Source organism: Papaver somniferum, chromosome 10, assembly GCF_003573695.1.
Source record: "Papaver somniferum cultivar HN1 chromosome 10, ASM357369v1, whole genome shotgun sequence".
Classification (NCBI taxonomy): domain Eukaryota; kingdom Viridiplantae; phylum Streptophyta; class Magnoliopsida; order Ranunculales; family Papaveraceae; genus Papaver; species Papaver somniferum.
In genome coordinates this window covers 142,027,249-142,088,196 of record NC_039367.1, presented here as the reverse complement: position 1 = coordinate 142,088,196, position 60,948 = coordinate 142,027,249, and the positions used below count along the sequence as shown (strand labels likewise).

Below are 60,948 nucleotides of genomic sequence, written 5' to 3'. Positions count from 1 at the left end.
TGCTTTCTCTAGCTCTTTATTGCTCCTCCAAAGGTGGTAGAATCTTTGGAAAGGGATGTTTGCAATTTCATTTCAGCAGGGCCGGCCCTGAGTTTTTGCTGCCCCGAGGTGTAACAGAAGTTGTTTCCCCATTAATAGTGATGGCGTGTTTCATTCTTGTTTACTGGTTTATTTGATGGGGCATATTGCACAACCATAATCTAAACATATTTAACCCTTCAACATTCTAGTTTTTTCAAAGTACTGACATGCCATACAGTGCACTGAGCCCTATCTAGCTGATACTACATACATAAGCAACAGAGTCAAATCCCTTTTCACTACCGGCAAATGCAAGTAGCTAGTCTTCCATCTGAGAAAAGAGTGATATATTTTGCATCAAGTAAAATATGTTTGCATACTTGAAATTCAGCTAGTCGCCAATACAATAAAGGAGGGTTAAAATGTTCATCAAGTAAAACATGTTTGGAGACTTGAAGTTAGTAAGAAGTTACTAATTGCCATGCACAACTTCTGTAGAGATTCAAACTTAATTTAAAAGGAGTCATACAAAGTAAGTGTGTTTAGCTGCAAACTGGTAGACTCAAAATGATGACATCGTTAGGATTGCAGACATGGTTTTCTGAAGTTACATGAGACCTCAGCAGCAATAAATCTATCACCACCATCAAAAGTAAGATACATTCATAACAAATGATCTTATGCAAGCGCAAAAAGTGAAACAACAAATGCATTAAAAATTGTTTAGATGCTATACACTAATTACTACATTTTTATATCCACCATCAACTTGCATGAACCTCTGTGTCTTTGTTCTCAAGTTTGGATGTTCTATCTAGTGTTCACAGAGAACAAAAATTTCGAGAGACAAAATTAAGAAGTGAGAAACGTTTCAGATCTTTTAGGTTAACTAATTAATATTTACTATTACACCACAGCAATAACTCTAATTTATATTATGCTCTTCTTTTATGTCCTTGTATTTTCATTTACAATTTAGACCTTCCTATTTTTTCTTTCACATAAGACATCTCTTAGGAATTTTTTTTTTTTGTTGCCCCCTTGCCCATGCTGCCCCAAAGTCAAACTTTGATGACTTTGCCTAATGGTCGGCCCTGCATTTCAGAAATGATTAGCTTACGGCAACTTTCTCCCGATAGAATATCCCGCCTGAGATAAAGAACGGGCCCCACTTTAACCCTTTCTAATCCCAGTGTAGAGAAGCGTTGCCGTGACCGCACGATCCCCTTGCGGGATTTATTCTCGGTAGCTTTGTCGGTGAGTCTGTCACTCCTGATTTCATTTGGGACTCCTCGAAAACCAAGAAGGGTCGTTGGTTGTACCCTTCTAAGAAAAGGTGGGCTTGGTCTTAAATCCTTGTAGAGCATTGTAGGAAGTTAAACCAAGATATGGTGATTTGGTTCGTGGATCAACATATGATGTTGATCTAGTCCAAGTGGATCAACTTCTGCAGTTGACGCAGTCAAGTTGGATCAACATACGTTGTTGATACACTGTGCGATATTGGGAAGTTGGATCTAACTTGAGAACCAAGTTGTGTCGGTTGTTGTGTTTAGAGTCTTACTATGTTTAGAGTTTCTTTGTGTTTCTAAAAATGTGTTTTATTTAGAGTTTGTTTTTATTAGGAAAGTACTTTGAGTGATCGTCAAGTTTGTGAAACTATAAGTAGGCTATTGAGCCATAAGAATTGTACATCGAATTTGATTATCAATGTAGGCTTTTATTTGCTTCCGCGTGTGCTCTCCTCTCTCTTGCTCGATCCTACATATGATATCAGAGCAAGGTGAGAGGAAGAGAGAGGAGAAGGAGTAAGAGTTAGGGAAGTTTTTCATCATTTTGGTTTTAGGGTTTGAGAAAAATAATTGCGTGAAGTTTGAGATGAGGAGATGGTGTAGTTCGTAGTTTTGCTGCCGCTGAAGAGTTTGTTAGCTATTGAATCACGTCTGCGGGTTCAATGTGTCTAAGAAAACTAGGTCAAGACTGAGTTTGGTTAAGAAAACAATGGTCGAATGCGAGTTGAGCTTTGGGTTGGTGATGGATATCTCTGTTAGTTTTCTGGTGTTTGACGTGCTACGGAAAAGGAAAGAAAGAATTGAGCATTAAGAAGAAATCCAAAGTTTGTTAAGAACCAAGAGATTAGAACTCGAGTTGGGATTCGAATTGTCTTGAGTTGTTGGCGATTCTCGTTGTTGTTGCTGAAGAAGAACAGATGATAGGTGCTTAGAGATGCTATGGAGTTCTCGAGTATGCCATGAGCTTGTGCTCGTGGTGATCGTGATGCTGATTACATAGAAAGAGTTTGGGGAGGTGATGTTGTGCCTCGGTGATTGGTAGAGATCACGACTGTTTGTGATGGAGTTCATTGATCTTCGGTGATGGAGATATTAACTGAACAGAGTTTTAGGGCGACGTTCACAATCCCAAGACCAGGTGAGAAATGGTACAAGGTTACTGTTGTTTGCCGTAAATTGTTGTTACTTCGATGGAAATGTTGTTGACCACGGTGATGGAGTTTACTTCCATATCAGGATCGATCGGGAGAGACGAGTCCGAGGAGTTGGCGGTGGTGATTTTTGTTGATCAATAGAAGGTGCAGTGAAGAAGGAAACATAGAAGATGAAGTTGCTGCCGGCAATAGAAAAACGATGGGGATCGAATATGTTTTAGGAGAACGCAGACAACGCTTGCTTGGGTTTCACGACCCTAAGGTCAGGTAAGAACCGACATTGCTGCTGAGCGTAAAAAAAAATTGATTGGTTCTGCTGAAGATACAGTTGAACAGAAGTGTTATTGGAAGTTGATAATAGTATAGGTGTTACAAAGAACAATCACAGTTACAAAATTGTTACAGTTTCTAAGAAGTGTGACAGAAGAAAAGTCACAATTTGTGACAGTAGGCGTGACAAAAAGTTTTATAACAGAAGAAAAGTGTGACAGTTTTGTGGCAGAGGTGTTGCGGAAAGTTGTTAAAGTGTTTGAAGAAGTTTTGGGTGAGTGGTTGATTCAAAGGGTTAAGTCATGGATTCGAAATAGACGCAAAAGAAGATCAAAGTTGGTATTGCAGTCAAGAAGGATTGGTACAGTTCGATGAAGTTGATCGAATTCAGAAACTTAGAATGACAATGAATGTTGGGTATTGATGTTTGAGCTTAAGGGAGGAAGGTAGCATGTTGGAGTTTAAGCTCAAACATGTTGTTGTAGTTGAAGAGTTTGTGGCAGAAATTTGGAAATCTTACAAAGTGTGGCAGATTTTGTAAAGAAGCATAACAAGAGAATGATTGTGAGAGAAACTTGTAAAAAAAAAGAAGTGTGAAAGTTTCGACTCTAACAAGCGTGACTAGAACAAAGAAGTATAGAAGAAAAGAGAAGAAGAAACAACAGTAAGGTTGTGAAGAAAGAGAAGAGTAATCACCAGGTGGTGATGAGAGATTGAAGAGAAGAGACGTCACAAGGTGTAATCGTAAGAAGTGAAGCTATCCCAGTGTGGGATTTGGCTAGATTTGTGTGAAGCAATCCCAGTGGGGATTTGGCTAGAGAAGTGAAGAAATTTCAGTGTGGAATTTGAAGAGTTGAGTGGAAATCCTGCGAGTGAAGTGGGTAAACAAGAGATGAGTTTGAGCTACAATGCTCGGTGAAGAAAGTTGAAGGTGAGCTATAATGCTCGGTGATGAGTTAAATAATTTGGTTTTGTGTTTGGTTCCCAAGTTGAATAGAGCACAAAAAGGTGTTTCTAGCTTGTTAAGAATGGTGTTCCGCTGCGATGAAGAATGTGAAAAGAAGTATGATGATTGTTGTTAAGCAAAAAGAAGAAGTTTGTTTTTGTGAGTTAATGATGACGGATTCTGGAATGAGAAAAGACAAGAACGTGTTAACGTTTATCAATGGAAGAAGAGGAATGAAAAATGATAAAAGACAAGGACGTGCAAACGTCGATCAATCGAAGAAGAGGGTTACGGAATTCTCGTTGAATGATATCTTGGTTTAAGGGATGATGTTGGAAGTTAAACCAAGATATGGTGATTTGGTTCGTGGATCAACATCATATGTTGATCCAGTCCAAGTGGATCAACTGTTGCAGTTGACGCAGTCAAGTTGGATCAGCATACGTTGTTGACACACTGTGCGATATTTGGAAGTTGGAAATAACTTGAGAAGCAAGTTGTGTCGGTTGTTGTGTTTAGAGTTTTAATATGTTTAGAGTTTCTTTGTGTTTCTAGAAGTGTGTTTTATTCAGAGTTTGTTTTTATTAGGAAAGTACTTTGAGTGATCGTCAAGTTTGTGAGACTATAAGTAGGATATTGAGCCATAAGAATTGTACACCGAATTTGATTATCAATGCAGACTTTTATTTGCTTCCGCATGTGCTCTCCTCTCTTTTGCTCGATCCTACAAGCATGAATAGAGCTTTAGTCTTCAAATGTTGGATGGCAAAAAGTTTCCTGGGGGATTGGGGAGAAAAGTAGTAGTTTCAAAAATAGTAAAATACACACTCGACAGCATGATAGAGAAACTAAAAAGCCAAATTCTTCAAACAAGTGTGAAGTCTGAAAAGAAAATTTTCTCTGTTCTCAACTCCTTTGATCTTCACAAGAAGCTGAAAATTGGAAATTGGGAAATCTATTAGATTTTGGTGGGCCGAAGACATCTAGGAGGGTGATCAAGCATTTATTTTGAGGCTCCCTTTGATTCATGCCGAGGGTTAGTACTTTGTAACGGTGGAAGTTGAGTTGTCATGAGAGAGGATTGAAGTTGGACATGAGTGAAAAGGTGGTGATGGTGGAAAGGGATAATTCAAAAGCCACGGGAAGAGAGAATCTATAAATGTTTTTACCCCCAAATTCTTGGGATTAGAGTCACGAATCACGACCATTCTTTGATGATCAGCAGCCTTCTTTTGTGATTGCACACCCACCTTAGTGTGGCTACACCCCTGGCCCAGCGCCTAATCATTAAGCTTGCTACTTCTCTTGCTGTTACATCTAATAAGTTTTAAACAAAATATCTCTTCATCCAATTGGTAACTCATCATGTTTAACGGTGATTCTCCATAATATATATTCATTACTAGGGTGGGTCTTATGGATGAAAAAGCGTATCCTTGGAATTTATAACTTGAAAAATAATGGGAAAATGGGTCATTTTCCCAAATATTTTTAAAACATGGTTTTAATGGACGAGTAAAAATTAGTATGGGTGAAATGGACACCAAAAAAATAGCAAGAATGAAACTGGATTCATCCTGGTTTAAACTTAAAAAATAGCGAGGATGAAACTCGATGCATCCTGATGTAAATTTGTTTGTATCGTGTATAAAATACACGGGAGGCCCGCATATCAATATAAGGAGCCATGCAAGGAAGCTTAATGCCAGGAGTTATGCATGGAAGATTAATTTCAGGAATTAATTCCAGGAGGTTGCATGCAGTATTAATTCCAGGAGGTTTCATGCAAAATTAATTCCAGGAGGTTTCATGCAAGGGAAATAAATACAATTTATGTTTACCTCATAATGAGGGAAAGACCCTAGTTCAGAATTGTATAAATAGAGGGAATATAATCCTGAGAAGAAGGTGGCTGGTAGGGGAAAAAATGCCATGTAATTCTATTATCAATAAGAAAATCACTTCCCAAGGGGATTCGTCCGTGGATGTAGGCAAACCATGTCAAACCACGTAAAATTCGTGTCTCTCATCTTTATGCATGTTTCATGTTTTAACCCTGTTTTCATCAACAACACCAAAATCATCGTGTTTAGTACTCGAAAATATTTCTGGGTGCAAACATTGGCGCCGACTAAGGGGACTCGAGTAAAACGATCGAGTTTTACCAGTGAGAGAAGTCCTGGAACAATCATGCACGAATATCCATGCAAAATCAGCAAGAAAAAAATAACAAGATAGGGTTAAGAAGAAAATAATCGCGTAACTGTTGCGAAGAGATCAAAACCGTTACGAAACAGTTGAAGAAAGTGTGGCGAAACAGAAGCAGAGAAGTTACAAAACCGTAAAAGTTAAAAATGTTGTAGAAAGGCGTTACAAAAGCTTCTATCCTGTACGGCTACAAAGATCTATCGCTCAGGTACGCCTCATCATCCAAAAGATCCAATCCGTGCAGATCTAACGAATCTGGACCATTAAATCTGTCCAGCCTCCGTACACCAACGATCCAGTACTTCTCAAACGCTGACAAGTCAGCGCACAGTCAATGCCTTGTGGGTCCAGTTAACTTGTGCCACGTCACTGACACGTCAGCAAAGACTGTCACGTCATCGATGAGTGACCAGTCAGCAAATACGCCATGTCAGCGACCTTTACGCCACGTCAGCAAGTGATAGACACATTTTTGTGTCTAATTTGATCTCAATACTATATATTGTTGGCACTCGATTTTGTACTAATTTTGTTATTTTATGTATTTGTAGGTATTTTTTGGAAATAAATATTTTAAGAAAATTCGGCTCGAAAAGTTGATTTTGGCACCCGGAGGGCACGTGTTATTCGGACTCCCAAGTTTGGATAAGGGGTAACCTAATTACTAAGGGGCACCCCCAGGTCACCCCCAAGGCATCTGCTATTCGCACCCCAGTCCAGGATAAGGGGCACCTTCTTCAACAATTCAAATTCTCAAAATTGGCGGGAAAAATGTTCACACACAGGAGAATTTTCGATCAAAGAAATGAAGTAGTGGTAGGTCGATTCAATGGCTGAATTTTGGTAGAAAGATGTGATTTAGCCTAAGGAAGATATTTTGGGTGTCTAATTTGATCGGAATTGGCTGGAAATATCGATTTGATTCTCGAGCTCAAAACAGAGCTACACGGAGTGAACACGACCTGTACACGGTGTTGTGTGTGTTTTGGTTGTGCATGGAAGTGTTTTGGAGGAGTTGGATGACTTATGAGGCATGTATAAGCCTTACTAGAGCGTGCAGGATCCAAGTTTACGTGTGAAATTCTAAATCTGGTAAGAAAATATTCAAAAATAATGTTATTCACTGCCGAGTAAAGACGAATTATTTGGAGTTATGGCGAGGGATTTCAGCGTGTCTTTGAGTATAAATATGATCTTTGGGTCTACTAGAATGGTTGTCGAGAGTTTGGGGAGGTTTGGAGGCGAGCAGAGAGGCGCAGGAGGAGTTGCAGAGAAGTTACCTGCTGCTGCTGCTGCCATTAACACGCCTGAAGAACACGAAGAACGGACTCGCAGCAGCAGTCGTTCTTCAACAGTGAAATCGACTGTCGTATGTGGGTCGTAGTTCTTCAACGACAACAGCACCTCAGCTCTGTCGTTGATTCTGGACGCCTTCTGTGGGTCGCAGAATCCTGTTTTAGAACATTTACTTATCTTTCTCTTCATTGTAAAACACTTTTGAGCATCAATGAAATATTTTGAGAGGTTTTTCACCATGATGAGCTAACCCCAACACTGGGGCGACGGAGGAGGCCGAGCTTCATAAATGGGTAATTTTATTAATTCTTTTTAAGACTTTTGCATTAAAAATTAAGTGAAATATGATTTGATTAAATTGGGTGTTATTTGATTAGATGGGTCATGCTTAGCTTAGGTGATTTGATGTTCCATGCTTAACATTTACAACCAATGTTTTGAGAATCGACTTTGGCAAAATAAGAGTCCATATATGTTTTGAGCTATTATTGTTGAGAATAAATCATTAAGCCCTATGTTATGAAGATTGGCCGAATCATTAGTCCCAGTACCTCTCTACCAATTTGTCAATATTTTTTTTGTATATAATTTTTATTAAATCTAAAAAAATCTGCTTTCACAAGTCTGAAAAGAACCCTATTTTATAACCACTATTACTACACACACGAAAAATTTTAAATCAGCAAGGTGATCCAATCAACGTGCCACGTCAACAATACTCGCTAACCTGAAAGCTCCACGTCACGAACATGACACGTCAGCAACCAGAATCAGCCACATCAGCTGCCACGTCAGCAATGTCTACTTCCACGTTAGCAAATTGATCGAGTCAGCACGCCACGTCAGTAAGTTGATCCAGTCAGCACTGCCGCATATGCAACAACACGCACGCTTCGTTCAAACCTTGTTTCGTCAATAACTTATTCGTTTTAAGTCTGAATTTAGTGATTTTTTGCTCGTTGGAATCGTCTTTCAATTCCCTACAGCGTGGAAGCAAAAAAATTTGTGTTCGAGAAACTTTTATATGCACTTGGGACAGCAACATGATCGAGTTCGAGATTCGTGGATAACGACATGATCGAGTTCGAGGTTCGTGGATAGTGACATGATCGGGTTCGAGATGAGGATTGCATAGACCCTTCAATATTTAGCCTTGCATCACTTCGCAAGCACCTAAAGCCTCACCTTGCACGTGAGCACATAAATCTTGCTTTTATCGCAAGCATAAAATCTCGTCTTGCACGTGAATATGAAAGACTTGCATCTTGGCAAGCATAAAGTCTCATCTGAACCACGAGCCCAATGCCCGATATTGGTCCAAAGACTCGTACTTAACACAAGCAACGTCCAGCCTGTCCGAGCAGCAAGCGCTAGCCTTGTTACGTTACGAGCAAAAAGCCTTTCCCCATCCGCAAGCACACACTACATTCTACTCAAGACTTGACTAGCTATCGAGCATCACAAGTCCACCACGTAACAAAAAGTCTCGCCTAGCACGTGAGCAAATTTAATTTATTGCAGGTTATTACAGTTGGGGGCGTCTTTGTAATGTCTCTACTCACGTTTGGGGGCGACTGGCGAGTTACGTCATCGACGATTGACGCGAAGGAAAAACAAAATTCTTAACCCCAACAAGTTGGAGGTTAAGAGGGGGCGATGTTTGTACCGTGTATAAAATATACGGGAGGCCCGCAAATCAATATAAGGAGCCATGCAAGGAAGCTTAATGTCTGGAATAATGCATGGAAAATTAATTCCAGGAGGTTTCATGCAAGGGAAATAAATAAAATTTATGTTTACCTCATAATGAGGGGAAGAGCCTAGTTCAGAATTGTATAAATAGAGGGAATATAATCCCGAGAAGAAGGTGGCTGGTAGGGGGAAAACATCCCATGTAATTCTATTATCAATAAAAAAATCACTTCCCAAGGGGATTCGTCAGTGGATGTAGGCAAACCATGCCGAACCACGTAAAATTCGTGTCTCTCATCTTTATGCTTGTTTCATGTTTTAATCCTGTTTTCATCAACAACACCAAAATCATCGTGTTTAGTACTTGGAAATATTTTTGGGTGCAAACAAAATAAAAAATGAGAAAAAGTATTTGAAAATGGGCAGGATGAAACTGTTCACAACTTTACATCCTGGAGATTTTTACATTTTCTTCCATTTAAACAGTATCCAATTTTACATGTCTTTTTCACACAGGAATTATCGTTATTGGGTTAATTGACCAATTTTGTGAAAAATAATTTTCACTCGTACATAGTTTTAACCCAAAATTCCATCAATAATATTCAATAAGGTTAAGGTTATGAACCCTGCCTCACGTGTACTAGATAGTCTGGATTCACTCCCCAATGGGGTCTCAAAAGCCTCCCCTAGACAACACTTGCCCCTACACAATGCACGCGATACACCCGTAAATATCACTACAACAACTCTAAAGTGTCCGAATATTCTTCCGCAGAACCATCCCATGGCATACAACCAAGATCTGAACAGCTGTTCAAACGGATAGCGATCAAGCGGGCACTCGATGAAAATCCCGACTAAACATCCCATGGGCAGGAAGCTAGCGCTCCTAGCACCTAGATCTGTGCGGGCAAATGGGTCCCACTGCTTGTCTCCGTGGGGATTTACTATCGGGACTCCAAATCGGCAAGTCTATCGGGTTCACGAATCCTTATCGGGAGGGTTTGCCTGGTATATATATAGCAGTACTGCATCACTATCCATGCCAACGAAGAAAAGCCAAAGAGATAATAGAGTAGTTCAGATTCTTATCGTCATTCTTTTGAAAAAGATCGACAGAGATTGTGATCCTTAACTCTTTCATAAAAAGGGCTCTAATATTATCTAATAGATTTATAAGATAATCTATCAGATACTACTAAAATGTGTATGGACCAAATATTGGGTCAAGTTCCAACTTCAGTTGGTTTGCGATACTTATCTCATTTCCAGTCAGCAATCCAACAGTTAGAGAGGTACTTGCACACATGAGAGCTGATGGTTGCATATGTGGGCTGGCCTACTTGGTTTAATATTCGTCCCGACTCACTCCCCCTGTTCGCTCTTCCATTACCCGTCTTGATGTCAAAACTGATTTGCTTGAGGATGATGATACATTGCATCTTAGTTAACCAAATAGCGTGTGCATATGGAAATAATATCACATATGTGTCTGATACGAAAATGCGTGCGTCCCAATATCACGAGTCCCAGGCGGACACATGACATGATCATTTCAGGAGTGTCCCTGCTGCATAACATGCAGAGGATTTGCTCGCTTATCTCCATTATCTTATCGCGTGTCTAAACCAAATTCAAATTTGCTAACAGATGTCAAATCCTATGCATGCACATGCAGCACATTCTACTTGTTCATTTATTTTTTTTTGTTATTTGTTTTGACTTCTTTTGACTCGACAGTTCTATAAAAGGAAGACATTTTTGTTTTGAATATTTTCATCATCATAAATCGAGTCAAATGGAAATAATAGTGGATGATCATGATCATAGTAATAGGATGGGTGGATCATCTCTACCGCCCATTGGAATATTATTAGAAAAAGAGGTACCAACAACAACAAAAACAACAATGGTCGGGATATTAGTATCGTCGGGAGGAAATGAAATCTGCGGTGGTGACAATGTGAGCGGAGATTTCTTACAGTCTGTGTCACATGGTTCTGTTTCTGTGTGTGGTGGAAGACCGGAGATGGAAGATGCTGTGACTGTAGTGCAAAACTTATTACCTTCATCATATAATGTCCGTCCACGCAATCATGATCACGGTGGAGAAGTGAAATATGATTTTTTTGCTGTGTATGATGGACATGGTGGCTCCGTTGTAGCAAACCTATGTTGTGAGCGGTTACATAAGATACTAGTGAATGAGACTGTATCATCAAATCTTGATGAGATCGACTGGGAAAATGTTATGGTGAGTTGCTTTGAGAAAATGGATAGAGAAGTAAGTGAAAAAGAAGTTGAAAATCAACGTATTAAGTCAGCAGGATCAACGGCTGTGGTTTCTTTGATCAGTAAAGATAAAATTATAGTTGCTAATTGTGGTGATTCTAGGGCTGTCTTGTCTCGTGTTGGCTCACCACCGATCCCACTTTCTGAAGATCATAAGGTAAATTTTCTTGCTATTTTTTATTTTTAAAGTGTATTCCGTGACATACGACGTATCGGCGGATTTAATTTGCAGTTCAAGCCTGACAGGAAAGATGAGATGGAGAGAATCGAAGGGGCTGGAGGAATGGTAATCAACTGGAATGGATTCCGTGTTCTCGGTGTCCTTGCCACCTCTAGATGCATAGGTGCTATAACAGTGCTATATTTCCTATATCACTTGCAAACTGTAGTTCACATTTTGTAGCTTGTACCATAACCTGTAAGCTGCTGCTGGTTTGGCGACAAATCCAGGTAAAATCAAACTGAGCATCCTCTTGTAAGCTGGTTTTTGTTACAAAAGAGAGAAACAAAAGAATAACTTTAGAACTAAAACAATAAAGATTACCGAAAATCCCTGTCTGAAACTAAACCACACTGAAGGCAGGCAGATGTAGACGTTTCGGCTCAATTAGCTACCAAATGACGAAAGTAAAAACCAACAGCACAGACATTTTTAGTTTTAGGCTGCTGCTAATGCTGTTTTTTGTTTCCATTTTTGTGCAGGTGATCGCTACCTCAAGCCATTTGTAACATCTGTCCCGGAGGTCACGATAACTTCACGAAACGAAAGCGATGAGTTTCTAATATTGGCTAGTGATGGTTTATGGGATGTTATGTCAAACAAGATGGCTTGTCAAATAGCAAGGAAATGTCTAGAAGGTAAAGTAGCAAGGATATCCTCGTCACTTTTGGATCATACTTGTAATGCAGCATTCGCTGCAGCAGTTCTGGCTGAAGTTTCAATGGCTAGAGGAAGTAAAGATAATATCAGTGTTGTGGTTGATGAGTTGAAAAAACTAATCTAAGTAGATGGCTAGTTCTGGTAAGCGTAGTACTAATTATAGTTTTCCAAGTTTTCCTTTCAGTCTTTAAATTGCAAGTGTTCAATACTTAAATTGGTCAGACACTGCTTATATACCAAGATGTCTGGAAATTGGGGTATTTTTTTTCTTATCCAGCTACCTGGATTTTTGTAGGTAGCAAGCCTCTTCCTATCAATGAGGTTTATTAAATAAAATAGAAGCTCTCTAATAATCTTCTTTTCCCTGTTCTTCCTAAGGCTAGCCCAAATTGCATCAAGAACAAACGAGGGTTCAATTCTTGTTCTCCTATTTAGATCATCTTCACAGCTGAACCCCCAATTTGCGCCATTATCTTTCAGCTGTTCATAAAGACTGGCAGTTGGAGGGGCAGAAAACACTGAAGGGCGAGCGGACACAGGTGTGATATGCAAGACGGACAGAGTATGAACAGTTGGAGGGGAAGAAAAATTGGTTTAGTATTTACAGATTCTCTCTTCCTATGGCTTTAGATATCTAAACCTATTTCATGTCTCGTTTCAGAGTCCCTACTAGTGATGTTACAAGGTTAAATCATATATGCTCAACAATCGTAATAAACAAGCAGACATATATATAGCTAAAGGGTTTCTACTTTCCGATGGTATATTCATAATAAGAAACTGTTTCTGTGTGTAAAAGATTAAAACAGAAAAAGAGCTGAAACAAAGAGTAATGAAAATCCCAGCCTAAAAATTACCCAACTGAAGAAAATAAACCCTGAAATTTCACTATAAAAGTAAAAAGGCAATGAACAATCCTCCAAAATCCTATATGGGAACAGGGATTAACGAATTCATTGTTGCTTTCTAAACGTTAAACCCTAAGCCTTAGCTGTCTCAAGTACAACAGGGGTTTTATCGGCGTAGATAATATGACCTTCTTTAGGATTATTGGTATAGACAGGGTGAAGCACATGACCATCTTTGGGCTCGACGTGAACCCACTTACGGCCACTCAGCTTATGACGCTCAAATTTAACATTACCTTCTTTCAACGCAAACAAGGTGTGATCCTTCCCGATTCCAACATAGTTTCCAGGATGAAATCTTGTGCCCCGCTGGCGTACTATTATGTTTCCAGGAATTACTCGCTGCACAAAATCAATTTGAAAGTATCATCAGTACATCTAAGTAAATGGACACTCTACTACATTCTACAGTTTGGCCACGCCAACGCGTGGACAGTCATGTCCAACAATAAGACACTACAGCGAGTACTTGCACATGATAATGTCTGATTTAGAACGATATAGTAAAGTCCAGACCATTTTGTCCAGTTACACACGATGCATAAACAACATCTGTGCATGTGTGTATGTGAAAATACACATATACAGATACAAGTGAAAATACAACGTTAAAGTGAAAATACAGCAATTGCGTTGTCAAGTTTGTATTAAGAATTGTCGTGTTAGTTTTGGCTTTTCCCGCTCACAGTGTCAAACACATCATTCTAGGGTTGGACACCGATAACAGTAAGGTTTTGAATTGGCAGGGTTTGAATGACATCAATCAGAAAGGAGATTACTTTGCACGTGACGATTCTTCATTATCACACCAAAGATAAGGGGACAAGGTTCGATAAATCGATGTCATAAAAGAATTAAATGAACATGACGACTTGTAACACTTACCTCCCCGCCAAATTTCTTCACCCCCAAATTCTTGGGATTAGAATCACGACCATTCTTTGATGATCCGGCAGCCTTTTTTGTGGCCCACCGTCTGACCATCAATCTTGCCAGTCCTCCTTCTGCTGCTACATCTAAAAAGTTAAGTAGACAACAATATTATATACCGGCGACACCTTAAATTTGAATTTGATACTAAAAATGAACACAAAAACTTAAAATGATAGACAGGATCTACCAGAAAGACCACTATAGACGGAAACATTGGTAATCAGCTCTCGTAGATTCCCTCTTCTACATAGAGTTGAAGAAAGGTTATTCATTATATTCATCTTTGACTGGGGTAAACCTGAAAAAACAATCTAGAGTCAGAACATCAGAGACGAAAAATACGAACTGCAACAAAAGTAAAATATACGAATGCCTGAACTTCCAAACCTTCGAAAATAGTTCCTTATACGAATACACTACAACTTACTTATACATGACATTCCCTTATTATTGTTCTTTGCCAAAAAAAAGCAACATTAGTAAGAAAATATGAATATCATTAAGAGGACAAATCACCCGTCGTAAGATTCAGACCCCATCAGTAAAACACAAATCAATATTACAGTTACATGTTATTCACCAACTATACGAAAAACGCATGGAATCCAACATATGCATTTTCTGTTATTCTTTTTCTACTACAACAAACGTGATAATAACCACTCTAGGGATCCAACACTAATGGTGTCCTGAGGGATCGAAACCTCCAAAGAAGTTTTCAAATCTACCCGTCGAGGATGGAAGCCAAAGAACAGTAGATTATCGCAGGTCAATATCTGAAATCCAACTACAAGAGATGATTTGGGGGAAGGTCAAAAGGAAAAAGAGTAAGAAGAAGACAAAGAAAAGAACCACAGGTGAGTGTAAGCTTGAAAGTGAGTACAAAAGGGTTTGAGATCAGTATTATGTTGGACAAAAGGGTCAATATCTGAAATCCAACTTCAGTTATGTTGGACATGAAGGCATCGCTCTCCAAGAAATTTGAGTTATATCATGGGATGCGGTGGTAAATGGAACATTATCATGTAGCTTCCCTACTTCAGGTAAGTAAACAACTCATATGTGACTGGAATCCTGATTCTATTAAGATTGACCGGATGGAGGACATCTGAAACTGTATTTCAACATGTCGATTTCATACAGAATCTCACTCTATCCAATTTGATACCTAGTTTTAACAAGTATAATAACATCAAATCCGGCTTAAAACGATTGATATTGTGATTCTATAACTACTGATCCCAATCTCCTTACACTAATGACCAATGAGACATTCAATTCAATTCAATCAATTAGACATGCTTTTCTTAAATTACAGAAATCTAAGACCTTTTTTCTGTCTAGAAACAGCCTCTATAACAATCTCAAAATCTTATGAACTATGAACCATAACAATTACATATAAAAACAACAAAACCATTCATTACATAAGATGGGTATTCGTTAAAAAAGAGATTTAACAATCCGGGCAAGTCAAATCAGTGAGCCAAAAAAATGCCCTAAGTAACAAATTGGATTGGAAAACTAGCCTGGTTTTGGGGTTTAAGGGTTCTTCTAGTTACGATTGTGTCAAGGAGGATGAAGATAATCAAAATCTAGAGATGGAGAAAGAAAAAAAAAGAAGAAGAAGCTTAGTACCTGTGTCTGTAGAATCAAGCTGTGAGAAAGAGGAACTGAGAAATGGAAGAAAGCAAACAAGAGACAAAACTTGGTGATCATCACATGTTTACTAAGGGCACCCCAACCCGAAACCAAAAAAAAAACGTATTATAGCTTAGCATTTGTAGGGCGACCCAAAAAGAATAAGGGGCGACTTTTTAATACCCATCCAGGAAAGATGATTATGGGGTGTCTTAAACATAGAAAACTCTATACACTGTTCTTTATCTTTATACTAAATCTAAACCTATATCATTTATTTTCATAATCATGATATTCCTCCTCTTCTTCTTCTTTATTCTGCGGACTGAAATCTTTTTCATCATTTTAGTTTTTATCGAAACCAAATATCGTCGATCAAATAAATTTTAGGATTAATTGTTTAAAATTAAAATCCAAAATTCATTAACCTTAAAGTTGATACTTAGAACATCAAAAAAACAAAATCGATTTAAACAAACAAAACGGATAAATAATAATAATTGTGATCCAAAATTAGGATTTGATTACTTGAGATCAAAAAATTGATCAGAAAATTTTCTAGGATTTACAGTTGCGGTAGGTATAAAGTTGATTTTATCCACCGATTATGGTTGATGTTCTTAAGAAAATGAAGAACATCAACTATAATCGCGAGGTAAAATAGATTATTATCTACCGATTATTTTTACGTCAAAAAATTCAATTTTCTGTACCAAAAATTAAGCATAATCGGTAGATATCATCAACCTGTGTCTACTAATTGTGAAACTAAAGAAATTCAAAGTTTTATTAGTTTTTGAAAAACTAGAATTTGGGGCTACTATCACAATCAGTAGATAATGAACATCCCTAAACTACCGATTGTACAATCGGTAGATAGCAAACATCACGAAACTACCAATTGTGAAAGTAAAGAAATTCAAAAAAATTATTTGCTTTTGAGAAATTAATGGGGCTGCTATCATAATCGGTTGATAATGAACATCACAAAACTACCGATTATGAAAGTAGAAAAATTCAAAATTTTATTAGTTTTTCAAAAATTAGAATTTGGGGCTACTATCACAATCGATAGATAATGAACATTATTGTACAATCGGTAGATAATAAACATCATGAAACTACCAATTGTGAAAATAGGGAATTCAATAAAACAAAAATTGAAAAATTAGAATTTTGGGTTATTATCACAATCGGTAGATAATGAACATCATGCAACTACCGATTGTTAAAGTAGACAAATTGAAAAAATTTATTAGCTTTTGAAAAATTAGATTTGTGGTTACTATCACAATCAGTAGATAATGAGCATCACGAAACTACCGACTGTGAAAGTAGAAAAGTTTTGAAATTTTATCAGCTTTTGAAAAATTAGAATTTGGAGCTACTATCACAATCGGTAGATAATAAACATCACGAAACTACCGATTGTGAAATCGATAGATTAACGAACATCACAAGACTACTGATTGTGCTTCTCTATTGGAACAGAAAAGTATAATCGGGAGATAAAGTACTCTATTATCTATAGATTCCAGGACGTTAATGGCGGTGAATGCATTCAATCATCTCTCTAATCATTATTGAACCTTCAACATGATATTCTTCATGATGTTTTTTTCCTTCTTCATTACTCATCCATTTTTCTTATTGATTTAAGGTAAACCAAGTTTTCTCCCGATTCTTCTTTTTCTTCTTCCTCTTCTGCTCGAAAGCCTTAAAAATCAATAACTCAAATGATTACCTAACACTAACTATATAATCATAATTACCGATTAACATTAATTAACTACCGATTAGCACTAATTAATCAAGGGAAGATTAGCCACTACGAAATTTATTAGATAAGGGGTGGGTTTATTTTACTTCTTACTGACCCTATTTTATTTTATTCATCGCTCATAACTATTTTTGGGTCGCCCCTAAAAATGCAAAGTATTATAGGGACTCCAAGTTTTTGGTTTAAAAACAAGAAAAAAATTTGATTTTGAGGGCTCACAAGAGGACAAAGTGAGGCCATGAAATAGTAGAGTACAAAACTCCTTATCCTACTATTTATGTTAATGGATAAAAAACCCTTGATTAATTATTATTAATGATTAGATTTTTTAGAGCATTGCTCTGTTGAACTCGCAAGCGTTGCTATCTCAAGATTGTTTGTCAATTTTAGTTGATCAAAACTATAGTCTTGATTTCTAGCCTACTTATAGATATGTCTCGGATTAGGATAGAATGTGTAGTTGAGCTTTAGACTTCACGACGTTCATCGATTGAAGACGAAGATCTACTGAGGAGAGCTTGGAGGAACTTCATCAACAAAAGGTATGTGGAGACTAAAACTTATCTATCACTCAGAAGTCTATTTTATTCTATCCTCTAATGAGACTAAGTCGTATATCTATATAGACTTTTATATTATACACATTTAATATTTCGAGCTGAGTTTATCTCGCTTATCTATTTCTTGAAATATGTGTTGGAAGCTTTTTGCTTTAACTATGTTCATCATTATTCTTGACGAGTTTAGTTGGAGACAATTTATTTGTTGGAAACTAAATATTAAGTCAAAAGATGATCATGTGAAATTTTCCTTGAAACATCTTATATGATTTGTGTGAGACAATCATTTGATGTCGACTTGGAAAGTTTTGTATTGATCATTCGATCACTTGAAAATTACTTGAAGCTAATGGTTTGTGTGAGACATCCATTTTCCTCTTTTAAGGATGTTTCAATGATTGAAATGGAAGTTTAGAACAATTAACCATGTCTGGATACAACACGGTTGCATACCCTAACATGCGAACTGTATTGTTATGATTCAGGTCCGGGAACCTTGTTTGCTTACCTAGTATGCGAACGGTTCTACCTGAGTTGGGTCAGGGACGGCTGTTCGTATACCTGGTTTGTGAACGGCTGGACAGGCCAAGGTCCGGAGCTGTTGTTTGCATACCTGGTTTCCGAACACAGTGGTTAAGTTCTAAAATCGGTTAATTATGATTCTCATGCTCATGAACTAAAACATTTATGAATTAAGGAATGCAATCTTTGCAAACCGTGGCTTAACGTTCATGAATTGATTCTTGTATAAGTACTTTGTACGATTACGAATCAATTAGATTTTGTTTCAATTTGTTCATATATATTTCTATGAGATAGTGAAAAATTGAACACTCTATGTGAAACACAATTAGATTCATTTGATTATATTTCATGATTGATTGATCATCATATTTGATCTAGAAGTGTTAGATGAATGTGGTTAAGACAAAAGTGTTCATGTGGCTAAATTCGGTTAATTGTTATTAAACCAACTCAATATACATGTTTAGGTACAGTTACCCATATCTAAATGAAGGTGTGTTTCATTTGTGTGTAACAAGTTAAGACCATCTAACAGTGGAGATTGATTGCTTTATTTTTAAGCAGACTTAGCTTGAATCTTAAATCAGGATTTCATCAAACGGTGAATATTGAATGCTTTGTTACTAATCTATCTTAGCTTTGATTGTAAGCAACCCTGATTTGAAAGACTATATAAGGGAGAATTCTAGCAACTAGAAAACCTAATCTCGGCACTTTCCTGTGTCCTAGTTGCTAACTAGAGTCGATTCTCCTTTAACCTAGGTTTTTCCAAAACCATATTAGGTTAACGACTTGAAGACTTCATTTGGGATTCCTGAAGCCAGATCCAACTATTTTCTCCGTAAATGTGTATTCTGATCTTACTTGTTCAATCGTATTGAGTACTATCTTCTCTAAGATTTGCTCGAGATTTATCTCTGATGGATAAGATATAAAAAGTAGTCACAAAGTTCTTCGTCTCATACTTTTTGATTCCGCAGTTGCTTCTTCTACCACCATATACTTAAGTTATTGTGAGGTGATTGATATTTCTAGGCTGCTCTTCGGGAGTGTAAGACCGGATTATCAATTGGTTCCTGTTCACCTTGATTTATCTTAAGACAGAACAAAAATTTATAGGTACTTCTGTGGGAGAAAGATTTATCTATCATGATAGACTTATCTGTGGGAGACAGATTTGTTTATAAGTCTTCGACTTTGAGTCGTAGCAACTCTTAGTTGTGGGTGAGATCAGCAGAATCCGGCATGGTTCTAGAGGCGTAAGGAACGCGACTGTACCTTAATCGGTGTGAGACTTGGTTAGGGTTCAACTACATTCCAGTCTGAAGTTAACTTTTAGTAGGCTAGTGTACGTAGCGGCTTAATACAGTGTGGTGTTCAAAGCTGGACTAGGTCCCGGGGTTTTTCTGCATTTGCGGTTTCCTCGTTAACAAAATTTATGGTGTCTGTGTTATTTCTTTTCCGCATTATATTTATTTATATAATTGAAATATCACAGGTTGTGCATAGATAAATCAGTTGATAAATCCGACCTTGTTTGTTGGATATAAATTGATTTACACTTGGGCATTGGTCTTTGGTACCGTCCAAGTAATTTCTCATATCAATCAGGCTCACAGATTTCTATCTGTTCGATTTGCTGATTGTGTTGAGAAATAGAGATAAAGATCTTTGATATATCTCTTGATTGAGCTCGCTTTTAAGTTAGTGCTCTCGAAATTATATTGGAGTTTGGTCCATACAGATTTCCGAACAAATTATTGGGTGTGGTTGTTATACCCCGGCTTTTTCAATTGGTATCAGAGTAAGCAAACACGCTAAGACCTCATAAGTTTGTGTTTGTAGCAATCTGATCTCTGTGGATAGAAGTTTATCTCAAACAAACATTGTTATGTCTTCCAAAGATTTTGATTATGCCAAATGTCTTGGGCTTACCTCAAAGGATAACTCCTTAGCAGATTCTTCCAAATCCCGAGGTAGAAAACTTATGCTATCAGATTCTGATAACATTCCCTCTAAAGCGACAGTTGGATTTATGTCAGAATCTGAGATGGAACTCACTAGAACCTTAAAAAAATCTGCTGAGATTATTGATATTCAAGCTTCTAAAATTAGATCTCTTGAAGAAAAATATGCTCAGCTCACTGATGAACTTGAGAATTCTGTTGATAGAGAACGAGAGCCCTATTGTATTATTGAGTCTATTTCTAACAATGTCGAAAAGCTTGTTAAAGAAACTACTCTTCAGCGCGAAAAGATTAGAATGCTTGAAGATATTGTTAAAGAAAACTCAATTAGAGAAGAACGTTTAATCAAGACTCATTCATCAGAATTCAACAACTATCGTGCTGAAAAAGGGAAACTAGTTCCATCTATTTTACTATCCCAGGAACAGCGTAACTCCTTGAATGGAGAAAACTCTATTTTAGTGAGTAAGTCTTCCTCGGCGTCTGGGTTCAATACTCATATGGTATTTCCGAGATAGGAGAAAACTGCTCTTAAGGAATTATTTGGTAAGAAACTTTTATGTGCCTTGCTGATATCTGATAAGGATGTGAATCAAAAAGAGATTTCTCCTCCCTTTTCTTTTCCACGAGCTTGTTCTTTTCTTCGGGAAAAAGAATCATAGTATTCTCCATTGTTTTGCTAGAAAGAAACAGATTTCTGATCTTCAAAAATTGCTTCTTTTTACAGTCAAAAAAGTAAATGTTTGACGACTACTACAATGGATTTCATTCCTGTAGAAAACCATAATTCTCATAAAAAGGGTTTCCAAGATCACTCCTCTAGAAATCTCTACAGGAACCGTGTTCTTCATAATGGTATGAATTTCTACACCACCAATGTACACGTTCCCAATGTTTATGAGAATAAGTCTGGCAGATCTAAGTCTAGTGTAGTTGCATCTTTTCTGATGACTACATCCAAGTGAAATGAAATACTAAAAACTACTAAAACATTCAAGATTCAACTATGAACAAGATGTAAAGAGCATGAAATGTAAAGATTGACACGAGCATATATCGTGGTTCGGCCATGAAGACCTACGTCCACCGGAAAGGAGATGTTATCTTATTGATTATAAGGTCTTACCCTTGAAAGAGTTACAAATCTCTTCTAGATTTCTCACTTTCTCTCTATCTGGATCTCTCTCAGGAATTCTCTGTAGAAAGACCATCTAATATTACATAAGTTGTCCATCTCCTTCTACATGGACCGGTATTTATAGGCAAAATAAACTCGTGATGGTTTGATCGTCCGAGTTCGATGAGTTGTCTTCCATCGTCCTGGCTGCCTCGGACTGGCTCTATACTATCCATCGTGATGGCTAGTCTAGTTCTTCCTCGGAGTAGTCTCGCTCTCCTTCCCCTCGTGCTGCTCTTGTATGGAGAACCTCGTGCTCTATCACCTCTGGGTAGTAGTATAGATCGTCCGAGTCTTCCGCCACGATGCAGATCTCCCCACGTCCTGTTCTTATCCTTCATTAAATGCAGTCCTTCTTTTTAGACTTGACCGTATGAGCAGATTAGACCTTTACTTACATGCGTCATTCATGTGATGCTCGTGTAGTTGCCTCGACTGAGACAATTTCTGCTTTTTAGAGGATGATTCGGTGCTCCTACCTTATCATCCTATCACGTATTCATCCCTTGAGATGCTGACACGTGGTTGTCGGGTATTTTACCCACACATTTTGCTCATTTTCTTTGCAACTTTCCGAGGGCATGATGGGAAGAAAACCATGTATTTGTCCCACTTTTCTTGCCACGTGTATATTTATTGGATAACTCTAAGATTCATGTCGGTTTTCTTAGGTTCTCCGGGGGAAGGATATCTTTCCTTTTGTACTCTTCCTCCAGGATTCTTATCGTCTAGTTTTTCGTGCCTTTGACCTTCTTCGGTTCAAAGAAACCGTTAGCTTTTCAAGGATCTCCTTCTCTATTTAAGAAGAGTTCTTTTGTGATATGGGTATGAGCTTTCATTTTTCTCCCTTTTTTTTTCCTTCAGGTCGTTTTTATAGAAGACTCCTATGTTCGTGGGCCCTTTTCCTCTTCGTCCCCCGTGGTGGCGAGGTGTTTGTTTATGTTTTCTTCATCATGATGGTATGTCCTCTCATTTATGTGTTGCTTCTGGGTTTTTTTCTCATGATTCTAGATCATCACCAACGTCTTCTTGGAAAGATCTATTTTTTCGCATAACGTCTTTAGCCTCTTCTGTTCGTCTAGTGACTGAACTTCCTGTTGTAGGATTTCGTATTTATCACTGTTTTTCCTTTTAACGACAAGCTTGGAAACACTTTTTGTATTGTGTCCCTTCTGACGATTGGCCTTGGGAACACTTTATGTTGTGCACGTTTTAGTTTAGAAGCATTTGCTACTGGAAGTGCTGGGGTATAAAATATTGTTGTTATATTCAAATGTATATATATATATATATATATATATATATATACCTTGCCCCTATTTTATGACGTATCACTGTAGGCTGGTGATATAAGCGAGGGGTAAGCGAGGGATGGTGATTTAGTTGAACGGAACAATCCGGTGGTTTGCTCCGGTCCAAGATGTATGTTTAGAGGGGTTCGTTTGTGCCCTAGTTGACGGTTTTTTCTTCGAGCGAGGAACTGATGGTTGGCGCTTCCGCCGCTCCCAGCGAGGTGTGGGTGTGATTCTCCTGTCCGAAGGATGGTGTTATATTGCTATGTAGCTGTGATTGCTTTGTTGTAATAAAAAATTGTGTGTTTGTTTTTATGACATTGTTGTGTCTGAGTTATGGTGACTCGTGGGCTACACTTCCTGAGTATATTTTATGAATGTTAGGGGCGATACCTCGGTCGAGTGATACTTTTCTCCAGACAGAGGCGAGTATCCCGATTCTGGGCATCTCCTACTGTATAGGACATCACCCGTTTTCATGATCGTGATGGCATTACCTTAGGTCTTTGTCCATGTCAGGTAGCTTAGGTAGATGACCCGCATCATTCTTAGAGAGAATGGAAGGTGTGGCTAGCACCGTGCCATAGTTGTTTACGGAATTTTATGATATGTTTAATCTATATGCACGTACAAAGAAAAATAAAAACATACAAAAAAAATTAAAGTGAAGCCAAAATAACAGAAAAAAAAACCAAAGAAATACGATATAACAACAAAAGAAACGGAAAAAAGAAAAAATAACACAAAAATAGGAATTTTATTATCTTCAAAAGAGAGTTTGATAAACTCTTGGTACAGTCTAGCAAGGTTCTATGACCTGCGTGAAAGTAGGGGCCACGCCCTATTCTAGGACTTTTTGAGTAGTCCTGTTAAGCATTGTAAGATTTTAGGTATTTGATGTTCCATGGGCGTTCCGTATGCCATCGTCTTTGAGCAATCTGTATGCTCCATCTCCTGCCTTAGCTAGGACGGTTTGTGGGCCTTCCCACACGGGTGCAAATTTTCCTGACTCGCGTTCGTAGGGAGGGATATCGCGCCAGACTTTATCGCCTGGGATGAATTGTCTTTGGTGAACACGCTTGTTGTATTCCCCGGCCAACGTTCTGTGGTAGTTTTCTATTGTTTGGAGAGGGATTTCTCGGTTTTCTTCCAAATCGTCCAACTTAGCAAGTATCATGTCCGATGTCAGATTTTTCTCCCATGCCTCAGTCTTAGTGGTGGGGATCATGGCTTCTGTTGGTATGATCGCCTCCGTGCCGTATGTGAGGGCGAAGGGAGACATCCCTGTCGCTTCCCTCCTGGTGGTCCGATAGGACCATATGACATTGTGTAATTGTTCACACCAGCTTGCTCCATATCCATCCAGTTTCTTTTTGAGTATGTCGGCAATGGTCTTATTTTTGGCCTCCGCCTGGCCATTGCTTTCAGGATAGATGGGTGTAGATTTATTTTTTCTAATTTTGAAACAATTGAAGAGAAGATCAATGTTTTCCCGCGGAGTTGGGACCCATTGTATGATACAATGGCGGATGAGATACCGAAGCGGCATATTATATGCTCAAATAGGAATTTAAAGACATCGTGATCTCTGATGTGTCTTAAAGCCGATGCTTCTACCCACTTGGTGAAGTAATCCGTGGCCACAATTAAATATTTTCTTTTTCCGGTACCGGCTCTCAAGGATCCAACAATGTCGACCCCCCACTTGGCGAATGGCCAAGGGCTTAAGACAGACTTTAATTCCATTGAAGGTGCATGCCTTCTCTTGCCAAATTTTTGGCATTCGATGCAGGTTTTTGCCATTTGTTTTGAATCTTCGTACATACGAGGCCAGAAGTATCCTTGGAGTCTTGCTTTGTGAGCGAGAGATCTTCCTCCACTATGGTTGCCTGCGTATCCATAGTGTATTTCTTTCAGTATGTTGTGGCCTTCTGTGAATGAGAGACACCGAAGAAGGGGTCCTAAGTAGGATTGTTTGTATAAAACAGCATCTCGGAGCTGGTAATTTCCCGACCTTGCTATTATCTTATGTGCAACGAGTTGGTCGCTGGGGAGATGCCCATTAGTTAGGTATTTGATGATTGGTGTCCTCCAGTCATCCTCGGGTAGACTCTCTTCTTGTGCTAGTGAGTCGACAGCGAGGATGTCCATGTTTCCTTCTATGGGGATAGAAGGAAGGAGAACCCTTTCAATTCTGAAATTTGTGGCCTCGGGCTCTCTTGACGTGGAGGCTATGAATGCTAGGGAATCAGCATATCTGTTATTGGTTCTGTTTAGATGGCGGAACGTGATGTTCGGTATTTGCTGGATGTAATGTCTGGCGAGTTGGAGGTATCGCTGTAAACATGGGTCTGAGGCTTGGTACGCTCCATCTATCTGGCGGATGATGAGTTGCGAGTCACTTGTGAGTCGAACGTCATTGATCCCTATTTGATGATGACTCGGAAAGTTTGTATCACTGCCTCGTACTCGGTTATATTATTTGTAGTGGGGAATTCGAGACTCAAGTTGTAGACGATTCTTCGGCCAGTTGGGGTTGTAAAAACCATTCCAATGCCAGATCCTTCCGAACTACATGACTGATGAGTGCCTAATATTGTATATATTTATCCCTTTTTGTTGGCTTTTAACTCATCTTTTGTGCAGTAATTCTACATTTTATCCCATATTCTGTATTTTCATTGTTTTCAAGAATAAATATTTTTCTTACTTAATTTTGCATTTTTAGGTAATAAATAAAGTTCGGATGAGTCGCGGGGCAAAAAGAGCAGAAAAGTAGTGAAAAGCCGGGAGAAATCACGCAAGGAAACCGCGAAGAATGGTGCGCACAACATCATTTTCTACACACAAAAGCGCCTCCGTTCTCAGCCATCAGATCAGTTCTCATAAGCATCCGATGGTCGCTCCTTCATCGCGCATCAAAATCTGAAGCTCCTGCAAAACACCATAGTTCCTAAATTCCAAGCCTTCAGATTAGATCATATTTAGATCCTACGGTCGCTTCTCTGCCTGTTCATCAAATATCGATACTTCCGGTTAACACTACAACACCTAACCAAGTTTTTGGCGCCGTTGTCGGGGAATGTTTTGCATTTAAACATAACATCTTTGAGGCCTACCAAGTTTTTGGCGCCGTTGCCGGGGATTGGTGCTGTGTTTTATCTGTGTTTTTATTAGCTATTTTTGCATTTCACTGCATAGCATTTGCATCTGCATCTGCTTCACTTCATTTGCTGTTGGACCTGCTGTTCTGAACCTGTTTTTCCTCTGCTGGGACGCCACCAAGGAAAAGAACCAAAGCCCAACTGGGTTTTTGCAACAATATCAGAGCAGCTGGGCTGTGCTTAAAAGGTAACCCATTTAAGAGAACCCGAATTGTGGGCTTCCAATTTTTTTAATTGTGGGCTGTAATATTAAAGCCAATTTTTGGGCTTCTCTTATTTTCTGTTGGGTTTGTAATAATTTATTTGTGGGCTTGTTTGTTTAATTTGTGGGCTTGTATTTTTATTTTGTGTGGGCTTGTTTGTTTAATTTGTGGGCTTGTATTTTTATTTTGTGTGGGCTTGTTTAAATTCTTCCATTGGACTTGTATTTTGTACTCTGGGTTTAAACCCAGCTGAGCTTATAACTGATTGTGGACTTGCTTCCACTCAAGAGTGGACCTCGAAACCAAAGTTTTAAAACAAACGTCGGGCCTTAACCAACTGGGCCAAATTAAACTTTCAAAATTAAAACTTAGTGTTTCTTGAGCCGCAGCCTTCCATTCCATTATAGGACCAACAGTGGGCTTGCTCCCATTTCAAAAACCAAATTTTATTTTCTTCTTTTTATTATTTAAAAAAAAAAAAAAAAAAAAAAAAAAAAAATTCTTTTGCTCCCATTCAAAAACCAAATTTTATTTTCTTTGTTAAAAAAAAAAAAAAAAAAAAAAAAAGTTTTATTTTTCTCTCATTTCAGTCCAATTTTAGTGTTTTGAAACTATCTATGTTTCAACACTTTGTCTTTTGGGTTGATCCTCAACTCTTTAGATTGTTAGTGTATGGTGAATTTTTTGTATATAATCCAGTAGATAAAAATTTTAAAAAACCCTTTTGCTCCTTTTGTATATATTTTGCTAATCCAATATGATCTCGGCTGAAATATGTTGGATTGTTTGCCTTGAATAACGGAGTTTTAATTCTGCTTTCGCCGAAATCGGGTATTCTCTCTCCTTTTACTCTACTCAGCATGTCCCTTTCCATATATTGTTTTATAATTCTTTCCATATTTTGAAACATTGAGGACAATGTTTAGTTTAGGTTTGGGGGTACAGAGTAGATGCCATGATAATTTGCTATAATTGAAAACAAAACTCCATCTTTTTGAAAAAATTCAAAAATTCAAAAAAATTAAAAAATGAAAAAAAATCATAAAAATGGAGCTCATTTACCTTGAAATGTTGACTCTTGTGCAAATATGTATTATTATTAGGAGTCTTAGTCTAGATATTTAGGCACCCTGATTCTAGCACAATTCACATAGTGATAAGAAATTTGCACGCGCACGATCTACCAATACATGTATGGCCTCGATCTTCAAGGTGTTGGATAGGAAGTTACGATTGCCAATCACTTTAGAATACTGAACGAAACTTGACTAGCTTTTTCTTTGGTTGGTTGGGATAGAAGATGGAGGTTACATTAAGAAAGACAACCATCGAATTTAACTGGGTGCATCAAAAAGGGCTACCTCTTGCAAAGTGTCATGTAATTTTTTGTTTCCTTTTGTAATTGCATCAAAAGTGTTTCCTTGTTCAAAAAAAAAAAAAAAAAAAAAAAAAAAAAAAAAAAAAAAAGATGTATATATTCAGAAAAAATACCAAAAAAAAAAAAAAAAAATCAAGTATTTATCAATTCCATCATCTCTTGTTCCAAAAATAAAAAGAGAATTGTCAATGTAAATAAGAGTCATGTAAATAGTCATCTTTTGTGTTTTTGTGTTGTAAGCAAGGAGGGTGTATGCCATTGATGTACAACGCGAGTAATTGTGAAATACCTCCAACTCATTCACAATTCTCGTAAAGTCCGGACAGCTAGCTAGATTTCGACCTCAGTTCTTAGCCTGAGAAACTATCTCTTGGTGATTAGTAGTCATGACTTCAGATCTTTCTTTACACATGTGTAGATACACTTTACACTCTTATCACATGTCCTTTTTTGTTATCAGTGCTAGGATTGTGCCTTCGATAGTTAGATTGACATCTCCATTTTGCTGTGAGCTTAACTGTTTTGCACATGTCACGTTTGATGGAATCTGAGCTTATATTTTGTCCTTAGGTTTTGTAGGCACACCTCTGGTAAACCTTCACGAGACTTCAACTCGTCCACTAGGGACACTTAGTGGTTTAAAAGGCTTAGTGCATACGCTAAATGCATTCGAGAGACCAGCGACAGTGGTATAGTTAGGATTTCCTTAGTTTTGTTTTACTTGAGGACAAGTAAAATTCAGGTTTGGGGGTATTTGATGAGTGCCTAATATTGTATATATTTATCCCTTTTTGTTGGCTTTTAACTCATCTTTTGTGCAGTAATTCTACATTTTATCCCATATTCTGTATTTTCATTGTTTTCAAGAATAAATATTTTTCTTACTTAATTTTGCATTTTTAGGTAATAAATAAAGTTCGGATGAGTCGCGGGGCAAAAAGAGCAGAAAAGTAGTGAAAAGCCAGGAGAAATCACGCAAGGAAACCGCGAAGAATGGTGCGCACAACCTCATTTTCTACACACAAAAGCGCCTCCGTTCTCAGCCATCAGATCAGTTCTCAGAAGCATCCGATGGTCGCTCCTTCATCGCGCATCAAAATCTGAAGATCCTGCAAAACACCATAGTTCCTAAATTCCAAGCCTTCAGATTAGATCATATTTAGATCCTACGGTCGCTTCTCTGCCTGTTCATCAAATATCGATACTTCCGGTTAACACTACAACACCTAACCTCGATCTTCTTCGTTTATTTTGTTGTATCAAAGCATCCGACGGTCGCTACCAGCCTCTTCAGGGATAGCCATCCGATCCACCTACCAGCTTCGCATCTCGCAGCTCAGAGTCACAGAACATCAAGACTCGATGAATCCGCCTAACACCCTAGCAACCGAACCTATACCAGCTAACCAAACACCCCCCTTCTCCCAAACAGTCGAGCCCCTCTTCCATCCCCTCCCTCTGCAGAGACACCATGTCGCCACCACCTTCTCCACCTCTGCCACCAACTCACTGCCACCACCACACCTCCACCATCATCACCCTATCACCCAACAACCAAAACCCATCTCCCCCTAGCCCTCTAGTTCCCTATTTTCTCACTTTTTCACGCTTCTCTGCCTGAAACCCTAGGCGTGAAAGACTGATAAATTAGGTAACCTAGAGTTGCAATTGGCGCATGAGAAGAGGTCAGGGAGCAATTACAAAGCATGGGTCGACGATTTCAAGGATCAATTTCAAAGAAATTAGGTAAACCTAATTCAATGATTTTTGGGGAAGAACCATAATTTTGTGGTTTTGAGAAATTTGGGTCTGTGACTATAAATAGCCTTGTGGGTATGATGTAAAAACCATGCTTGGAATAGCCAGCATCCAGGACTTTCATGTCCTGTTAATTTTCAGTTTCAGCTCAGTTCATGTTTCAGTTCAATTTCAGTTAAATGTGTATGTTTTAATTTCTTGCTTTGTCACTGTTAAATGTGCTTATGTTATGTTCTGTTAATGTTATGTGCTTATTTAATTTCATGTTTGATTTCCAATTCATTCCTGTTACATTTGTCCTGTTAACATGTGTTGTTGCTCACTGCCATGTAATGTTTGTGTAATGTTGTGTTTAATTTGCTGTCACAATTGATGGAATGCTAGGCTAGGTATCTGTGAAGCTTTGAACTAATTGTGCAATGGAAGAAATCAGTGCTCATAGCAAGCTGATTTTCTTGCCATTCCTTGTGTATGCTTAGGTTGCAGTGTTGATTGAGCTTTGGGAGAAACTAGTGCTCATAGAAAGCTAGTTCTCTTCCCATTCTTTTAGTATACCTCCTGAATGCCTTAGTCTAGCCTTGCTTCATTTCAGTTTCATTATCATCCCTGCCCTTGGCTTAGGCCTTGGTTCATTTCTATTGTTGTTGTTTAGTTCTTTGCTGTTAGTCATTGTCTTGTTTTATTTACTGCATTGCCTTTGCTTTATTGCCTTGTTTTGCCCTGTTTTCTTCCTTGCTTCTGCTTCCACTGCCTTGCTGTTGCTGCAGCTGTTTTTTTTCTTCCTACTGCTGTTGCTGCTGTTTTCTTGGCCTTGTGCTGCTGTGCACTGCTTGTGCAGCTGCTGCTGCAACCCATCTGCCCTGCAACTCTGCTGTTGCTGCTTTCCTCTGCATTGCTGCATTGCCTCCCTTCCACTGCTGCTGCAACTGCTTCTTCTCCTGCTGCCATTCCTTTCCCTGTTGTTTTCCCTTGTTGCAGCTGTTGTTTTCCCTTGTTGCAGCACTGTTGTTAGCCCCAGCTGCTACTGCTTGCATCTGCTCTGCTGTGCACTCAAGCCCATAGCCCAGTTCAATAGCCAAGCCCAGTACATTTCATTCCAGAAGCCCAAAGCCCAATTACTGTGAAAGACCACTTCACTGTTAGGGTGAAATTGAGCCCAAAGCTCAATCAAAGCCCAAAGATCAAAGGTACAAAACCCACTAAGCCCATAAGTCCATTGGTACCCAAAGCCCAACAACAATTTAGAGCCCAAATAGCTAAACACTACAAAACACTCCTGATCTCTGTGGATCGACCCGTACTTGCACATTTGCCACTTTCGACACCGTGCACTTGCGGTTATAATTTGTAGGACCTTTTAGAAGCCTACCAATGACCGTCTACAAAGACCTCCCATCGGCTTGGATCTTCTGAGCGAAGCAGCTCGGGTGGGTCTTCGAGCTCGTCCTCCATTCCGGGGATTTCCTCGATCTCGTCGGTGTTATCTAATGGGAAATCGGCCAGGAAATCTGCGACCGCTTGTGTCTTAATTGTCGTTTGATCTTGATACTTCACACCAAATTGCTTGATTTGGGCTCCCCATTTACAGATCTTGCCTGCTCAGTCGGCATGATCGAGTACAGATTCTATTGGGGCCTTCGTGATGACTGTCACAGTACGCGCATGGAAATAAGTGCGCAACTTCTGTGTTGCGTAGACCAGAGACAACACCATCTTTTCGATTTTAGAATAGTTCCTTTCTGCTGACGTCAGAGTTTTACTGATGAAGTAAATTGGTTGTTCTACTTCTTTTTCTATGCGAGTGAGTACTGCACTGATTGAAGTATTGGTCGCGGATAGATAGATATAGAGATTTTCTCCTGGGTCTTGCTTCTGAAGGATTGGCAAGGTTGCCAAATGTTTTTTGATTTTTTGAAAAGCTTCTTCACAGTCACTGGTCCATGAAAATTTCTCACCCTTTCTTAAGGTATTAAAGAAGTCCCTACATTTTTCGGACGATCTAGCGATGAACCTTCCCAAGGCTGCTAGTCGACCATTTAGTCTTTGCATGTCTTTGACCGTTGCTGGGGAGGGCATCTCTAGTATGGCTCGCACCTTCTCGGGGTCAACCTCGATTCCTCTTTTGGTGACCAAATATCACAAGAATTTTCCTGAGGTTACTCCGAAAGCACATTTCGCAGAATTGATTTTCATGTTAAATTTCTTCATTTGTGCAAAGATTTCCTTAAGATCGCTTGCATGATCTTGTGGGAGCTTACTTTTTACAAGCATGTCGTCTACATATACCTCCAGAGTTTTATGTATCCAGCCGTCAAACATTTTTTCCACCATTCTTTGATACGTGGCCCCTGCGTTTTTTAACCCGAACGGCATTTTAGTGTAGAAGTATAGACCACGAGGAGTGAAAAAGGCAGTATGCTCTTGATCTTCCTCGGCGAGGGGGGTCTGGTTATAGCCAGAGTATCCATCCATGAGAGATAGAAATCCGTATCCAGAGGTTTCCTCTATGATTTGGTCAATGTTAGGGAGCGGGAAGCTGTCCTTGGGACATGCCTTATTAAGATCGCTAAAGTCGATACAATTTCTTACTCCCCCATTCTTTTTGGGTACTATTACCATGTTAGATATCCATGTTGGATATTGTACTTCACGTATTACCCCTGAGGCTTCCATATTCTTTAGCTCCTTTTGGATAGCTTCGTGGTATTCTGATGCCACCTTGTGCATCTTTTGCCGCATGGGCTTGTGCTTTGGACCGATTTTGAGGTGATGACAGCATACTTCTGGATCTATTCCTGGCATGTCTTCCATGCGCCATGCAAAGACATCGGAATATTCCTTCAGCACTTGTATTATCTTCTCTTCCTCTTCCTTGCTGAGTAGTGTTCCTACTTTTACCATACCCGGATTTTTGGGTTTTCGGATGTTTACCTCTTTGGTCGGCTCCGAGGCTGAGAAGTTTGATTTGAGTTCTCCTATGCCGGAAAGGTTCTGTATGGGTCCCATGGTGAGTCCGATGGGTGATTTTCCTCCATTATGGGTTCGGCGTTTGAGCGTCTTGCCTCATTGGTGCTAGCTATATAGGTATCAATCTCTGCCTGGTTCTTGGCATTCTTAGCTATCTTCTTTTTTTCTCTGGTGGAGTTTACTTTGTTCTCTCCGTTCTGGACGTCCATCATATAACAGTATTTCGCCTCGCCCGAGTCCTCAATGATTTATGCTACTCCATCTGGCGTAGGGAATCTTATCCTTTGGTGGAAATTTTAGGCTACTCCTTTGATCCCATGGACCCAGGATCCCCCGGCAATGGTTGTGTATGGTGATAGTACATCTACCACACAGAAAGTAGTTAGGGTGGGGATTTTTCCCACCCGGATTTCTAACGTTACCTCGCCCCTTGGGTGGGTCGATGACCCGTTGAAGCCAAATATGTTATAAGTGGAAGGTATGAGACACTCGTCCTTAAGACCCATTTGTTTGAATGTGTCATAGAATAAAATCTCAACTGATATACCTCCATCAATTAAGATTTTGGGCATTTCCCATGGTAGCACTTTAGTTTTTCCTTCCTCGCCTTCGTGCTCAGGGAGTTCAATGGCCATCGTGACCACCAGTGGATCGTTATGGTTTCGTCCTCCATCAGGGGCCTCCGAGGCTGAAAAGCTAATGGGTAATTTCATCCATCCCTAAATCGGGGGTTCTCTGGCAACACTGAAAACTTCGTCGCCCTGGAAGTTTCGTTTGTGAATTCGTCCAGTAATGTTTCCTTCTCGTGCAAGGTGTGGTAATCGCCGAGTGCGATATAGTATTACACCCTAAGTATTATGCCTCGCGGGGGATCTCTACACGATGTATGGGTGCCCCAGTGGTAGGTGGAGTTGTTGGTTTCACGATGTATTCTTGGAGTTTCCCCTCATTGATCATTTCTTGCACCATTTTCTTCAGGTCTCTGCACGAGTCTGTCGTGTGGCTGTGGAATTGATGGAACTCGCAGAAGTCAGTTCTATTTTTAGTTCGCTCTAGATGCTGACCTCTGTTACATGGGTAAGTGATTTTATGTTGTCCATCAATCTTTTTGAGGATCTCGGATATGGGAGTGTTTAGCTTCGTGTAGACCGGTCTACGAACTTTTCCTTCTTTTGTTGGTCCTGGTCTCGCCTTTTCCATCCTCCAGTCCGATGCTTGCCGAACTGGGTTGATCCGTTGTTGGATCGCCCCGCTCCTTGGGCTGGCGCCTGTGGGTTCTGTGGCTCTGCCACATTTGCTCCTCTACTAGTTCCTTTTGCCATTTTTTCGTAAGTTTCGTCTTGGAGTTCCTCCAAGGCCACATAATCCTCTTGGATTTCTCTTAGTTTGCCCAAGTTCTTTGGCATAGTTTCATACATGCGGACAAAGAGAGGGTCTGTCTTTCGGAGACTATTTTTAAAGCCCAAGATCGCATAGTCCTCAGGGACCTTTCCGATCTCAGCACATAACTTCCTCCACCGTGTCACCAGGGAGCGGAGTGACTCATTTAGCCCTCGGGACATTTGGAACAGCGCGTCGACCTCTGGTCGGACCCTGCTATTGTGAATGTACGTTTCAAAAAATAGCTCGGATAGGTGCTCAAACGATTCAACTGATCCCTTGGGCAGATTATTGAACCACATTAGGGCTTCATCCCTCAGAATGGCAGGGAAAAATTTACACAGTACCACGTCATAATGGTCCTATTGGGTTAGAGTCATATGATAAGTTCTAAGATGCTCAATTGCGTCTCTTGTTCCGGTGAACGGGGACGTGAACATTGGTAGAGAACATTTCTTTGAAAATGGTAATCTCAACAGATTCTTGGAGAAGGGGTATTGTCCTGCTTCTTGCATGACTACCGCCAGCTTCTTGCTCTCCTGCTTTCCTGTAGATTCTCTATACATTGCTTCAAGACGGTTGAGTCGGTCCTGAAGTTGGTCATCGTTTCGTCTTGTTTCAGCCTTCTTTTTTCTTCCCAGAGCTCTCTCGGGTGAGAAAGATGGTTCATGATAGTGATGCCTTGATCGCCCTGCGTCGTTGCCTGATTGTTCGGCATACGATACAATCTTAGAACGAGTTGACCTAGAGGTATCCCCTCGCTTGAGGTTTGGGACTGCGAGGTTCTAGGACTCACGGTTGGTTTTAAATTCTTGGATCTTGTCTTTGTCTCGCCGATGTTTGGGATCAATATCCGACGATCCCTCGGATGAGCTATCCTCGCGGTCGAGTATACCTATGCTTCCCTTGGGGAAGCGATCCGTTGTTTCCTCGTTAGAGGTGTCAGGGATGTTAATTCGTTCGTCATCTTGTAAATGTTCAAAGGGGTTTCCTCCTATGGGACCTCCTTGACAGCAGCGATTGGCACCTTCTTTTTTCTTTTCGCTTAAGCTTGCGGTTTCTCCGCTCAAGCCTTCTGTTTCGCCTTTCTAGTTTCTCCATTCTCTCACCCTGAGCTTCTTGGGATTTCAGGATGGCCACGATGGTAGCGTTGGCATCGCCGAGGTCTGAAGGGTTGCCCTTCTTGGCCTCATTGTTCGTTGTTTGCCTTGGCAAACGATTCAACCCTCCTGGTTGAGTCAGATGGACGTCATCATGCATCTCGAAGGGGTTTCCTTCTCCTTCGGAGCTAGAATTATCAGTTAGTCCTTCCCGATACTGGTCATCGGGTTGTCCCTCTCCTGGGACTTCGCCATTCATCAGGGCCTCGCCTGGATCCATATCGTCGAGTCCTTCTGATTGGGATCCACCGTTTTCTCCTTGGATCCTGCGAGTAGATCGTCGCGTCACCATTACCTTCCCTGCAATATATGCAATAACACTTAATTTTCCTTTTCTTCAGAAAAGTGGGACCCTAGGTTTGCAGGTCACGTGCAATTACTAAGTCATAGTTCAGACTGATCAATTTAATACAGGAAGACTTTGCAGTATATTTTGGAGACATGTGAAAATGTCAAAACATTCCCTCTTTGCACGAGTGGTTAATGATGAAGAAAAGGTGTTTTATCAGTTCTCTCTTTTCAAGAGAAATACCTCTTTCAACACGTTATACCTTTTTAGGGAAAAAAATCAAATTATGACGATTGAGCATATTTTCCCATTCTAGGAATTATTTCTCATCATCTTTTAGCTTTTGATTTTGAACAAACTTTGGGTTTGATGAATGATTATGTACTCGTTAATCCTTCCCCTTGACTTAGATTTAGGTTCTTAAGAAGGAGATCTTGGACTTTGTTGAGTTTGATGAAAAACATCATGAAATTTGTCTTTTCAACTCTCATAAGGTGATATCTCCCTTATGTAGTTTACTGACTAGTACTTCTTCCCGGCTCTCTCATGGAGGAGATCGTTTGAGCACCGAAGTCTTTGAAACTTCATTTTTACTCGGATCTGAAACTCTCTTGAGCTCCTTGAGGAAGGTATAAAAAATCTTTGAAATAACAAGAAATCTTAAAGAAAATCAGTAAAAAATGCTGATCTGTTAATCTTGAGGTTCTTCTGGACTTCTCAGATCATGAAGATCATGTTTGAGTCCGATCTCTACTCATTCATCTCAACAGAAATCTACTTTGTAGTGTGAAAAACACTTTTCTGATGGAGATTATGAAAACAATATAAAGCTGTTATTAGGGAGGTAGATTAGATCTTCATACCTCCCTGTTTCTAGCGCCAAAATGTAGTTGCATCTTTTCTGATGACTACATCCAAGTGAAATGAAATACTAAAAACTACTAAAACATACAAGATTCAACTATGAACAAGATGTAAAGAGCATGAAATGTAAAGATTGACAGAAGCATATAACGTGGTTCGGCCATGAAGACCTATGTCCACGGAAAAGAAGATGTTATCTTATTGATTATAAGGTCTTACCCTTGAAAGAGTTACAAATCTCTTCTAGATTTCTCACTTTCTCTCTATCTATATCTCTCTCAGGAACTCTCTGTAGAAAGACCATCTAAGATTACATAAGTTTTCCATCTCCTTCGACATGGACAGGTATTTATAGGAAAAATAAACTCGTGGTGGTCTGATCGTCCGAGTTCAGTGAGCTTTCTTCCATCGTCCTGGCTTCCTCGGACTGGCTCTATACTATCCCTCGTGATGGCTAGTCTGGTTCTTCCTCCGAGTAGTTTCGCTCTCCTTCGCCTCGTGCTTCTCTTGTATGGATAACCTCGTGCTCTATCACCTCTGGGTAGTAGTATAGATCGTCTGAGTCTTCCATCACGATGCAGATCTGCCCACGTCTTGTTCTTATCCTTCATTAAATGCGGTCCTGCTTTTTAGACTTGACCGTCTGAGCAGATTAGACCTTTACTTACACGCGTCATTCATGTGATGCTCGTGTAGTTGCCTCGACTGAGACAATTTCTCCTTTTTAGAGGATGATTCGGTGCTCCTACCTTATCATCCTGTCACGTATTCATCCCTTGAGATGCTGACACGTGGCTGTTGTAGTTGTAGGAAATCCTACAACACACCCCTTGTATTATCATGACTATGATTTCTAGATATAAACTTATTTCATATGAAAATAAAGATAAAAATAATGAAAATAGAAAATAAGACACAAGATTTACGTGGTTCGATCAATTTGATATACATCCACGGAGTTAGGTTTCACTATGATTATTTGTAATTACATATGGATTACAATTGAGACTCCATTAATGAGTATTTGGAGCTCTCTCTTTCTGGTTTTTGGGGAAGAATAAAAAGATAATAATACAAGTTACTCTTCTCTCTCATACCTTTCTCTTTATATAGATATTTACATAGTGGATGACAGCTCATATGTGGTGGGATACAGCTAACATTTCCCCTAATTTCGGAATCACCCTGCGATGTTCTCGCAGGCTCACGTTGGATCTTAATTTGCACACATGCTACGTTCTCTCGCAAGCTTCCCTACATTCTCGCGAGATCTTATTATTGTGCGATATTTGGATCCTACATCTTTCCTCTTTTTTCTTTAATATTGCTTGAAGAGCAATCTTTAAGGAAAAATCCGTCTTGTTGAAGTTGTTGGAGTAATCTTTAATCTTTGTTGATGAAGGAACGAGCGAAAAAATACTGGATTTGAAAAGTACGTACTTGCCTCTATTCTTTTGTGAAGTTCCGGAATGTTGCGAAGTAAATAAGAAGTATCATCTTTTGAAGTATGCGAAGTATGAAGTATCCTTGAAGAAGTATAAGAAGCATGAAGTATCCTTGATGAAGTATAAGAAATATTCAATTCTCGAAATGTAAGAAGTATCCGTCCTTGAATGAGAATAATAAGTATTGCCTATATTCATGCGAAATTATTACTCCATTTTTGGTGATTCTTTCCGAGAAGATAAAGAACATAAAATGTTTTCTTGGTAATCCATAGTTGCCTCTGTTCTTTATCTATGAGATAGAATCTTTGAGAAAATGTTGAATGTGCGAATTGTTGCAGGAAATCCTACAACACACCCCTTGTATTATCATGACTATGATTTCTAGATCTAAACTTATTTGATATGAAAATAAAGATAAAAATAATGAAAATATAAAATAAGACACAAGATTTACGTGGTTCGATCAATTTGATCTACATCCACGGAGTTAGGTTTCACTATGATTGTTTGTGATTACATACGGATTACAATTGAGAATCCATTAATGAGTATTTGGAGCTCTCTCTCTCTGGTTTTTGGGGAAGAATAAAAAGATAATAATAATACCAGTTACTCTTCTCTCTCCTACCTTTATCTTTATATAGATATTTACATAGTGGATGACAGCTCATATGTAGTGGGATACAGCTAACATTTCCCTTAATTTCGGAATCACCCTGCGATGTTCTCGCAGGCTCACGTTGGATCTTAATTTGCACACATGCTACGTTCTCTCGCAAGCTTCCCTACATTCTCGCGAGATCTTATTATTGTGCGATATTTGGATCCTACATCTTTCCTCTTTTTTCTTTAATATTGCTTGAAGAGCAATCTTTAAGGAAAAATCCGTCTTGTTGAAGTTGTTGGAGTAATCTTTAATCTTTGTTGATGAAGGAACGAGCGAAAAAATACTGGATTTGAAAAGTACGTACTTGCCTCTATTCTTTTGTGAAGTTCCGGAATGTTGCGAAGTAAATAAGAAGTATCATCTTTTGAAGTATGTGAAGTATGAAGTATCCTTGAAGAAGTATAAGAAGCATGAAGTATCCTTGATGAAGTATAAGAAATATTCAATTCTCGAAATGTAAGAAGTATCCGTCCTTGAATGAGAATAATAAGTATTGCCTATATTCATGCGAAATTATTACTCCATTTTTGGTGATTCTTTCCGAGAAGATAAAGAACATAAAATGTTTTCTTGGTAATCCATAGTTGCCTCTGTTCTTTATCTATGAGATAGAATCTTTGAGAAAATGTTGAATGTGCGAATTGTTGCAGGAAATCCTACAACACACCCCTTGTATTATCATGACTATGATTTCTAGATCTAAACTTATTTGATATGAAAATAAAGATAAAAATAATGAAAATATAAAATAAGACACAAGATTTACGTGGTTCGATCAATTTGATCTACATCCACGGAGTTAGGTTTCACTATGATTGTTTGTGATTACATACGGATTACAATTGAGAATCCATTAATGAGTATTTGGAGCTCTCTCTCTCTGGTTTTTGGGGAAGAATAAAAAGATAATAATAATACCAGTTACTCTTCTCTCTCCTACCTTTATCTTTATATAGATATTTACATAGTGGATGACAGCTCATATGTAGTGGGATACAGCTAACATTTCCCCTAATTTCGGAATCACCCTGCGATGTTCTCGCAGGCTCACGTTGGATCTTAATTTGCACACATGCTACGTTCTCTCGCAAGCTTCCCTACATTCTCGCGAGATCTTATTATTGTGCGATATTTGGATCCTACATCTTTCCTCTTTTTTCTTTAATATTGCTTGAAGAGCAATCTTTAAGGAAAAATCCGTCTTGTTGAAGTTGTTGGAGTAATCTTTAATCTTTGTTGATGAAGGAACGAGCGAAAAAATACTGGATTTGAAAAGTACGTACTTGCCTCTATTCTTTTGTGAAGTTCCGGAATGTTGCGAAGTAAATAAGAAGTATCATCTTTTGAAGTATGCGAAGTATGAAGTATCCTTGAAGAAGTATAAGAAGCATGAAGTATCCTTGATGAAGTATAAGAAATATTCAATTCTCGAAATGTAAGAAGTATCCGTCCTTGAATGAGAATAATAAGTATTGCCTATATTCATGCGAAATTATTACTCCATTTTTGGTGATTCTTTCCGAGAAGATAAAGAACATAAAATGTTTTCTTGGTAATCCATAGTTGCCTCTGTTCTTTATCTATGAGATAGAATCTTTGAGAAAATGTTGAATGTGCGAATTGTTGCAGGAAATCCTACAACACACCCCTTGTATTATCATGACTATGATTTCTAGATCTAAACTTATTTGATATGAAAATAAAGATAAAAATAATGAAAATATAAAATAAGACACAAGATTTACGTGGTTCGATCAATTTGATCTACATCCACGGAGTTAGGTTTCACTATGATTGTTTGTGATTACATACGGATTACAATTGAGAATCCATTAATGAGTATTTGGAGCTCTCTCTCTCTGGTTTTTGGGGAAGAATAAAAAGATAATAATAATACCAGTTACTCTTCTCTCTCCTACCTTTATCTTTATATAGATATTTACATAGTGGATGACAGCTCATATGTAGTGGGATACAGCTAACATTTCCCTTAATTTCGGAATCACCCTGCGATGTTCTCGCAGGCTCACGTTGGATCTTAATTTGCACACATGCTACGTTCTCTCGCAAGCTTCCCTACATTCTCGCGAGATCTTATTATTGTGCGATATTTGGATCCTACATCTTTCCTCTTTTTTCTTTAATATTGCTTGAAGAGCAATCTTTAAGGAAAAATCCGTCTTGTTGAAGTTGTTGGAGTAATCTTTAATCTTTGTTGATGAAGGAACGAGCGAAAAAATACTGGATTTGAAAAGTACGTACTTGCCTCTATTCTTTTGTGAAGTTCCGGAATGTTGCGAAGTAAATAAGAAGTATCATCTTTTGAAGTATGTGAAGTATGAAGTATCCTTGAAGAAGTATAAGAAGCATGAAGTATCCTTGATGAAGTATAAGAAATATTCAATTCTCGAAATGTAAGAAGTATCCGTCCTTGAATGAGAATAATAAGTATTGCCTATATTCATGCGAAATTATTACTCCATTTTTGGTGATTCTTTCCGAGAAGATAAAGAACATAAAATGTTTTCTTGGTAATCCATAGTTGCCTCTGTTCTTTATCTATGAGATAGAATCTTTGAGAAAATGTTGAATGTGCGAATTGTTGCAGGAAATCCTACAACACACCCCTTGTATTATCATGACTATGATTTCTAGATCTAAACTTATTTGATATGAAAATAAAGATAAAAATAATGAAAATATAAAATAAGACACAAGATTTACGTGGTTCGATCAATTTGATCTACATCCACGGAGTTAGGTTTCACTATGATTGTTTGTGATTACATACGGATTACAATTGAGAATCCATTAATGAGTATTTGGAGCTCTCTCTCTGGTTTTTGGGGAAGAATAAAAAGATAATAATAATACCAGTTACTCTTCTCTCTCCTACCTTTATCTTTATATAGATATTTACATAGTGGATGACAGCTCATATGTAGTGGGATACAGCTAACATTTCCCCTAATTTCGGAATCACCCTGCGATGTTCTCGCAGGCTCACGTTGGATCTTAATTTGCACACATGCTACGTTCTCTCGCAAGCTTCCCTACATTCTCGCGAGATCTTATTATTGTGCGATATTTGGATCCTACATCTTGCCTCTTTTTTCTTGAATATTGCTTGAAGAGCAATCTTTAAGGAAAAATCCGTCTTGTTGAAGTTGTTGGAGTAGTCTTTAATCTTTGTTGATGAAGGAACGAGGGAAAAAATACTGGATTTGAAAAGTACGTACTTGCCTCTATTCTGTTGTGAAGTTCCGGAATGTTGCGAAGTAAATAAGAAGTATCATCTTTTGAAGTATGCGAAGTATGAAGTATCCTTGAAGAAGTATAAGAAGCATGAAGTATCCTTGATGAAGTATAAGAAATATTCAATTCTTGAAATGTAAGAAGTATTCGTCCTTGAATGAGAATAATAAGTATTGCCTATATTCATGCGAAATTATTACTCCATTTTTGGTGATTCTTTCCGAGAAGATAAAGAACATAAAATGTTTTATTGGTAATCCATAGTTGCCTCTGTTCTTTATCTATGAGATAGAATCTTTGAGAAAATGTTGAATGTGCGAATTGTTTCTTCATTCTCATCTTTCCTCTGTCTCATGTTTTGTGCTCATGCGATAGTATAATCTCTTCAAGTTGCTTATAATTGTGCGAAATAATTGAGCGAAATGATCATATCGTTCGGAATAATCATATTCTACGAAATAATCACATTCTGCGAAATTCTGACACATTATGAATAATCCTACGAAACTCTGAATAATCTTACGAAATTCTGACACATTCTGCGAAATTCTGAATAATCCTGAAATTCTGAAAAATTCTGCGAAATTCTGAATAATTCTGCGAAATTCTGAATAATCTGCGAAATTTTGCGATATTATTGCGAAATTCTGCAATATTATTCCGTACAGTTTTGTAAAGTACTTGTGCGAATAAAATGCTTATGTGATGATTATGTTATGAAATGTGTATGTGATGTTTATGCTATGAAATGCTTATGCAATGCTTTTATGATGCGAATATGATGTTTGTATGATGAGAATGCTTATCTATTGCAATGTATAGATAATGTTTGTGTTACTTATCTCATTTTGCACGCTAAAATTGATGTAGCTTTAAATTTCCTTCATTCTCCATTTCTCTGGCTTTTTCTTTAGTGTATGCATTCCTCTTCGTGTAGTTATTGTTCCTCACAAGTTCTTACTTGTGTTTCATCTTTCCTTTTTCCTGCACTATTAGTATCTCATAACAGTATGATCATAATATCAAGTCTGCGGCATTTTCACTGCCTCAGTTTCATTTCCATGTACATATTCGCAAGCTTGTTTGCTTACATATATTCATTCTCGCAAGCTTACTTGCTTACTCATTTTCTTATGTGGTCTTATTTTGCCTTCCTAGTTAAAGGTCTTATTTTGCCACCTCTTGTCATTGCGACAATCGCAGGACGTCTTTGCACTTTCATGCAAAAACCCATTGATCTTGCCTTAACTTTTTCTTTTGCACTATTGCCTCTTCAGGATTGTTGCGACAATATGACAGGCCTAAATATTCTTGCGAAAATAAAGCCCCATGACATTGTCGTCTTGCGATGAAATCGCAGGACGTCTTCACACTTTCATGTAATGACCCATTGATCTCGTCTTATCTTTTTTCTAGTATTATTGCCTCTTCAGGATTGTTGCACAAATATGACAAGCCTTAATACCCTTGCGAGTAAAAAGCCTCATGACATTTGCGTCTTAAGACACTTATCAGCTCCCTAATGGAGGGTTCCGCCCTTATCTCCCCCCTGGTTTCCCCTTCAAGGAGGCGTACTTCTACCATACAAGGTTAGCTCCTCCCATCCGGTCTTAACAACAACCAGTTGTTTTCGCAGCCTCTTATCCCTTTTACCTATAGGTCTTATGGTTACGAGACTGCACCCTAAGTGGGGTTTTCTTCGGGCCGAGTGCAATATAAGCCAAGACTTGTCAAGAATGGCAAGGACGCTTCAAACGCCCCTGACACTCTTGACTCAACCGTGTACCTCGGCGCCTTGATCATATTATGCAATCCTTGGGAGAGTCCTTATTACCTTAGTCGCCCAACCTAAGTCATATGCTTAGGATGAGAATCCAAGGTGCCTCTCCCGGATGGGCTTTATTGACCCCAAATCTCCATGACTCAGGTTCCAAGGGCGGTGTAACCTTTTCCTTGAGTCATGCTACAGGTACCCCCTTCTATGACGTACTTTAGGTCTTACATTTGCCTCTTGCGAAATTTTATTCGCGAACTAGGGTGTAAGCCATAAAGGTTCGCCCCATTCTAATCTGAGATTTTTATGGATCTTAGATTGTCTCTTGCGAAATTTTCGCGTTTCTTTGTTCTTTTATTCTTTCATTCTCATAATATCATATCATTTGAAGCAAAGTAAATATTCAAGAGAAGTTCTAATACATTATAATTCTGAAATCTTTGTAATTGTGAAATCTTTGTAATTCTGCGATTGTTTCGCATTTTGTAAATCAAATCAAAAATATTTTTATTCTCTGTAAAAGAAATATTCTAGAGAAACATATAAATTAAATTTTCTCAGTTTTCTGTAATTTTGAAATCTCGCAATCTTTGTAATTTTGAAGTCTTTGTAATCTTGAAATCTTAGTAATCTTTGTAATCGTGCGATTGAATCGCTTTTTTGTAAATCAAATCAAAAACCTTTTTATTCGTTCTTAGTATAAAGTAAAATTTTTAAGGAAGTGGTACTTATCTTTCATGTGAGTCGTTGTTGTTGTCAAAGAAGTGAATAAATGCCTTGAAATGTATGAATTTCGCGCAGCAAAAAGAAGTGTGAGAAGTGAGACTTGAACCCTTGATCTACTTCTTGGATTTTCTCGCACCATACCAACTGTGCTAAGCCTCTTTTGCGAAATAATCAAAGTTCTTGCGAAGTAATCAAATTCCAACTGTGTAAGAGGCAATTATGTATAAATTTCGCATAATAAAAATAAACATGCGAGAAGCAAGAATTGATCCCGCGACCTGTTGCTTGCATTCATGCCTCTGACCAACTGTGCTAACCCTCTCTTGCGAAATAATCAAAGACTGTGCGAAGTAATCAAATATCAACTCTGCGAAATGAATATTTGCGAAGCAAAAATTATTTGGTCGCAGGGAGAATCGAACCCATGTCTTCTAGTTTGCACACTCCTTCTCTGACCATCTGCGCTACTTGTTGCTTACCAAAGAAACACACAATGCTGTACTTTATTCCATTTCTTCGCCTTTAGGATTTCAAAAATGTGCGAAAAATTAAGCTTGATGAGGGATTCAAACTCGAGTCTTACAACTCACTCTAGCGAAGCTTGACCAACTGTGCTACCTCTTGTTTGCGAACTAATGAAACAATATTGCGAAATTATTCATTTTTTCGCTATCTGTAAAAACAAGAAAACTATGATCGCAGGGAAGTTCGAACTTGGGACCACGAACGTACATATTGTTCTCTTGACCAACTGTTCAAGAATCTCTTTGCGAAATAAACGCACAATGTTTTTCTCTTATTCTTTTATTCTCCCATGCAAATGAGAAGAAAATGAAAAATATGTGTCTCTGCGAAATTCGAACCTGTGACCTATCGCTTACTCGCTCCAGCTCAAACCATCTGTGCGAATTTCTGTTTGTGATAGATATTGCAGCATCTGCCTCTTATCTTTTCTTCGTCCTTCCTTAACTTCTTTCACATTTGCCTTCTTCTCCAGAACATGAAAATCTTCCACTGAAACTTCCATTTTCTCCTTAAATTTCACCACAAAAACTAATTTTTTATCTCACTCTTTTCATGTTTTTGAATTGTTGATGATGTTTACTCCCGGAAAGTGTGATTTCTTCCATAAAATTTTCATTTTTGAACCTAAATTTTGTAGATCTAGAAAAATATGAACAGTAACTAATCTTCATGAAAATTTCTTGAATCAACAAGTTATAGGAAGGATAAATCCTTTACTCGTTCCCTGTTTCTAGCGCAATTATGTAGTTGCAGGAAATCCTACAACACACCCCTTGTATTATCATGACTATGATTTCTATATCTAAACTTATTTGGTATGAAAATAAAGATAAAAATAATGAAAATAGAAAATAAGACACAAGATTTACGTGGTTCGATCAATTTGATTTACATCCACGGAGTTAGGTTTCACTATGATTGTTGTGATTACAATTGAGACTCCATTAATGAGTATTTGGAGCTCTCTCTCTCTCTCTGGTTTTTGGGGAAGAATAAAAAGATAATAATAATACCAATTACTCTTCTCTCTCCTACCTTTCTCTTTATATAGATATTTACATAGTGGATGACAGCTCATATTTGTTGGGATACAACTGACATTTCCCCTAATTTTTGAATCACCCTGCGATGTTCTCGCAGGCTCACGTTGGATCTTAATTTGCACACATGCTACGTTCTCTCGCAAGCTTCCCTACATTCTCGCGAGATCTTATTATTGTGCGATATTTGGATCCTACATCTGTCGGGTATTTTACCCACACATCTAGGAGATGGGATTCTGGTGATCCTTATTCTCTAGAACGGATCTCAAGAGGTCCTAGACATAATCCTCAGAAAAATCCTTTAGATGGAGGTTCTAAAAGGTCAATGTCTAAATCCTATGGAATTAGATATAATCGAAGGAAGGAAAGGAATACACGATACAAACACTCAGTAGGTATTTACAATTCTTCCCTCAATATATGTAGTGGGATTACATCTCACTCTGTTACCTAGTCTCTAGGTAAAATCATCCTTGAAACTAACTTACGAGTTGCAAGGATGGTATTTGTGGGATACTCAAGTTTGTTGTATAATATCGTCTGATATTGTGTTTTTATCTTTGAAATAAAATTTTCTTCTTCATCATGTGAATGTTGAGTCATATCTTGACTCCTAGTAACTGACGTATCTTGTTGATTTTTTTCATGTGTTCTAATTTAAAGTAAATCTTCCAATTATCGAGCTATGAAGATCTATGTGAAAAAGCGGGGGTCTAACAACACCACCCAAAATTTCGCTTAGCAATATGTATGGACAAACTCCAATATACTTTTTATGAGAATCAACTAGACAGTCAGACTCAATCAATAAAAAGATATATCAAAGAGTCTATATCCCAATCTCTCGATTTTATCTTTACTCAAGCAAATAGAAATTTGCGAGTCTTTATCAAAAAGAGATAACTTGGACGGTACCAAAGACCAATATCCAAGGATCAATCAACTACAATCAACAACCAAAAATTGGATTAGAGAAGTTGATGATCTTAACGCACAACCTGTATTATTTCAATTATATAAAATATAATGCGGAAAAGAAATAACACAGACACCAGAAATTTTGTTAACGAGGAAACCGCAAATGCAGAAAAACCCCGGGACCTAGTCCAGATTGAATACACGCTGTATTAAGCCGCTACAGACACTAGCCTACTGCAAACTAACTTCGGACTGGATTATAGTTGAACCCCAGTCAGTCTCCCACCGATCCAAGGTACAGTTGCACTCCTACGCCTCTGATCCCAGCAGGATACTGCGCACTTGATTCCCTTAGCTGATCTCACCCACAACCAAGAGTTGTTGCAACCCAAAATCACAGACTTGATAATAAACAGATGTGTCTCACACAGAAAAGTCTATCAAAGGATAAATCTGTCTCCCACAGATAAACCCTAGGTTTTGTTCCGTATTTAGATATAAAATCAAGGTGAACAGGAACCAATTGATAATACGGTCTTATATTCCCGAAGAACAACCTAGATTAATCAATCACCTCTCTACAATCCTTCCTGACTACACAGGCGGTTTGTCGAGGAATCACAAAAAGTGAGACGAAGATGTTTGTGACTTCTTTATCTTGCCTATCAAAGAACTCTCACGATCTCAAGTCAATCAATCGATTGTACTCGTACGATATAAGATGCAAGATCAGATCACACAACTACGATAAAGTAGTATCGGCCTGGCTTCACAATCCCAAGGAAGTCTTTAAGTCGTTAACCTGATTTTAGAGAAGAAAATCAAAGGTTAATGGAGATCGTCTCTAGCGGGCGCACTAGTAGCACACAGACGTGTGGGGATTAGTTTTGCACAATGCTAGATGTCTCCTTTATATATCCTTCAAATAAGGGTTTTGCCTTAGTTACAAAGCAATCTTTATTCACCGTTAGATGAAAACCTGATTTAGATTCAAGCTAATATTTCTCAACCATTAGATCGAAAAACCTAGCTTGTCATACACATTTTGGTAAACGTTTACTGGGTTCGTGAAAACCATGCCCAAACATGTACGTGTATGTTGGTTCAGCATAGTAACCCAAAAAGGTCAACCATATGAGCATTTCATATTAACCTTGTTCTTCTCCACCATAACTAGTTAAATTGACTCAAATGAACTAGTTAAAGAGTTGTTCAATTGCTATGAGATCTTATGTAACTACACAAGACACAATTGAAACAAAGATGATTCGATTCGATTGAATCGGCTCATGAACTTTATAGCCACGATTTGCATAAAGAATTCCTTAGTAATTTAAGTTTCATGTTCATAGAACATCTTTAGATCATAACCTCTTAATTTCACAAACAAGTTCGCGGACTTAAGTTAATCGGTTGAGTTTTCCAAACTCAGCAGAAATTCTCAGAAAGAGAACTTCCGCCAGTTCGCGGACTGGGTTCGAGGACTGAGTTCGCGGACTGAGTTCGCGGACTTAGCATACAAACGAGTTTTGGAAAATCCAGCAGAAATTCTCGGACGAGAGCTTCCGTCAGTTCGCGGACTGGGTTCGCGGACTTGGCAAGCTAATTCCACAATCCTCCCGATTTCTCTTGATCAACAAAGTTCGAAAACTTTGGTTCAAGGAATACATGGTTATGTAATCTAAACTCTAATTTCAATCATTGATACATTCTCATAGGACGCTATGTAGCCGTTACTCACAGACCGATTCACGTCAGAGCAATTCTCAAAGTGATTGAAACTTTTCATGACTTTCTTCACTAGGTGAAGATAAACTTGATCAAAGCGAAACGCTTTACCAACACATGATTTCGAGATATAGATAGGCGAGATATACTCGACTCGAAATATCAAATGTGTATGATCTAGTCTATATAGCATACGACTTTTGTCTCATAAGAAGTAGGAGATAGAAGAGATGGACTTTTGAGTGATAGATAAGTTCAAGTCTCCACATACCTTTTTGTTGATGAAGTTCCACGGTTCCTTGTATAGATCTTCGTCGTTGTATGATGAATCTCCATGAAGTCCTTGAGCTCAACTACACTTTTCTATCCTAGTCCGAGACTTAGCTATGTAGGCCAGAAATCAAGACTTATAGTTTTTATCACTAACACTAACAAACATGCTTGAGATAGCAACGCATGCGAGGTTAACCGAGCTATGCTCTAACACTGTGATATGTCTGAGAACAGATATTGTATTTCCTTATTTTGGATCTTCTCCGACCCATTAAACTTTCTTAAAATGGTCCGCAAACGACCGTGTACTCTTATTCCTGAGAGTTTATATAGGGTTTCTTTGACAAGGGATCTACTCTATTTCTCTTGTTCTCGAATATATATTTACACCATATATTTGTTCATATCCATCACTATCAAAAAAAAATACATGGAGAACTTTTCAAGATCTCAGGAAGTGGTCAATCTTGACATGGAAGAAGACATCAAAGGTTGCAGCTCGGTTCAAGAACTTGTTTTGAAAAAGATGATTGCAAGAAAAGAGTACAACTCTTGGATTGCTGAATCTATCAAGGATTTAATTCATTATCAGAATGACTCAAAAGTCGAATTTGCAAACCTTCAATTGCAAATAAATCATCTAATTGATGGCCAGACCAAAATCCTTGAAAATCAAAAAATCTTGATACAGAACCAGAAGATGCTCATCTCTGACTTCATCAAGGCAAGACAACTTGCTCGCATTGTTGATCGAAAGGTGAATGTTCTAACTCATGAACATGGAGTTTCCACGATCAAAAGAATCAAGGATATCAACGATACCTTTTATGATGGAGTCATGGAGAGGTATGGAGTTATCAAAGAATTCTGAACTTATTTTGTCTAGGAAACTTCTTATGAGAATTTATTCTTATTTTTAAGAAGGATAACTAGGGTTTGGAATAGCAATTATTGTGATTACACATACCTATTTCCAACGTTTTTGATCTTGCAATGTTTTTGGATTTATTTATTTGAATTCTAAGTTATTTGGAAGATGATCTTTCAGTATTTAACCTTATTGGTTTTATATATTGCAAATGTCTTATGAGATATATATATATATATGCATTTACTTCCGTGAACTGTGGTTATCTCATATATGCTCAAAAGTTAAGTCTATTATGTCTTTATGCAAATATTGATAAAAGATAGAATGAATTTTTTGAGAAAATCCGGCTATATTGATCTTTACCTGATCCACTTTTATGTGAAAGTATTGTATGGCTCCATAAGTTTTCATATGTTGAGTTTTTCCGATTAAATTAATCAATAAGTTCTTCTCGTGGTTAATTTATTCGAGTTTCTGGATACAAATCCATGTGATTTGTTAACGTATAAAGAAATCATTCTTTTCTCATAAACTAAGGTCACTCATGTTGTTCTCTTTGGAATGACATCAAATGGGGGAGAGTTCTTAAATGAACTTTTGCTTAATTGCCATATCTATGTGGGGAGAGCGGTTGTGGAATTTTGAAGGAGTTAACTTGTATCTTTATAAACTCCTTGATGAATACACTAAGTTTCGACTATGTGAAATCATCGAAACAAAGTTGATATGTTCTCTTTTAGTCATGAATTATCTTTTGAGAATTTCATTATGATCTCATAGTTTTCGTACCTTTTCCAATTTATATTGACAAAAAGGGGGAGAACTATTTGGTAGTTCACACTACATACGTAAACCATTATGTAAGGGGGAGTGGTTTTCATTATAAGATGGAAGTATTGACTAAGGGGGAGTGATACATATCACCATAATATTATTTCAAAGTTGTGATGCAATTGGACTTTGATTCTATATAATAATACTATGACATTGTATAACAATGTTGGAGAACCTTCGTTTTCATATTGTTATGGCTACGGATTTTCAACAACAATGATGCTGAGTTGAACACATTCATAGTCGATAGAGAACTTGAAGTAACAAAGAATTCAAGGAAATGGAAGAGCCAAGGAAATCAAGCATGATGTATCAGAAGCTACAAAGTTTATTTATTTTGTAATCCATATGTTTTGATAGTTTTGTCACTAAAATTGACAAAGAGGGAGATTGTTAGAGCACAGCTCGGTCGAACTCGCAAGCGTTGCTATCTCAAGCTTGTTTGTCAAGTTTAGTTGATCAAACCTATATACTTGATTTTTAGTCTACTTATAGCTATGTCTCGGATTAGGATAGAAGTGTGTAGTTGAGCTTTAGACTTCACGACGTTCACCAATTGAAGAACAAGATCTACTGAAGAGCTTGGAGAAACTTCATCAACAAAAGGTATGTGGAGACTAAAACGTATCTATTACTCATAAGTCTATTCTATTTTATCTTCTAATGAGACTAAGTCATATATCTATATAGACTTTTACATTATACAGGTTTAATATCTTGATCCGAGTTTACGTCGCTTATCTATTTCTCCAAATATGTGTTGAAAGCTTTTAGCTTTAGCTAAGTTCATCGTATTCTTGACGAGTTTAGTTGGCGACAATTTATTTGTTGGAAACTAATATTAAGTCAAAAGATGATCATGTGAAAATTACCTTGAAACATCTTATACGATTTGTGTGAGACAATCATTTGATGTCAACTTGGAAAGTTTTGTGTTGATCGATTAATTACTTGAAAATTACTTGAAGCTAGTAGTATGTGTAAGATTACCATTGTTGTCTTTCAAGGATGTTTCAATGATTAAATGAGAGTTTTATAACTACCATGTCTGGATATAATACAGGTTGTATACTAACTGTGCAAGTCTAGTTCAGGTCCCGGAACTATTGTTCGCGAACTCTATCTGTGAACTGGTTTACCTGTGAAAAGGTCCGAAACTTGTGTTCGCGTGCGCTGTTTGCGAATGGGCTAGACAAGGCCAAGTATGGAACTCCTGTTCACGTACGCTGTTTGCGAACGGGTGGACAAAGCCAAAGTCTGGAACTGTTGTTCGCGTACTCAGTTTGCGAACAGAGCGGTTATGTTCTAAAGTCGGTAAAGTGTGATTTTCATACTCATGAACTCAGGATTCGTTTGTGAACTTGTTTGCGAACATCTTACATGATTTGTGTGAGACAATCATTTGATGTTAACTTGGGAAGTTTCGTATTGATCGATTAATCACTTGAAAATTACTTGAAGCTAGTGGTATGTGTAATTAAGATTATCATTGTTGGCTTCTAAGGACGTTTTAATGATTAAATGGGAATTTAGAATGACTACCAATGCCTGGATATAACACAGTATGTATACTTTGTATGTGCACTGTGAAGTTCTAGTTCAGTTACGGAGCCCTTGTTTGCGAACTATGTTTGCGAACGAATTTACCTGTGAAAAGGTCTGGAGCTGTTGTTTGGATACTCTGTTTGCGAACGTCTAAACAAGGCTAAGTCCAGAACTGTTGTTTGCGTACTCTGTTTGCGAACGACATGACAAGGCCAAAGTTCGGAACTGTTGTCCGCATACTCTGTTTTCGAACACAGTGGTAAGGTTCTAAAATTGGTAAGTATGAAATACATATACTCATGAAATCAGGTTCGTTTACGAACTCAGTTTGCAGACTAAAGTCCCTGGAACTTAAATGTATTAAGGTATGTGAACTAGGTTTACAAACCGTGGCATTATGTTCATGAATTGGTTCTTGTATAAGTACTTTGTACAATTATTAACCAAACCGATTTTGCTTCATATGGTTCATATACATATTCATATAAGATGATGAACATTTGAACAACTCTCCTGAAACATATTTAGATTCATTTGATTATCTATCATGATTGATTGATCATCATATTTGATCTAGAAGTGTTAGATGAATATGGCTAAGTTATAAGTGTTAATATGGCTAACTTTGATTAACTATTATTGAGCCAACCGAGTATACACGTTTGGGTACGGTTCATCCATATTTAAATATAAGTATATTTCATTTGTATGTGTCAAGCTAATACCATCTAACGATGGAGATTGATTGCTTAATTTCTAAGCAGACTTAGCTTGAATCTTAAATGAGGAGTTCATCTAAAGGTGAATATTGAATGCTTTGTTATTAAGCTATCTTAGCTTTGATTGTAAGAAACCCTGATTTGAAAGACTATATTAGGGAGAACTCTAGCATCTGGGAAACCTAATCCCGACACTTCCGTGTGTCCTAGTTGTAAACTAGAGTCGATTCTCCTTTAAACTAGGTTTTCCAAAACCATTATTAGGTTAACCACTTGAGACTTCATTTGGGATTCATGAAGCCAGATCCAACTATTTTCTCTGTAGTTACGTATTCTGATCTTACTTGTTCTATCGTATTGAGTTTTATCCGTTCTAAGATTTACTCGAGATTCGTCTCCGATAGGTAAGATATAAAAAGTAATCACAACAGTTCTTCGTCTCAACCTCTTGTGATTCCGCAATAACTTCTTATGTTAATTAGTTAGGTTATTGTCGGTGACTACTATTTCTAGGCTGCTCATCGGGAGTATAAAACTGGATCATTAGTTGATTCCTATTCACCTTGATTTTTGTATTAAAAAACGGAATAAACAGAATAAAGGATAGACATATCTGTGAGAGACAGATTTGTTTATAAGTCTTCGACTTTGGGTCGTAGTAACTCTTAGTTGTGGGTGAGATCAGCTAAGGGAATCAAGTGTTCTGAATCCGACGTGGTTCTAGATGCGTAAGGAACGCGACTGTACCTTACTCGGTGTGAGACTTGGTTAGGGATCAACTACATTCCAGTCCGAAGTTAACTTGTAGTAAGATAGAGTCTGTAGCGGCTTAATACAGTTTGGTATTCAAATCTGGACTAGGTCCCGGGGTTTTTCTGCATTTGCGTGTCTGTGTTATTTCTTTTTCGCACTATATTTGTTTATATAATTGAAATATCACGGGTTGTGCGTAGTTCAATCAAAGTTGATAAATCCGACTTCGTTTGTTGGATATAACTTTATTGACACTATGGCATTGGTCTTTGAAACCTTCTAAGTTATTTCTCATATCAATCAGGCTCACTGGTTTCTATATGTTCTATTTTCTGATTGTATTGAGAAAGAGATAAAGCTCTTTGATATATTTCTTGATTGAGTCTCACTTTTAAGTTGGTGCTCTTGGAATTATATTGGAGTTTATTCCATAAAGATTGTCAAACGAATTATTGGGTGTGGTTGTTATACCCCCTCTTTTTCAAACCACATCAAGGCTTCTTCTTTCAGACTTGATGGAAAGAACTTACGCACCACGACATCGTATTGGCTCCATTGTGTTAATTTCATTCGATGGGATCATAGACATATAATCGCATCGCCAGTTCCACTAAAGATCGTTGTGAAATTTGGGAGAGAGCATTTCCTTGGAAACGGTTTAGCTAATAGACTCGCCACCAGGGGTGACCGTCCGGCTTCTTGCATGACCTTTGCCCGTTTCTGGCCTCCTTTTTTACCGGTTGCTTCTTTGTACATCATTTCGACTCGATTTAGCCTCACATGCAATGCATCATCGATATCCCTCGTTTAGATTTTTTTCAGCGAGAGTCCCATTCGGATGGGATATAAGCCTCCTGGTAACGATATCATGATCGTCCCGAGTCCTTGTCGAATTTTTTGTCGGGAAACACATACTTAGTTCGGTTGAACTCTCTCCTCGACGTCTCCTTTAGCCTGGATTTCCCTTCCGATGTCCTTTTATACTAGTCATGGATTCGGACTTCGTCCTCCTTATGCTTTTCAACACGCTTGTGTCTGGGGTTAATGTCAGATGACTCTTCCGAGTGGCTACTCGCATCGTCTCGGAGCTCCTTTTTCCTTCGTGGGAATTGATCCTCGATAGCTTCGTTCGAGGTATCGGGCAGAATGATATGCTCACCGTCAACTACTTTCTCTAGAGGGTTCTCCTCTACAGGGACCTCCTTTGGGATAGTAGACAACTCTTTGTTTTTCACCTGGTGCCTTAACCTCATATTCTTCATTTTTAATCTCTTGTTTCGTCGTTCTAACCTTTTCATTCATATTTCCTTGTTTTCATGATGGCCTCGAGGGAGGCAGTATTGTTATCATGTCTAGAGGAAATCTCCTTTTGCGTCGTAGTGTTAGCTACTGGGTTCATTAGTCGTCCATTCTGAGTCAAATGAATTTCATCTCGATCCTCGGATGAGGCAGCTTTTTTGTCGGAATCAGAATTATCTGTTAGTCCTTCACGAGATGGGTTATCGGGCGGTCCTTCTCCTGTACAAATGGTATTTGGCTGAACCTCACTTGGTTCCATCGTGTCTAGCTCGCCTGACGACATACCGTCAACTCCAAGGGTCGTGCGATCGGATCATCTCGTCACCATTGTCTTTCCTGCGAAAGATGCAATAATACTCAATTTGTTTTTTCTTCTGAAAAGTGGGACCCTAGATTTGCAGGTCACATGAAGTTCCAAAGTCAGAGTTCAGACTGTATTGTACGATTTTAAGTTCAGAAAATAGTAGGTTTTGTAAATACTTGAAGATGATGTGAAAAACATTCGCCAACTGGATAAAGTTTTGGTGTCAGGAAAAAGGGTTTTTCTTTTTCTCTCTTTTCGAGTATACTACCTCCTCCAGCACGTCATACCTTTAATGGGTAGAAATCAGTTTTTGACGATTGAGTACTTTTTTCCATTCTTAGAAGTATTTCTCAATGCATGTAGATTTTGATTTTTAACATTTTTATGGTTAATGATTGATGATATACTCTTTAACCTTTCTTCCATGTTTAGATCTAAGGTTCTAAAAGGGATTTTAGGATGTTATGAGTTTTATAAGGAGAGAATTCTTCAAAAGGCCTTGAACCTTAGCACTTATTCAACTGTGATAGCATGTTTTTCTTCTACGAAGTTTACTTGGCTAGATCTCTTCCCAACTCAATCATGGATGAGGTTTTGTGAACTTTTGCAAGAAGTCAGCGACATTTCTGATGTTCTAACCATCAACTCTCGTGAGCGTCTTTAGGAAGGTGGTAAAACAACTTTAAAAGGCTTAAATCGAGAAGAACAAGCAATTGCTTTAGATCTAATACTCTTGAAGGATATACAGGACTTTGCAGCCGTGAAATCATATAGATGTCGTTGAGTCCGAGATCAACTTACTAAGTTTTAGAGAAATCAACGAAAAAAGAAAGGACTTTCACTTAGGGTTTGGGGAAAAAATTAAGGGAGGTAGAAAAAATCTTTATACCTCCTTGGTTCTAGCGCCAAAATGTAGTTGCATATTTCTTGCTAACCGCACCCATGAAGATCTAAATACTAATAAACATAATAACTCAAGATTCAAAGTAAAGGCAAGATGTAAACAACACAAAAGTAAGTAAGAACACAACTATGTAACATGGTTTGGCCTTGTAGACCTACATCCACGATGAAGAAACTATAGCTTATTTATGAGGGTCTTACCCTTTGATGAGTTACAAATATCTCTCAAACTTCTAACTCGTTCTTTGTCAACTTTTCTTTTTATCTCTTTTTGGAGTAGAACCATTCAAGATTACATGTCAATTTCCTTCTACATGGACGGGCATTTATAATCAAAGTAAACTTCTATAGATATATATGATAAGGTGCTGGATTGATAACGATATGGTACATCTTTTTATCGCTCGGACTGACTCCTTACTATTCCCCTTCGAGGTATGTCGTGTTGCTCCTTCTTCGGGTCTCATCGTGTTGCTCCTTCTTTGAGTAGCACTATTCATCGCCCTTCATCCGAGTTTCTGACACGATGTACCTCCGTCTACAGTTGTATCGCACCTCTTCTGATTCTTATTAAATGCACTGCTCTCCTTTTAACGTGGCCGTTAGTATGATTTGACTAGATCTTACACGCGTCCTTCATGAGATGAAGCGGTGGATATCTTGGCTCTGGTGTAATCACCTTATAGACACTCATTCTGTGTATCTTTCTCACCCTTTTATCATGCGATCACCTGTTGTGATGCTTACACGTGGCGATCGGATATTTTAGCCTCACACCTTCTGGATGGCAAAAGCCAAACTGCATTGCTTATATTTATATGTTGTTCTTATTTTCGCTGATAAACAATATATAGCAGACCTTCATAGAACCAACCAGCCATATCAGATTTGAAACACCCCTACTTGGTAAAGGCAGTAGGCTAGGAATTCTCGCCCCGCTAAAATTTAAAGCTGCCTAGTAGGTAGCCTATCAAATCTGCTGCATGCATTTCCAAGGCCGGGAAATCTTACAGCTCATGCCAAGCGGATAAATGCAAAACAAATTACATGGAAAAGACTAAAGAGCAAACTTTGATAGTACATTTTTGGGTGCCTCTGACATGAATCACATTTCATGATCAGGTCTTTGTTTTGTTAATGAATCAACATGCTTTTACAGGACTCGAAGTTTTTATTAGCTTTTGTTTTTACTAGCCAGTTCGCCGTACATTGACAAACTTCCACTTTTTTACCCCCTGCCAAAGTCGCCGTACATTGACAAACTTCCACTTTATTACCGCCTGCCAAAATCATTGTCGTGTCTCTACCATATTCAGTCTTCAACAGTCAACTCTCCATTGAATGACATGCAGAATATTTTCTCTTTCAGGTGTTATTCGGTCGTGTCTATACCAAATTCAATCTTTATATCAAATTTACTAACAGTCCGAGAGTTCCATAAAAAGGAGGAAAATGATATTTGGGTTTTGAGTTTTATCACCATCAGGTAGGAAGTGAAATTAATGGTCTCAATGAATATAATAGAAGATGATCATGATCATGATCATCATAGTAAGAAATACGATGTACCAGCAATACCGACGGTTGGGATATTAGTATCACATGGCTCCATCTCTGTGTGTGGTAGAAGAAGAGAAATGGAAGATGCTATTACTGTAATCCCAGGTTTACTACCTTCATCAAATCGTAAACGTCCTTGTGATCATGATTTTGATTTCTTTGCTGTGTATGATGGACATGGTGGGTCTGCTGTGGCGAATCTATGCAGCGAGCAGTTACACAAGATACTTGTGGATGAGATTCAGGGTTCGTCGAATCTTGATAAGATTGACTGGGAGAATGTTATGGTGAGTTGCTTTTTAAAGATGGACGAACAAGTAGTCAGCGGAAAAGAAGTTGAAGATGAAAACATAAAGTCAATAGGATCAACGGCTGTGGTTGCTTTGATCAGCAAAGATAAAATTATTGTTGCTAATTGTGGTGATTCTAGGGCTGTTTTATCTCGTGCTGGCTTACCGAACCCGCTTTCCCAAGATCACAAGGTAACTCAAACTCCGTAAATTTGAAAGTTTCTTTGGTAATCCTTGTAGTGGTTTTTTTTTCTTTTTTCTGCGTTTTTTGTTTTTTCGCTGTTTCAAACATTTTTAAGTGTAATTTGTGGCATACGACTTTAAAGCCTGACAGGATAGACGAGAGGGATAGGATTGAAGCAGCCGGAGGAACGGTTATCAATTGGGATGGTTCTCGTGTTCTTGGGGTACTAGCTACCTCTAGATCTATAGGTACTAGAGCAATGCTACATCCTGTCTCCCATTCAGATAAAAAAAACAACTAAGATGTTTCCTATGCTGCAGCTGCTAATACGAATTTTGATTTTTCTTTTTGCGCAGGAGATCGCTACCTCAAACCATATGTAATATCCGTCCCAGAGGTCGGGATATTTTCACGAACCGAAAGCGATGAGTTTCTGATATTAGCTAGTGATGGTTTATGGGATGTTATGTCAAACAAGATGGCTTGTCAAATAGCAAGGAAATGTCTCAAAGGTAAAGTAGCAAGGAGATCCTCATCACTATTGGGTCATCCTAGTAATGCTGCATTTGCTGCGGCAGTTCTGGCTGAAGTTTCAATGGCTAGAGGAAGTAAAGATAATATCAGTGTTGTGGTCGTTCAGTTGAAAAAACTAATCTAAGTAGATGGCTTTTCCATGTGTTTTCCTTCATTTGTTGTTAATCTCATTTGTTCAAGTGCAAGTGTTGAACACTTAGTCAGACACTTGCATAGTAGGGGTATATTATTTTCTTATCCAGCAACCTGGATTCTTGTAGATAGCAAGCCTCTTCCTATCAATGAGGTTTATTAAATAAAATAGAAGCTCTCTAATAATCTTCTTTTCCCTGCTCTTCCTAAGCCTTGCTCTAATTGTATAAAGAACAAACGAGTGTTCATTTCCTACATCTTCTTCCATGCTTAGCTGCTGATTGGAATTCTTTCAAAGCCATGGGAAGAGAGAATCTGTAAATATCTAAACCTATATCATGTCTGGTCTCAGAGTCCCTACTAGTGATGTTACGAGATTAAATCATAGATGCTCGACAATAGTATATATATATACTTTTCCTATTCCGATGGAAAATTCAGAGTACGAAACTGTTTCTGTGACTATCCTCAAATAATAAAAAATAAAAACAGAAAGAGAGCTCAAACATAGAGTAGTCAAAAAGCCCAGCCTAAAATTACCCAACTGAAGAAAATAAACCCTGAAATTTCACAATAAGAGTAAAAAGGCAATGAACAGCCCCAAAATCCTCTATGGGAACAGGGATTAATGAATTCATTGTTGCTTTCCAAATGTTAACATCTAAGCCTTAGCTGTCTCTAGTACAACAGGGGTTTTATCGGCGTAGATAATATGACCTTCTTTGGGATTATTGGTATAGACAGGGTGAAGTACATGACCATCTTTGGGCTCAATGTGAACCCACTTACGGCCACTCAGCTTATGACGCTCAAATTTAACATTACCTTCTTTCAGCGCAAACAAGGTGTGATCCTTCCCGATTCCAACATAGTTTCCAGGATGAAATCTTGTGCCTCGCTGACGTACTATGATGTTTCCAGGAATTACTCTCTGCATAAAATCAATTTGAAAGTATCATGAGTAAACATCTAAGTAAATGAACACTCTACATTCTACAATTTGGCCATGCCAACGCGTGGACAGTCATGTCCAACACTAAGACAATACAGCGAGTGCTATACTGTCTGATTTTGTTTATGCATCGTGTGTAATTCTGCACATGACGATTCTTCATCATCAGTTTATCACAAATCAGATAAGGGGACAAGGTTCGACAAATCGATGGCATAAAAGAATTAAATGAACATGACGACTTGTAATGCTTACCTCCCCGCCAAATTTCTTCACCCCCAAGTTCTTGGGGTTAGAATCACGACCATTCTTTGACGATCCGGCAGCCTTTTTTGTGGCCCACCGTCTGACCATCAAACTTGCTAGTCCTCCTTCTGCAGCTACATCTAAAAAGTTAAGTAGATATCAGCGAAACCCTTAAATTTAATTTTTGATACTAGAAATGAACACAAAAACTTAAAATGATAGACAGGATTCTACCAGAAAGACCACTATAGACGGAAACATTGGTAATCAGCTCTCGCAGATTCCCTCTTCTACATAAAGTTGAAGAAAGATTATTCATTATATTCATCTTTGATTGAGGTAAACCTGAATAAACAATCTAGAGTCAGAACATCAGAAACGAAAAATATGAATTGCAATAAAAGTAAAATAACGAATGGCTGAGCTTCCAAACTGTCCTACATTGTTGCTTTACACTACAACTTACTTATACACGACATTCCCTTAAAATTGTTCTTTGCCAAAAAAAGCAACGTTAGTAAGAAAATATGAATATAACCTATTTAGTAAGAAAATATGAATATAACCTATTATCATTGTCTTTATAGAGGACAAATTATCCGTCGTAAGATTCAAACCCCATGGGTAAAACACTTCATCAATTGATTTAAGATATGAATCTCCATGAAACAGAAATCAATATTACAGTACATGTTATTCACCAACTATAGGAAAAACGCATGGAATCCAACAAATGCATTTCTTGTTATTCTTTTTCTTCTACAAAAAATGTAGTAAAAACCACTCTAAGAATACAACACTCATGGTGTCCTGAGGGATCGAAACCTCTAAAGAAGTTTTCAAATCTAGTCGTCAAGGATGGCAGCCAAAGAACAGTGGATTATCGCAGGTCAATCAATATCTGAAATCCAACTACAAGAGATGTTTGGGGGAAGTTCAAAAGGAAAGAGAGGAATGGAGTTAGAAGAAGATAAAGAAAAGAACCACAGGTGAATCTAAGCTTGCAACTGAATACAAAAGGGTTTGAGATCAGTATTATGTTTTACACCTGACTTCCCTTTATAAACAGAAGGCTCTTGCCATTACTTGACATCTAGCAAACAAGGTTAACGCTGTTAGGAGACTCGGGGAGCTATTGGTTACCAAACTGTCTAACGGCGTGTTTCCTGTCAAGGTAATCAGTTATTTTTCCTGCACTGAACCAAATATGGAAGAATTTCAATTGGAAAACTACAAGTAGCTCCAAAGTTGCCAAATGCCTACATGATATTGTCCGTTGAACTCTGAAATATTGTCTGTTGATCTTTGATCTAGTGTAATCTGTTGCTCTCTTAGTGCCATAAACTAAGTCAAGATCAGATGATTGTTTCTAATCATCAGAACTAAAACTTTAAAATGATTACGCACACTTTTAAATTTCATCGAATATATGACATATCACATAGGGATCCTAGGCACATGTATC

At 38.2% G+C, this 60,948-nt stretch overlaps 4 protein-coding genes across 7 annotated transcripts in view; 2 read left to right on the top strand and 2 right to left on the bottom strand.

The window, feature by feature from the left end:
* The first annotated feature begins 10,786 nt into the window (after positions 1-10,786).
* On the top strand, positions 10,787-12,178 carry LOC113316367 (protein phosphatase 2C 51-like). Its single transcript, XM_026564564.1, has 3 exons — positions 10,787-11,331; positions 11,413-11,518; positions 11,877-12,178. The coding sequence occupies exons 1-3, from the start codon at positions 10,792-10,794 to the stop codon at positions 12,176-12,178; spliced, it is 948 nt and encodes a 315-aa protein (XP_026420349.1). The 5' UTR covers positions 10,787-10,791.
* Positions 12,179-12,788: 610 nt separating this feature from the next.
* LOC113317069 (50S ribosomal protein L27-like) lies at positions 12,789-15,667 on the bottom strand. Of its 2 annotated transcripts, none has more exons than XM_026565218.1 (4): positions 15,534-15,667; positions 14,083-14,193; positions 13,848-13,978; positions 12,789-13,304 (listed from the first exon to the last, which is right to left on the bottom strand). In XM_026565218.1, the coding sequence occupies exons 2-4, from the start codon at positions 14,174-14,176 to the stop codon at positions 13,035-13,037; spliced, it is 495 nt and encodes a 164-aa protein (XP_026421003.1). In that variant the 5' UTR covers positions 14,177-14,193; positions 15,534-15,667; the 3' UTR covers positions 12,789-13,034. The 2 variants fall into 2 exon arrangements, with proteins under 2 accessions (XP_026421003.1, XP_026421004.1); XM_026565219.1 differs by lacking the exon at positions 15,534-15,667 and adding an exon at positions 15,425-15,516.
* A 41,342-nt stretch (positions 15,668-57,009) lies between these two features.
* LOC113316867 (probable protein phosphatase 2C 8) lies at positions 57,010-58,369 on the top strand. The gene is made up of 3 exons (XM_026565024.1): positions 57,010-57,627; positions 57,762-57,867; positions 57,976-58,369. The coding sequence occupies exons 1-3, from the start codon at positions 57,088-57,090 to the stop codon at positions 58,275-58,277; spliced, it is 948 nt and encodes a 315-aa protein (XP_026420809.1). The 5' UTR covers positions 57,010-57,087; the 3' UTR covers positions 58,278-58,369.
* Positions 58,370-58,801: 432 nt separating this feature from the next.
* The window catches only part of LOC113318913 (50S ribosomal protein L27-like), a 2,920-nt gene continuing 773 nt past the window's right edge, over positions 58,802-60,948 (bottom strand). Inside the window, exons 2-4 of one of the 3 annotated variants that reach the window (XM_026567193.1) lie at positions 59,718-59,828; positions 59,493-59,623; positions 58,802-59,216 (exon numbers count right to left, since the gene is read on the bottom strand). In XM_026567193.1, coding sequence (XP_026422978.1) covers positions 58,947-59,216; positions 59,493-59,623; positions 59,718-59,811 — 495 coding nt within the window. In that variant the 5' untranslated portion in view covers positions 59,812-59,828 and the 3' untranslated portion in view covers positions 58,802-58,946. Of the gene's footprint in view, positions 59,217-59,492; positions 59,624-59,717; positions 59,842-60,948 lie in introns of those variants that run through there. The other 2 variants (XM_026567195.1, XM_026567194.1) reach the window with 2 other exon arrangements.

Coding starts and splice junctions, on each gene's coding strand:
- LOC113317069 (XM_026565218.1), bottom strand. CDS start 14,176: ATGAATATAATGAATAACCTTTCTTCAACTCTATGTAGAAGAGGGAAT. Junction 13,979..14,082: donor CGTCTATAGTGGTCTTTCTG/GTAGATCCTGTC, acceptor TTAACTTTTTAG/ATGTAGCAGCAGAAGGAGGA. Junction 13,305..13,847: donor TGAAGAAATTTGGCGGGGAG/GTAAGTGTTACA, acceptor GATTTTGTGCAG/CGAGTAATTCCTGGAAACAT.
- LOC113316867 (XM_026565024.1), top strand. CDS start 57,088: ATGGTCTCAATGAATATAATAGAAGATGATCATGATCATGATCATCAT. Junction 57,628..57,761: donor CGCTTTCCCAAGATCACAAG/GTAACTCAAACT, acceptor ACGACTTTAAAG/CCTGACAGGATAGACGAGAG. Junction 57,868..57,975: donor AGCTACCTCTAGATCTATAG/GTACTAGAGCAA, acceptor CTTTTTGCGCAG/GAGATCGCTACCTCAAACCA.
- LOC113316367 (XM_026564564.1), top strand. CDS start 10,792: ATGGTCGGGATATTAGTATCGTCGGGAGGAAATGAAATCTGCGGTGGT. Junction 11,332..11,412: donor CACTTTCTGAAGATCATAAG/GTAAATTTTCTT, acceptor TTGCAGTTCAAG/CCTGACAGGAAAGATGAGAT. Junction 11,519..11,876: donor TGCCACCTCTAGATGCATAG/GTGCTATAACAG, acceptor ATTTTTGTGCAG/GTGATCGCTACCTCAAGCCA.